The 72,089-nt window shown below is 45.9% G+C and overlaps 1 long non-coding RNA gene across 3 annotated transcripts; it reads right to left on the reverse strand.

The window, feature by feature from the left end:
- Nucleotides 1-11,543: 11,543 nt before the first annotated feature.
- On the reverse strand, nt 11,544-34,021 carry LOC109701228 (uncharacterized). 3 transcript variants are annotated; one of them, XR_012443278.1, is made up of 5 exons: nt 33,931-34,021; nt 32,149-32,357; nt 16,805-16,892; nt 14,369-14,715; nt 11,544-12,896 (listed from the first exon to the last, which is right to left on the reverse strand). It is a non-coding gene; the product is annotated as an uncharacterized lncRNA (long non-coding RNA). The 3 variants fall into 3 exon arrangements; XR_002213802.2 differs by having other exon boundaries at nt 11,547-12,896; nt 14,499-14,715; XR_012443279.1 differs by having other exon boundaries at nt 11,547-12,896; nt 14,499-14,715; nt 32,149-32,353; nt 33,931-33,998.
- Between the last annotated feature and the right edge of the window lie 38,068 nt (nt 34,022-72,089).

Below are 72,089 nucleotides of genomic sequence, written 5' to 3' on the forward strand. Positions count from 1 at the left end.
GTGGGTGAGTGGGTGAATATTGGATGGATGGATCTGAAGATAGGTTGGATGGATGGATATTAAGACAGGTAGATGTATGGATAGATGGATGGATGGATGGATGGATGGATGGATGGATAGATATGAAGATAGGTGGATGGACAGATGTATAGATATTATGATAGGTAAATGTATGGATGGATGAACAGAACAGCCAGAAAGATAGAAATGACAGTTGAGAGTTTTTCTTCACACTTGCATGATCACTCTCCCCTTAGTTAGTGATCCTCGGTCTCTGTCCACATCTTTTATTTGAATCTGGCTCCTTCCCTGACCGGCAGGCTCATCCTGGCTAAAAACACCATTGAAACTGATTCAAGGTTTGGCAGAGACCATCATCTTCAATTTTAAAACTGGAGCAGACATGATCTAGAGAGAAGCAATGCTTTCCCACTTGATTTTAACTTGAGCCTCGCTCTGATGAGTGGGTGGTAGGCACACAGACAGAGCCTGCCAAGAAGCAAAGCCACCAAAGAGGAAAACAGATAAGGGCAAGGAAAGGTGGGATGGAATGGTTTAAATATCTGAATTCTGCCATACCTGATATAATACCTCAGCTTTGAATTCATGTGAGATTTTATTTTATTTGGTCTCTTACAACCAAATAAAATAGATACTTAAACTGAAGGACAGTTATTGTACAATATGCCATGGAGGATCCAAAAGGAAATAAAAACCAGGTTCCTGCTCCCCACCCTTTCCCCATAGTAACCCACACCCTGTGTGACACCTGTGACCTGCCTAAACGTTGGGATACAGTCCACAAATGAATGTTAGAGTGAACAATTTAAAAACTAACCAGATGGGCTGCTTCCCAACTCTACTCAAATATTTGCATTTCAGTGGCCAAAGAGCAATGCCAAGACTTTTGTCAATGGCCTTCTATTCAAGCAAGTAAATTCAGTTTTGAGAAAGTCCTCCCTCCACCAAGGAACTCAGTGAAATTATTTTCACTTTGAATGAACCAAAAGAACGTGATGGGTAGAAAAGGTTTGTTTCTCCAGAGCCAGTGTGTATGTATAAAAGATTGCCCAACATCGTTCTTGATAGGTGATATCCTTCAAGGGTCTTTCCAACTTTAAAACTCTGTCCTTCCATAAAGAGACCAGCAAAGAAACTTCTTTCTGGCATCCTCAGGTGACATCCCTGGAGCCCAGCACAGTGCCTTGCACAGAGGAGGTGTGTTGTAAGTATTTGGTGAATAATTAATGAATGAATTTTGGCGAGTCTATAATTCTCATCCCCACCTGGTCACTTAGGAAGACCCTGTAGAGAACAAGTAAGGCGCAATTATAGTCTAAAATTATCAAATAAAGGAGCCAAAATCCCCCCTTAGACATCGCCTTAAGTCTCCCATGCTGTGAAGGAGTGAATAATTTCTCATTTGGTACAACACAGTTCATTTTCTCTCCACCTTGGTTAGACCACTGTGTGTTGGGTTGAGCATCCGATGAAGAGTTTGACATGGTAGCTTAAGGGGTGATGGTGAGTAAAGACAGCACACATAGCCGAGGAGATGCTCCTAGCACAGGAGGGAAAAAGGCACAGCTACTTTCCAGGCTCTGATTGTGATAGCTGCTGAAATAATCTATGTGACTGAAAAGTTTTTCCTCCCCTTCCCTGCCTTCTTGTCCCCCACCTACTCTCTCTATCTCCATACCTCTCTCTCTCTTCTCTCTCCGTTTCTCCCTCTCTCCCTCTCCATCTCCTCTCTCACACATGTCCTTACTCATGTATTATAGATCACAAAAATGTGCTTCCAACACAGCTGCAATGTATTTCCAAACCTTCAGAGACCAGTGAATATCCCCAATAAAAGGCACAAAAATAGGGATTTTCCTCTGTGCCCCAATTCATTCCCAGTGCAGATTGTTCCATGGCAGACAGAAAGAACCCCTAGCATCTTCCTTCACTCCATATTCTGATGATCTTAAAGAAGCAGAAAGATGAGAAGGAAACGCTTCCAGCGAGCTTCACGTTAGATTCTAAAACCACAATGAGTCATTCTTTTTCCATTCAAATAAAATCCCCGTCTTTCCAGTCAATGTGATGAGTGGAGCTGCACCCTTGGAGATTTACACACACCTCGGAGCTTCCTGCGCCCTTTCTCTCTCCTCTTCCCCCATCTTCTTTTCATTTTGCAGTGAGACAAAGTTTCACGAGGAAGTATTTTATAGAAAATCCATGTCTGGGGATTTATTCAGCCCTTTGTCATAAATTATGGCAACAGAGAACCAGTTTCTTGCTGTACAATTCCAAATATTTCAACAAGGTGATTATAATAGTCTCAAACTGTCTTCAGCCAGAGTAGGATTTGCAAACCTGCACGTGTTGTCTAGATATGAGTGAGACAAACGTGGAGACAAAGGCTGCTCTTGATGAAAAGGTAAAGCTGGGCTTTGGAAGGGAAGGCAGGCTTCTTTTTTTCCCCCAAAGAATATATGCCCAAATCAGCATCTCTGGGACATAGAGATGACAGTCTACCAGACTAAAGTTTCCCAGATGAAAAATGACCTCAGCCCTTGATTCATTTTTGCAGTTTGTATATAATGACCTTTAAGACTGAGTTGCTGAGAATTGGATAATGTTAAAAAAAATCAAACAAGAAAACCCCAGAAAGGATAAGGGATTGTTTAAATGCCTGCTAATTGTGTGCTCTGCTACCTCTGACCTACAACATAAACTGAGGGAACAGATGAGGTGCCGGGCTCCTCATTTCTGGATAAAAATCTAATACAAAAATAAAGAATAAACTTTGATGATCAGTTTCTGTCCTGGACCAAATCTCTCTGGCCTACCTAACCTGATATTTGGGAGGTGACCAGGGAGGCGCAAGAGTTCAGTTGAGTGTCTCAGCGAGGCCAAGTCAGCAAATGCTTCTCACTCATCCTCTAACCATCCCTGAGCCGAGGCCCTGCCTCTGGCAGTGGAATTTAAGGCACCTCTTCTTTCAGTACCAAAGTGCAGTTCTTCTAGAAGAGCCTGTCTTTATTGCCCCTGACATTGGGATTATTGGTCAAGACTTTCTGCTTTCCCTTAGTCTGGGGATAGTAAATGGTTCCAACTGAGCCAATCGGAAGCCCTGAATGGAATGATACCAGGGCAGCAGGTGCTGGGAGCCGAGTTCTCCTGGCCATGGGTCTCCTGCCCGCTGTTATGTCCAAAGCACCTTAGTCTCCCTCCTTGCTGGACCTGGGTTCTGTGTTTTTTCCTTGGATTCTGGAATTCCTTTCATGCACATCTTAGGAAGTCCATTTTTACTTAAGTAAGCTGAGTTGGCTTGTATTGTTTATAGGAATGGAGCCAATCGACATAAGTAACCCCATGCCTCGCTACTCCAAGTGTGACCCTGGGTTGGTGGATCACATGGGACATGCTACAGTTTAGATTGGGGGTGTCCTCTAAAGGTCCATGTGTTCAAGTCTTGATCCCCAAGGTGGCCATGTTGGGAGGTATGGTGAGACTTTGGGAGTGGAGCCTAAATACAAGACCTTTAGGTCACTGGAAATAAGCTGTCAAAGGGGACTGGGGGATCACAGTGTTGTCTTCTTCCTCTCTCTGCTTCTTGTTTTATGATGTATTTTGCTCTGCCATATGCTTCTGCCATGATGTGACACCCTTACCAGAGGCCTAAAATGATGGGACAACTTTTAATCTTGGACTGGAACTTACAAAACTTTTCTCTTCTTAGGTTGACCGTCTCAGGTATTTCATTATAATAACATGAAAATGACTAAAATAGGACATTACTTAAAATGCACGGTCATGGCTAAACTTAGATCCACTGACTCAGAATACATATCTAACAGGGTTTTCTAGGATTTGATCCTGAATTTTTGGGGCACTGTGCTAGGGTTTGAACTAAGGGTCTTGCACTTGTTAGGCAACCACTCATTCTACCACTTGAGACATGTCCCCCAGCCCTTTTCCTGCTTCAGTTATTTTTTAGATAGGGTTTCACACTTTTTTCCCCAAGGCCAGCCTCACACTGTAATCCTCCCGCCTATATCTCCCACATAGCTGAGATTACAGATGTGTACCTTCACACTCAGCTTGTTGGTTGAGATAAGATCTTGCCAACTTTTTGCTTGAGTTGACCTTGAACTTTGGTCTTCCCAATGTCAGCCTTCTGTATAGCTGGGATTATAAGCAACCACTACCATTCCTGGCATTTGCACAAGGTTTACTGGATGGTTCATGTGCACATTCAAGAATGAGAAGCACTTGTTTAAGGGAGGACCATTTGGACTCTGGATTGGATAAAACTGTACCTTTGTTCTTGGGAAAGTCATGCCTCTTTTCTAGATCCTTGTTTCTCTACCTTCTAAACTAGGTATTTTCTGCTTTATTGATTTATTTATTTCTTCACTCATCAGGCACTTACTGACCCAATGATATGCAAATGACTGGAGATACATGAAGAACTTGTAGGTGCTTCCCTCAAGAAAGTCACATCCTGGTGGAAGAGAAAAAGATGGAAACAAACCTTGTAACCTGTGTCCTCTGATTTCCTCACTTATAAGATTGGAATTGAAACAGGGCTACACAACTGAGGACAATAGGAAAAGGGGAACAAGTACTAGAGAAAAGGTTAGATAAAAAAGAATTAACCTAGAAGGTAACACACACGCACAGGAAATCAATGTGAGTCAATGCCCTGTATAGCTATCCTTATCTCAACCAGCAAAACCCCTTGTTCCTTCCTATTATTGCTTATACTCTCTCTACAACAAAATTAGAAATAAGGGCAAAATAGTTTCTGCTGGGTATTGGGGGGGGAGAGGGAGGGGGCGGAGTGGGTGGTAAGGGAGGGGGTGGGGGCAGGGGGGAGAAATGACCCAAGCCTTGTATGCACATATGAATAATAAAAGAAAAATGGAAAAAAAAAAAAGAAACAGGGCTACATCATTAGGTTTTTATAAGCATTGCCTTTGCAAATCCAGCTTAAAATAAAGCACAGTGCTTGCACATAATAAGTAATCAATGAGCATTAGATGTTATTAATAATTATTTCAGACACCATGATTGAAGTGTGTAATTCTATTGGTTTATGTTTCCTAAATGTTTACAATTGACCGTGCTGTCACTGCCCACATCTGACAGATGGAGAACAGAAGGCACATAGATGTACCAGCTATGGTACAGGCATTAGCTGGGGTTGGGGGGTGGCTCAGTGGCAGAGCACTCACCTGGCATGCCCAAGGCTCTGAGTTTGATCCCCAGCACTGAAAAAAAAGAGGTGAGAGTGGAGAGTGATCAGGTCTCTTGGTTTGTGTGTTTAAGGAGAGGAGAAACACAGAAAAAGGAAAGCATGACCCAGAAATATGAACCATGAAGGGCCCATCAGACAAACAGAGGCTATGGGGACAGAAGGGCACCACAGAGAAGGAGTAGCAAATACAGGTATGGAGGCAGATGCGGAGCAAGGTGGGAGATGGGGATGGATAAGGAACACCAAACTACCCTAAAGTACTTCATCTTGACCCTGAGGTACCAGCTCTCTGGACCTGCTGAGCACCCCTTGCACAAACAATGAGACTCAAAATTTATCACTTAACTAAGCTAAATTAATGAAAAATCTGATATTATGTTCTTAAATGATTCAGAAGATGCTACCACAAAAGATCTTATAGCTGGCTTTGCAAAGATGTGTGCTTTACCTTCTCTTTCAAGGTTACAAAGGGACTTGGAAGCTGTTGAGGTGCCTGTCTCAGGTTGAGTCTCTGGGATTGGAACCACAGGTTCCAGGTGTTTATTAGGATTTAACACCTCTAGGAGGAAGTGAGAGACACAGGTTAGGACTAGGAAGAAGAAGGCTTTATAAAACTTTTGTAGACCCAGAACTGAGTAAGTTCTGAGTCACACCAATGTGACCCAAGTAGAACCCAAAATGCTCAGGCCTTAGATGATGGCCCTGGGTCACTGAGCAAGGGCTGAAGCTGTCCCAGGAAGGATGTGACCTGGGGCCAAGAATCTCTGCAGCTGAGTCCACCTCTGAGGATGCTGATGGACAGTGGCCATCTGAAAACCATACTCTCAGGACTGGGTGACAAGGCCTTCCTTGGAGGGACACCTGGCAGGGCATGTCCTGGGCTGTTAGGGTCTCAGAAGTCTGACTACAGTGTGTCCACTAGGTCCCTCCTTTCTGTCTTCTAAGAGGAGCCACAAATAGTCCCACCCCTAAATTAGAAGTCACATCCTGTAAGTGCTTGCTGACTTGGCAGGAGCAACACTGACATAATTTCACAAATAATGATGTTATCCAAGGCAAAAGTTGCATTAGATCAATTACCACTCTATTTCAGTGCCTTCTGAGTAGCTCTCAGTGTTTATTTCAGATCACCTATTTTTAAACCAAAGCTCTGAGGTTTCTGAACCACAACCATGAATTTACCTTCTTTTTTCCAGTGCTTGATGGCATCTGACTTACATTTTCAACTAAACAGAATGATTTGAACAAAGAGAAGAATTTGAATACTGCCCTCCCCCCCAGTCTCAGTTCTCTTATTTTGGGTCATTTCATTGGGGAGAGAAACAGTTGTATTTAGCTACACAGTGAGTTAAAAACTTGAGGCTCAAGAAAGAAAGGGGGAGAATATGGCTATTTTAGGAGAATGAAAGATGAACAGTGGCAGGAGGCTTCTTCCTATTGCAGAAGGATGTTGGATATGGGTAGAGCCAGAGCGTCAGGAGAAACCATCAAACCTTAGATGCACACCCATGTGGCTGGCATTAGGAACTGAACTGTGTCACACCACAAATTCATATATTGATGATCTATACCCTGCTTGTCAGAATGTGACCTTATTTGGAGACAGGATCCTTACAGAGATAAGCAAATTAAAATGTGGTCATTAGAGTGGGTCCTTATCCAATATGAGAGGGGTCCTTATGAAAATTTGGACACAGACGACATGTGCAGAAGGAAAACAACATGAAAACACAGGGAAAGCATGGCCATTGTCATGGGCTGGATGTTTGTGTCAACAATTTATGTGTTGAACTCCTAGCCTTCTGTGTGGTGGTATAGGGGAAGGTTTGGATAGCATCATCAGGGCAAGATCCCATGATGGGTTAAACGCTAGTGCTGTTCGAAACAAAGATCTCTCTCTCTCTTCTCTCCCTCCCTCCGTTTCTCTCTCCCTCCCTCCCTCCCTTCTTCTCTCCCTTCTTCCCTCCCTCTCCTCTCCTCCTCTCCCTCTCTCCCTCTCTCTCTGTCTCTCTCTGTCTGTCTTTCTCACTTTGAGCCCCTACCAAGGAAACACCAGGTAGGCTGTCTTTAAGCCAGACAGTGAGTCCTTACCAGACACCTTGATCTTAAGACTTCCTGTCCTTTACATCTGTGATAGGTTATTACAACAGCCCAAAGACCAAGACAGTCCTTGGTGTGTCCAGAAGAAAGGCCAGGAGTAGGTCCCTCCCTCCTATCCCTCAGGAGGGACCAACCTTACCAACTCCTCCAGTTTAGACTTTCAGCTTTCACAACTGTGAAACAGTGAATTCTTGAGGAAGCCTCTCTGTTGGTGGCAACTCATTCCAGAAGTCCCAGCCAGTTAGCCCAACTGGTTAGAAGAATGAACTTGTGGAAAATGAATTTACTCTCAGAACTTAGAGATGTGGAAGCTGCAGCCACACTGTAGTGCAGGGGATCCATGAAGAATAAAGTAGAGTGTCTTCCTGTCTCTTTTCCCTCCTCATTAACCCTACCTTCCTCTTCACCTCCCTACCCTCCTATCTCTTGCAGACTGGGGCTCCCTATGCTTCCAGTGCCCTGTGTTTAAGTGGTCATCGCAGAATCATCAGTGCAATGGTGAGAGGACCCCGTGGGGAGCTGCAGATTCCCAGCAGCCATGTGCTCAGTAGCAGAAGTCATAACTACCCTTGAGTTGCTGAGCAAGAATTCTATATTACGCCTCACCCTTATCATGTCTATAATTAATGACTGTAAATTATATTTAGTGGATGAGTGATTATTATTACTAGCAAAGGAAAGTTTTTTGTATTTCTGTCATTCGTGGAAAGGGTCATGCAACACACAAGATGGGATCTGCCATTTCCAAGTGGTGGGACCAGGGTAAGATGCTTACAGGATCTGTGGAGCTAGAGAACTAAGCGGGGGGAGGGTGGGCAGAAATTGCTGAAAGGTTGCCCTAGGGGAAAGTGGAACAGACCAGTCCCAAGAAGGGAGGAATTGAGTGGGGAAATAGGGAGGGGGACACAGTAAGTGGGTGGTTTAAAAATGTCTGGATGACTTTGAAGATGAGACAAGAGCAGTGACTTTTTCTCACGTTCTCCCCAGATGGTTGATACTGAAGTTAGAGGCTTCAGTTCCTAGCACTAAACTCTTCTCCTTTAGTGATTTTGTTGGAGATAAAAATAACAAAAAATCTGGGTGTGGTGGGGCGTTACACCTGTAATGCCAGCACTCAGGAGACTGAGGTAGACGATTGAAAGTTTGAGATCAGCCTGGTTAGCATAGGGAGACCTTGTCTCAAAAAGCCAAGAGCCAGGGATGTAGCTCATCGATAGAGTGCTTACCAAGCATACGCAAGCCATGGGCTTGATCTCTAGCATTGATAGATAAACAAATAATAGATAAATAAATAGCACTTTCTAATCCACTAGGGACTAAGAGGTTGGCCAACTGTTTGGTTTAGGTGCTTTGTCATTGTCACTGCTGCATTTGTTATTGCTATTGCTTTTTGAGTCCCACTCTGTGCCAGGCTGCCATAACAAGGTACCATCAACTGGGAGCTCTAAGCAAAGACATGTGTTTCTCATAGTTGTGGAGGTTAGAAGTCCAAGATCAAGGTGTGGGTAGGTCTGGTTTCTCCTGAGGCTATTTTCTTTGACTTGTAGGTTTTGTCTTGTCCCTGTGTCTCCACAAGGGAAGTGGGTTTTCCCTTACTGTGTATCTGTATACTGATTTACCCTTTGTATAAGGACACCAGTCACATCAGATAGAGCCTTCCTAAATGGCCTTACATTGTCAAAGCAAGGGGGTTTCCCAGACAACAGAGACTGAGTGATACCTGGAGCAAGTGATTCCCTTTTCAAATCTCTTCCTGTCCTCTGTGTGCAACAAAGAGGAAGTCTCAGTTAGGTGCAAATGAACCTTTGAAAAACAGACTGAGTCTATTAAAGAAACCAAAGGGGTGAGCAAATCAGAGAGACAAAGAGAATGGTTCTGGAGGTGACAATATGGGTAGGTAGCCTATGATGACTGAAGGTAGGGAGACACATGTCCAAACAGCTGTGACAGGGGTGGCCCAAAGAGCGGAAGAATCCATGATTGAAGGCTGAGGATAGAACCTTCCTGATGGATGTCCCTGCTGGTGATTGCAAGGGACATAGGAGGACCTCAGGCCAAGCCTTTAGAGTCTTATGTTGATGCCCCATCTGAAAGAATCAACATCAAGGGAGGAAAGGGTGGTTTGGGATTATGATCTCAGAGGTTTTGGACCATGTCACTTGGCCCTGTTGCTTTTGGACCTGTGATGAGGAAGAGCATCATGGTGGGAGTGGGAGCACATGCTTATTTCATGGCAGTCAGGAAGGTGGGGGTGGATGAGGTCGCAATATCTCCTTCAAGGGCATGCATACAATCACCTAACTTCCTCTTATGAGGTCCCACCTCCTAAAGGTTCATCACAAGCTGGTGACCAAGCCTTTCACAAGTGGCCTTTTAGGGGGCATTTCAAATCCTCAACCAGTAATGGCCACCAAGCTAGTTAGTTACTTCCCATTGAGGGGTGAACCCACCTTGGAAATCCTTTCCTCTCGGCACTCAGCTTCTGAATTCTGCCTTAGTCCTCCCTCTCCATGCAGGCAAGGCTAATGGTGTGCCATTTCCCACAGAACCTCTGTTTTCCACAAGCCATGCCTCCAGCCAGCACCAAGATGTCTTTGTGGTGCATACTACTCACCTTTCCATCAATTTTCCCAAAGAAAATGCATCACTGAGCAGCATATTCCAATGCCAGCTTCATCACCGAGTAACTATTGGTCCTTGAACAGGTTTCATGACCTCCCCAGCCTCAGTTTCCTTGTCTTCAAAATGGGACTAATAATAGACATGAAGTGAGGATCAAACTTCCTGGCCATGGCACACACTGAATAATTGGAAGCTATTATTAGCTTCCTCCAAGGCAGACAAATGTAAATGTATACCTGCCAAGGGTCTGGGAGTGCAGCCAAAATCAACCCATCTCAGACATGAAATTTCCTTCCAGCCTTAAATTTGGAATTCTACTCTGTAATATATCTACATTTGTTTTAATATAAAAATGATGCTTTAAATTACCATCAGGGACAATTAATGCTAGTGGAAAATGAGTTGTAAGTACTCTATGCCATAGGCCTTCGATCTCCTGGATATAGACAATTTGAGCTCAGAGAGGCATGGAAGGACTATGTTCCTTTATCTCAGTGATTCTCAACAGCGTGGTTTTGTCCACAGGGGACATTCAAAGTGTCTGGAGGGTTTGGGGCTGAAGTAACTGAAGGAGGCAGTCATATTGGTATCTAGTGGGTGGGGAGCAAGGGTCTTCTAACCTCCCAAGCAACCTATAGCACACAGGACACTCCCATGACAGAAAGGTATCAGCCCAAATGACAGTGTTCAAGTCAAGGAATCCTAGAAGAATCCAGAAGGCTCTGCTGTCAGAGCAAGAATGGATTTCCCATTCTCCCCTCAGTCCCTTTTCCTCTTCTGACCCTGTTTCTTGCCAAATTTCTGTTTCTCTCTCTCTCTCTCCTCTCTCTCTCTCTCTCTCTCTCTCTCTCTCTCTCTCCCTCCTTCACTCTCCCTACTTCCTTCCTTCCTTCTGTTCTCCCCTCCCTCTTTCCCTTCCTTCTCTCATTCCTTCCCTTTCTGTTTTTTTTCCCTGGGTCTTCCTAATACTCCCCTATTTCTTCCTCTGGATCCTTAAACTCTCTAGTTCCACCTACCTCCATTCTTTCCTCTTCCTCTTCCTCTTCCTCCTCCTCCTCCTCTTCCTCTTCTTCTTCTTCTCTCTTCATCTCCTTCTTCTTCTCCTTCTCCTCCTTTCTTCTCTTCTTCTCTCTCCCTCTTTCCCTCCTCTCTCCCTTTATCCTGTTCCTCTCCATCATTGAGTACTGTGACCCTAGTGTGATTAATAGAATTCTGCATACACTGGCGATATGTGTTGAGAAACCCTTTAAAATGGATGTGGGAGAGAGGCTATGGCAACATGAAGGCTTACACTACCCTGTCTTCTATGTCCCTGAAGACCAAACCAGCATCCCAGTGCCCACCAGGCCCCAAACACCATCCTAGGTCTGCATTTCCCCAAGAGTTGTGTGACAGACAACTGTGTTGGATGTGTGCCAGACTGCTCTGCTGAGAGATTTGGAGGAAGCTTTGACAGTCTTGGGAGACAATGATGGCCTCACCTTCATCACTCAAGAAAATCTCTGTAAAATCTCTCACCAGTTTTCTTGAGTGTTGGGTTGAGATGTAAGGAATGTGTGGACACACTGTGACTGTGTCCGAGGTGGGCACAGGATGACAGCAAGCATAGCCCCCAAAAGCTGGTTGCACAATTTTATGTGTGGAACACCTACCAGGGAGGTGCAGACTTCTGCAGACTTCTGGGTTCTCAGGACATTGATAATTCCTGAGGATCTAAAGATATGCATTTCTTATGGTGGATTTTGAGACATACTACAGGAAATAGGGATGAGTGTTGAGTGCTTTAATCCTAACCCATGCTCCGAAATGGAGCATCTACTTTTCTTTCTGTGGCTGACCCTGGAAGGAAAGAGCCACTACCCATGTGGCCACTCTGCACAAGAATCACTAGGCAGCTAACCATGGTTAAATGTGGTTAGCACCTGCATTTTATTTGGCACTCCTTTCATAATGCAAAGGAAAGAGTGGCCATTTCTAAGGGGTCCCATGAAGCACAGAAGTCAATCTTCCGCTCCATGGGTTGATTCAGAATCAAGGAGCCAGAGCAGCTTGAAGACATTGACCTCCAACGGCAAGATCAAAGTCTGCCCTGGGTGAGGAATCAACACCCTAACTCATTTTCATTGATCAGCAGTTTTCATTACAGTTAGTCACCAGTCAATTACATCTCTGTACATGGGGAATTTTAACCAGTTTGCACAACAGACATCCAACCTGCATGGCAGGAGTTGCCAGGTCCCAAGATGGCAATCAACTGATGGTTGACCAGTTGGCTGATTGCTCTGATCTTGTTTTCTATCATGTTCCCTTCCATTTTATTAGAAAGGAAACTATGAAGGGGTTGGAAAGTCAGATAAGAAACTAAGACACCCTGATCATCGGTCACTCCAAAGGCTGACCTCTTCAGCAGCCAAGACCTCCAGAAACTGTTGGAGCTGATTAAAAACACAGGGGCTCTTAAGCCAACCCCATTCACTCCAGCGCTGAGGATAATGGCAAATGGGCTTCAGTGCCTCTTAACCAACAGCTTACTGCTTGCCAGTCCCTTGTGTTGAAACGATACCTTTAAAACCCTTTGACTCCAAAGTGCAAAGGAGGCAATGCATCCTAGGGGAGAGGGACCTGCAGGCCAAGCCTGGGGCAGCTCTTAACTGCCAGTTATAATGCAGCCACCATTCCCTTCATCTAGAATATCTCTGCTTTCCACAAGGAAAAGTTATTCGTTAGGCAGTTGCCCATCTTGCTTTTATTTTGTTCCTGCAACCTGAGCTGTTTGCAAAGGGATTTTTTCTCATTTATGAAAAAGGCCACATTGCATATGATTCCATATATATAAAATGTCCAAAAAGGGTAAATCCATGGAAACAGAAAGTACAGTTGACCCTCTGTGTACTCAGGTTTCACATCTTCAGATTCAACCAACCTAGGATACAAAATATTTGAAAGTAAATAAATAAATGCAATACAAATTAACAATGACAGTATGACAACTATTTGCATAGCATTTACAGTGATAAGTCTAGAGATTATTTAAAGCATACAGGAGGATGTGTGTAGGTTATATGCAAATACTATGCCATTTTGTATAAGGGATTGAGCACCCTCGGATTTTAGTATCCAAGGGGTGCCTGGAATCAATCCTCCGAGGTTACTAGTAGATGACTGTAGATATGTGGTCACCTGGGACTGGGAGTAGAAATAGGAACTAACTGCAAATATGTGTGCTACTGGATGATGAAAATGTTATAATAATAATTTATGTTGGATGGACATAGTAAATTTGCTAAAACATGTTGCATTGTACACTTAAAATTGGTAAATGTTATGGTCTATGGTTTGTGCCTTGATAAAGTTGTTTGTTTAAAGAAGAAGCAAGTGGAGGTAGCCACTGGCAGTGTCGCCTTGCCCACACCCCTTAGGTTCTTGTGTTTTATACAGTCTCCTGGCTGCCACTGCCTAACCCAGAGCTCTTGGCCCAGGGGTTTCTTCTGACCACTAGAGTTCACTCTGTCCACTTGTATGGTAGATTTGAAGTAGAAGGGAATCCAGGTCCCTTGAGAGCTGTCAATGGCTTGCCAGGAATTGACGTATAAATATAGCAACTCCCTTGCCTTGGATGTGGCATTACCCAGAGCTCTCCAAGCAGTGCTGAAGTCCAGTTTCTACCTTACAGGATGAGATGAACTTCTTTCCTTCTCTGCCTCATTTTCCCACCTCCCTTCTGATATTTCCAGGCTTCTACCCTCAAATAATTCTCTTCCACTTGACCTTCTATCTCAGAGGCAGAACATACAGAAAATTGATAAGAACTGAAAGTTGATTCAACAGTTGAAATTGAGATTAAGCTGTAGACTTGAGGGTCGGACTGCCCCAGTTGGAGTATTAGCACTACCTTACTAGCTATGTGGCTTTGAATAAGTTACTCCATCCTGAAGTTTCATGTTTGTCACACGTGTGATCAGGATAATTGTGGTATGATCTGTTATAGGGATTGCAGGAGAATACAAGCCAACAGTGCAGCTGGAGTCCTTAGCAGAGGAACTGGCACACAGTAAATTTGTAATCATATGTAATTTTTCAAGATGATGGCTGGTCCACAGAAAAATCACAGACATTTGAACCAGACTGGAAAAAAAGGTCAGTTGGATTCGCTAAAGCTTATCCAGACAGTGCATATTTGTAGGTAGGACTGGAAAGCTCTGGTCTTGCTGCCTGGGTGACATGAGTCCTACCCTTGCCAAGTGACACCAGCCACTCTGTCTATATGAGATTGGGCAGAAAGTGGAATAGACTATACCTTATTTTGTCTTGATGAATAAACTGGATGAATTACTTCTCGAAAGGGACCCATTAACTAAAGTAATTATCAAAAATTGGTAGAATTAGTTTTTTGACCTTTTGAAAAGAAGGGGACTCTGTCTTTTCTCATTTGGGTCCATATGAAGCCTGTGTTGCTCGCTGGATGGAAGAGTAATTCTCCTGTGGTCAGTTATGGGACTTTGAAAAGTTATTTCACTTCTCTTACACTGGGTCCTGTCCTTCTTGTGTCCAAAGGAGACGAAAATGAATATCCTCAAGGGATAGGATATCCACAAAGGGACGTCCTAAACATGACATAACTCAATGTATGGAAAGAGAGCTGTGCAGAGTGAAGAAGGAAGCAGAGGTCCAACAAACATTTGCTTCTTTTCCCTCCTCCACTGCATCTCCCTAGTGATGGATAGGTATTTGGTTTCTTCATCCTGTAGGAAACAGAAGAGCATTTGTCAAAGCTCAAATGGCCATCATTAGCTTGGCACAAACAATCCAGTGGGCATGGTCTATATACCACATCCCCCCTTCAATAACAGCAGACATTACTAATTGATCACTGTTCTTTTCATCTGAGTTTGGATGCAGTCCTAGAATCATGTCTAGTGGAGCCCTCAAGGCATCGCTACCAACTGATCAAATTCAGCTTGCAGAATGAAAGTTATTTGCCATTTCCTGGTTTAAAAACAATGGGGATTGGCATAAGGTCTAGAACTCAATAAATAGTTAATAAATGGGTAGCCAAAGGAGAAATGCAATAAGGTTATTTAATGTTATCATCACCTGGGTCTTTAGTAGACGATATTGTTCAAGTCCAAATTCCTCCAAGTTTCCCCTCCCAAAATGTGAATCCTACTTTGGTAATGGACAGTGTTGAAGCCACTTGGGCTGCTCATAAATTCGCACCAAGTAGCCTCCTCTGCATCGTGCATATTGATATGATCACACCTTGGGAGCACTGTATATTGATACGATCACAGCTAGAGAGTTGCAGCATTTCTGTCTAGGGCTGGCTGCATGGAACTTCCTGGAAGTGGAAGCTACCTGCAGTTTATCCTCACAAGGAAGGAGAAATCCTTAATTGGAAGGGCATAACTGCCTATTTTCTGGCCAGGAGGCACATCTCAAAACTGTAAGTCAGAAATCTGCAACTGAGCTGTATTGCCAAGCCTGATGGTGATCTCCTTAGGAAATTGGCTTTAGCTCTAGGAATATCTGCCCTTTTAAAGCAAAAAGACCAGTGTCGGCCATCAAGTCTGCAATTGCAAACATCCCATGCTATTAATCACTGAAAGACTGATCCTGCTCCACTGCTTGCCATGTTCTATTGCAAATGTAGAAGTGTTAATACTGTTTATGCAATTATGAGAGCCACACACATTTCTTGTAAGTGCAGAACATCTGAAACAAGGAAACAAAATCATTCACAGATTCACCACCCAAAGATAGTCAGTATTAAAATCTTTGATAGTTCCCTCTTTTGTTTTTCTATGCATATTTTAGTATAATTATGTTTGTGTATTATGCTCAAACATTTTATCTCCTGAATTTTTTTCATTTCACTTTATGACATAGCATTTCTCCATATTTTTTCAAACTCTCCACATTTTAGTGGTTGCATAAATATTGCAATTAATGGGTATGCCATAATTTACTCAACTGTTGAAAGTTAGGTTCTTTCTGAATCTGAAAGATTCCTACATACAGAAAAAGGTCTATGCAAAGAGGCTATGGTGACTATCTTTGCATACTCTTTTTTCTACATATAGGAATGTTTCTTTCAAATACATAAAGTGAGTAAAGCCTACACTTCTTACACATAAATCTCTAGTAATTTGTGCACCTGTATTCCCAGATCAAGGCATGGGTCACTTCCAGCATTACCAAAAGTCCCTGCTATGACACAGTTTTTAAACAAACACTTTTCAGCCTACAGAGAAATACATTTCCTCTTTGTCCTACACAATGAGCAGTTTTGTTTCTGCCCCAGAACACCACGGTTGTGTTGGGTTATGGCAATCCTTCCTTACTAAAGGAAGGTCCCCAGCAAGGCCAGATTCCCCAGAGGTGTCTCCAGTGGGGTTGAAAGGAACTTGTGCCAGGGTGGAGGGAGCAGATGCTATTCCAGCTCCATAAATGGAATTTAGTCCTCTTCCATCTGACCTTGGCACACTGATGATAAAGTTTAAAAATAGTGTATATTTTCCTCTATTCAGTTCACAAATGAGTTTGGTAGCAATTTTCTCTCTTTTAAGCAATTACGGAACTTTACATAATTAACTAGCTGACAACTCACTAGGGATATTACAGTAGTGTGGATTTTAAAATAAAATATCCATCTATCTATCTATCTATATATATGCAAATATATACATATAATACAAATATACATGTGTAAATAACAAATGTAATAACTAAAAATAAATATATCTCGTAAGACTCTTCTGATCCTTCATCAGGGGATCGTAATCACCCCCCCGACCAGCATCATATTCACCGATGCCTTTATTGAGTACCTACCATGTGCCTGAAATATGTGGAGGCATTACTTCATCTCATTTTCACAATAGCTCTCTCCCTGTTTCACAGAAAAGGATGCTCGGGCCATCTACTTCACAGAGAGGAAATAAGAAGACTGTTAGGGGGTCATGGTACCCTAAAGTTTTAGGTGATGGCTAATTACTGGTCTCCTATTTTAGAGTTCTAAAAATTGGTCTACTTAGAACAATATGTGCTAATTCTAGAAAAATGAAATCTGCATTTTCATCCTTAATGAAGTAGGATACACTATATTTTGCATAGCTAAAAAACAAATATGGGTGTACTAGCATCCATACTTTCATAGCTTTATTGGGATATAATTTACATATAAAAATTCACCTGTTTTACTATATCTACAGAGTATGGCACCATCACTGCAATCTAATTGTAGAACATTTTTTACACCCCCCAAAACAATTTCATGCCCATTAGCAATCACTTCCCACATTGTCCTCTCTCCAGCCTCTGGTAACCACGAATCTACTTTCTGTCTCAGTACATTAGCCGTTCTGGACATTTCACATAATAAAGCCATACAACACATAGTCTTTTGTGACTTTCTTCTTCTTCCCTTAACCCAAAGATGTTTTGGGGGTTCACATACCTTGATGTGAATTGTGACTTCATTCCTTTATGTGACTGAGTTGTAGCTCAATGTGTCAATATTTTCATCATACCAGGCATCTTTTCATTCCTTCCCAGTTTAAAAGGCTTAGTTTGCTCAACTGTCTTCTTCTTTCTGATGCCTACTACCTCTGTGACAGTTACTTTTGCATTGCTGTGACCAAAATACTTGGAAGAACCACTTAAAAATGAACTATTTGTTTTTGCTCGTGGCTTCAGAGATTTCAGTCTATAGTCTTGGCAATTCTGATTCTGGCCCATGGTTGGGCACAGCATCATGACAGGGGAAGCAAGGGGAGGAGGTTGATTATCTCAATCAGGAAGCACAATAGAGCAGGAATAGGAAGGGGCTAGACCAAGATATAGCCCCCCAAGGACATGTTCCCCAGTGAGCTCCTTCCTCCAACCAGGCCGCACCTTTCACAGTTCATCACCTGCCAACAGTCTATTCAAATTTGGAATCCATAAATGGATTAAACTATTGATTAGGTCAGAGTACTCATGACCTCATCATCTCTGGAAGTGCACCCAAAGACATTCCCACAGGTGTGCTTTACTATCCCTTAGGCATCTCTCAATCCAATCAAGTTGGCAATTCAGAATAACCATCACAACTTCCACTTGTAGTATATTCCTAAAGAGCTGCTTTCTCTTTCTGTATGTCTCTTCTAAAATTTTCCTTGATTCAATTTGTCTCATTTTATTCACATTCAAGTCTTTCTGTGTACACCGTAAGACAGGAATCCAGTACTATTTTCTTCCAATGGGAAAATCAGTTGAGCTAGCAATGCACTTCAAATAAACCATATTTACCTACTGGATTCAAATATTATCTGGAGTTTTCTTACAGTGATATATTTTTTCCTATTCCTAAATCTGCAATACTATATTTGTTTATATTTGACCTTATAGAATATTCTGATGTACATTAAGTCAAGTATGTACACATGTATGCATGTACATATTTGTTAATTTGGGGTTGTTATGGGATATTTCTTCTTGCATTTGTTTAGTCCAATCTCCCACTTCCCATTCCCTTACCATTAAAAGTAAACAGTTGATATTTTAACTGATACTTAATTTCAAAGATTTTTGTGAGACTTTTATTTTATATCCATCTTTCCACTCAAGATCATAGTATTTATTTCCTTTCATTTGAATATTGTTTTATGAAATGCAAAGAGATTTTGCAGAATTATTTAAAAATATTCTTCCTCATATATCCCTGGGCCTTTCTTCTTCAGTGTGCTCCCAAGTCACTGTCTACTTGCATCTAGTGACATTGTGATTAGAACATTTTCACTCTATCCACTTCAAGGTCTTTACTGCGATACAGTGAAAGGGTATTAATAGCAGTATACTGCACTGGCTCCATTTGACTTACAAATGCTCCTATTGGTTCTAACAGGGTTATATTTATTAGCCTCCTTTATTACATATGAAGCCCATCAATAAAAAGAAATTCAGTTTTTCTCTTCCAATGCTTGCACTGATTAGATTTTAACATCCTTATAAGAACTTCTATAACTACAAATGTTTTAGTGTTGCCATTTTACAGACTTTTTGGTTTATATATAAGACTTTTCTTCTGCTAATTGTCCCTGTGGTATTCTATAAGGAATGACTACCAAATGCAACAGAGTGGCTTCTGAGCTTCATCTATAACACATTGATGTCATCAGTGGGTTATGCTGATACCTTGCCTGATTCAAACCAGCCTTGAATTCCACGGACACACTCTACCTGATCTTAATGTATTAGTCCTTTGATGCTAGCAGTTTAATCCGGTGATTTTCTCTCATTTCATAAGTAACACTTACTTAAGTTTTCTTTTCTGGTGCGATTTTTTTTTTATCAGCACTGGTTTTTAAAGAATTGAAAAACTCTAAAAGACTTTGTTAAAATATGAATCAAATTTTATAACTGTATAAATGCAATTATTTTGAATGTTACTTATTACTGAACTTTTATATAGCAAAAAAGAATTGAAAAGCTCTGTATTACTTCTAAGACAGAGGTTATCAGTCTTGGCTTGCACACAAGAGTTACCAGAGAGCTATTTTAAAATGATAGTGCTTGGCACACTCCAGACCAATTAAACATTAATTTCTGGAGATGGAGACTGGAGATCATCAGTTTTAAAAGCTCACCAGGTGATTCTGTCATGCCTGAGGACCACTGCATGTGATCTGGAATTATTTAAACAATCGTGGGGCAAACTTGTTTGCTTGAGGCACTATGCAACTCAGCTTTCAACCCCTCTCATGTGGGGTCTTTTCCAGTAGTGAGTCTTCCATTTAAAAAAAAAACTGGTTTCTTCAAGTTTTCTTTCTTGTCTTGGGCCATTTTTATACTGTTTCCAAGAAATTACTACTTAATCCAGGATATCAAATGCATTACCACAGTATTGCACATGATATTTTCACTTCCATTTTCCTTCTCTTCTGTAATTTTGGCCAGCTCTTCTTGTTTACATAGTCATATTTTATTATTCTCCAAAGGAGACTTGTGTGGGGTTTAATCTGGTATTTTTAAAATTAGCTTTTTTTCCCCCAGAAGACTGGAGCTCTCCCATAAATGCTGCTGAGCCACCAGATCTGCTCCCTCCACAAGAGTTGGGGTTACCTGAGTGGAATTGCCCTGCTCCCACGGAGCCACAGCTGCCCACCCACACACTGCCTCAAGTCTAGAGCCCAACCACTGTACCCAGGTTCACCTAGAGGGGAATCACAGGTTATCCTTTTCCCCGAGGGCACACCTTGGGAGAGACACAGACAGGCTCTGAGGGCCACAGACTGGAGGAAAACACCTGCTGCCCTGATAGGGTACAACTGCTAGCCCCCTCTTCCTCAGCAAGGATGAAGTACTGATTTCTTTTTCTGTTTTTTCCCTCTCCTTCCCTGACTATCTTTGTTCTCTGTAATAATTATGTGTGTTCCCACACACTGTTATTTCTTACATCTTCACCCCATATACTTCTCACTCCTTTCCCTATCTTTCTTCACTCTTCCTTTCCCACCCCCTTTTTACTATTTAATTTTTAATATCTAGCCTAATGAAAAAGGGGACCAGGAACTAGAGAAAAGGTGAGATCAAAAAGAATTAACCTAGAAGGTAACACACACGCACAGGAAATCAATGTGAGTCAATGCCCTGTATAGCTATCCTTATCTCAACCAGCAAAAACACTTGTTCCTTCCTATTATGGCTTATACTCTCTCTACAACAAAATTAGAAATAAGGGCAAAATAGTTTCTGCTGGGTATTGAGGAGGTGGGGGGAAGAGGGAGGGGGCAGAGTGGGTGGTAAGGGAGGGGGTGGGGGCAGGGGGGAGAAATGACCCAAGCCTTGTATGCGCATATGAATAATAAAAAAAAAATCTAGCCTATGAGCTATCCTATAAGAACCCTTGTTCCTTTCTTCTGTAACTATATTAGTGATGTAGTTGATAATTCCAATTGTTTTTAACTACATTTAAATAAAGGGTTTGGTTTTGAATTGGTGATTTCATATTGTATGCTTTCTCTCCTTGAGTGGTAGCGAGAGATATCCAACCTAACAGATGGGCAAATCACAATGTAGAAACATACATAATATGAAAAGACAGGTAATATGATTCCTTCAAAAGTTCATAACACCTCAACAAGAGAAGCTAAAGATACTGAAATGCCTGAGATACCAGACAAAGAATTCAAAGTTTACTTTTGAAAATGATCAATGACCTCAAAAAAGATTTCACCAAATAGATAAATGAACTGTGTAAATCAATCCAAGACCTGGGCAAGAAAGTCAGCAACATGGATGCGAAATTCAACAAGGAAACAGAGATTCTGAAAGCAAACAAACAAATAAAAAGCTCCCAGAAATGTTGGAAATGAATCCCAATAAATCAAGTAAAAAACATAATAGAGAGTCTCACCAGTATGCTAGAACAAGCAGAAGAAGGTATACAAGAAATTGAAAACAAGATTGAGAATATATTGCATTTCAACAGCAATAAAGAATTAACATAAAGAAACATGACTAAAACCTTCAAGAACTCTGGGAGAAGATCAAGAGAAAAACCTTTAAAAATCCATGGTGTAGGAAAAGTTGGTGAGATACAAACTAAAAGCACAGAAAACCCATTCAATGAGGTCATAGCAGAAAATTCCACAAAACTTTGGAAAGACACAGACACCCAAGTTTAGAAGGCATTTGGAATCCCAAGTAGACATGACCAGAAAATAGGCCATTTCCAATACATTATAATTAACTTGCCAAATCTGGAGTATTGAAATCTGCAAAAGAAAACCACTGACTTACAAACATAAACACATCAGAATTACCTCAGACCTCTCAGCAGAAATCCTAAAAGGCAGGAAAGCATGGAACAATAGGTTTCAAATGCTTAAAGAAAATTACTACCAACCAAGATTATTCAACAGACTCATCCTTCAAATTTGATGGTAAAACAAAAAACTTCTAAGATAAGCATAAGTTAAGTATTTGATGTCCACCCACCCTGCATTGTAGAAGACACTTAAAGGAGTATTTCATGAAGATGGGGAGGGAAGACTGTCATAAACAATGCTCAAACACACATGGAAAAAAAGCCCAACAGAATCACAGAAAACAATAAATAGCTGTAACTATTTATAAATATAAATAATGCCCTTAACTCTCTAATCAAAAGACATAGACTGGCTAATTGGATTGAAAAACAAGGTCCAACTATTCATTGTCTGTAAGAAACATACCGCATGGGCAAAGACATACAAAGACTGAAAGTAAAAGGATGGAAGATTGTGTACAAGTAAGCGGAAACTGAAAGGAAGCATGAGTAATTATGCTCTTATCTGACAAAATAGACCTCTAGCCAAAATTAGTCAAAAGAGAGAAAAGATGGCACTTTCTGTGAATAAAGGGGACAATTTATCATGAATATATAATGATTTTAAATTTATATTTGATATACCCAATTTCATAAAACAAGCACTATTGGACATAAGATCAAGATACCATAATGGTGGATGACTTTAATTCCCCTATGCTCATCAATAGATAGATCATTCAAGCAGAAAGTTCAACAAAGAAACTTGAGAGTTAAATTGCACCATATATCAAATGGACTTAACAGACATCTACAGAGTAGTCCATCCAACAGCTGTGGAATACACATTCGTCTCAGCAGCCCAATGAGTTCTCTCTAAAATAGATCACATTTTAGGCCACAAAGCAAGTTTTAACAAATACAAGAAAAGTATAATCATTTCTTGTATCTTACCAGATAATAATGGAATAAAATTTAACACCAACAGCAAGATAACCATTAGAAACAACACAAACACACAGAGATTAAACAACATACTTTTGAATGATCAGTGGGTCACTGAAGAAATCAGGGAGGAAATTAAGAAAATTCCTAGAATCAAATGAAAATGGCAGTACAACTTACCAGAACCTGTGGGATTCATCAAAGACAGTGCTAAGAGGGAAGTGTCTAGCCATGAGTGCCTACAGTAAAACAATCAGAGAGATCTCAAATAAATTACCTAATGATGCACCTCAAACTCTTACAAAATAAGAACAAGCCAAACTCATAATTAGTAGGCGGAAAGAAATGATAAAGAGCAAGGTGGAAATTAATGAAGTGGAGACTAAAAGGATAATACAAATAATCAGTAAAACAAAGAGTTGGTTCTTTGAGAAGATAAACAAGACTCATAAATCCCTAGCCAAATTAATCAAAAGAGAGAGGACATCCAAATTAGTAAAATTAGAGATGAAAAGGGAGATATGACAGATACCAATGAAATTCAGAGGCTCTTCATGGAATATTTTGTAAGCCTACATTTAATAAATCTGGAAGAAATGGATAAATTTCTAGACACATTTGACTTGCCAAAATTGAACCAAGAGGACGTAAGCAACTTAACAGATCTATGATGAGTAATTAATTCAAAGCAGTAATAGAGTCTCCCAACAAATAAAGACCAGAACAAGAGGAATTCATTGCTGAATTCTACCAGATTTTTATGTAAGAACCACATCAATGTTCCTCAAACTATTTCATAAAATAGAAAAGGAAGGAACAATGCATACTTGTTCTATGAAGCCAGTATTACCCTGTTACCAAAACTGGAAAAGGACACAACATAAAAGAAAACTATAGACCAATTCCCTTGATGAACATAGATATAAAAATTCTCAATAAATACTAGCAAACTGAATTTAACAAACAATAAGAAGATTAGCAGGGCATCAGTGGCTCACACCTGCAATCCTAGCTGCTGAGAAGGCAGAGATCAGGAGGATCACAGTTTGAAGCCAGACAAATAGTTCAAGAGACCCTATCTTGAAAAACCCTATCACAAAAAATTGGGCTGGTGGAGTGGCTCAAGTTTAAGGTCCTGAGTTCAAGCCCCAGTACCACACACACACAAAAGATCAGATACCATGATCAAGCTGGTTTTGCTCTAGGGATGCAATGATGGTTCAACACAAATCAATAATCATAACACAGTACAGAAACAGAATAAGGACAAAACTCACGTGGTCATCCCCACAGATGCAGAAAAGCCTTTGACAAAATTCATCACCCTTACATGATAAAAGCTCTGATGAAACTAGGAGCAGAAGGATCATGACTCAATATAATGAATACTATATATGATAAATCAATAGCTGACATCATACTAAATGGGGAAAAAATGGAAGCATATTCTCTAAAGTCAGGAAGAAGACAGAGATGTCCACTATCACCACTCTTATTAAATATAGTGCTGGAATTCTGAATTCTTAGCCAGAGCAATAAGGCAAGAGAAAAGTATACTAATAGGAAAGGAAGAAACCCAATTATCCCTATTTGCACATGATATGACCCTATTCTTAAGGATCCTAAAGACTCCACCAGGATACTCATATCTGATGAACACTTTCAGCAAAGTAGCAATATACAAAATCAATATACAAAAATCAATACTTTTCTATATACCAATAATGGACCTGCTGAGAAAGAAATCAGGAAAATAATTCCCTTTACAGTAGTCTCAAAAATAAATAAAATGCTTAGGTATAAACCTAACTAAGTAGATGAAAGACTTCTATGATGAAATCTATAAAACACTGGAGAAGGCATCAGAAGATGGATAAACCTCCTATGTTCATGGATTGGTAGAACTAATATTGTGAAAATGGTTATATTACTGAAAATGATTTACAGATTCAATGCAATCCCATCAAAATCCAATGACATTCTTCAGAGAAATAGAAAAAGCACTCCTAAAATTCATATGGAGACACAAAAGACCCTGAATAGCCAATGCAATGCTGAGCAAAAAGAGCAACACTGGAGGTATCACAATACCTGACTTCAAACCACACTACAGGGTCATGGACTCAAAACCAGCATGGTGCTGACACGAAAACAAACGTATAGACCAGTGGAATGAAGTAGAGGACCCAGACATAAACCCATGCAGCTACAGCCATCAGATATTGACATCAAAAGCATACCTTAAAGAGAGCCTCTTCAACAAATGGTTCTGGGAAAACTGGGTGCCCACAAACAGAAGACTGAAGTAGATCCCAGTCTCTCACCCTGTACGAAGATCAATTCCCAATGGATCAAAGACCTCAATGTAAGACTTGAAATTGAACTGTTAGGGGAAAACACTTTAAAGATCTAAACAGGAGTCTAATGGCTCAGAAAATAAGAGTAGTAATTGACAAATGGGATTACAGCAAATGTCAGAGGAAATAAATATCAGAGTAAAGAGACAATCCACATAATAGGAGAAAATCTTTGCCAGCCATTCACCCGATAAGGGATTAATATCCAGAATATATAAAGAGCTCAAAAACTTAACGCACCAAAAGAACAAATAATCCAATTAATAGATGGGAAAATTTATTGAACAGATAGTTCTCAAAAGAAGAAGTACAAATGGCTAATAAACACATAAAGAAATGTTCAACATCCTTAGTCATCAAGGAAACGCCAACCAACATGACACTGAGATTCCACCTCACCCCACTCAGAATGGCCATCATCAAGAGAACAAACACCAAATGCTGGTGAGGATGCAGATGGGATGGGGTTGCAGGGAAGGAACCTTACACACTTTTGTTAGGAAAGTAAATGAGTGCAGATTCTATGGAAACTAATACGGAGCTTCGTCAAAAAAACAACAAAAAAACCAAACCAATTAAGCAAAGAACTACCATAGGTCCCTGCTATACCCTGGCTTATGTCCAAATGAATGCAAGCCAGCGTGCGTACGACAGAGATTCTGTTCACACTTCATACCACCACTATTCTCATAGCCACGCTATGAAACCAGCCCAATTACCCAACAACCGACGGTGAGATAAAGAAAATGTGGTGGAGTATTAGTCAGCCATAAAGACAAAAGGAAATCACGCCATTTGCAGGAAAAGGATGGAACTGGCAGTCATCGCGTTAAGTGAAATAAGCCAGACTCAGAAAGACAGATGACATGTTTCCTCTCATATGCAGAATCTAGATCTAAAAGAATAAAAAAAAGAGAGACAAGAAGATAAATGGAGGATTATGTGTGGGAAAACCATGAATAGGACATTATATGAAAAGGTCATAATGAAGCCCATATAAAAGTGTCTAAGAATAAAAAAATGTGTGGGGTGGTGGATAAGAAAGTAACATAGAGGTGAAGATGATCAAAGAACAGTGCATGTGTCATGAAATATCACGATGCAACCCCTAGGTTTGTATCTTTAATAGTCACCAATAAAAATAAATGAATAAAACTGAGGTTTGGGGAGGTGCTGGGGAAGTGAATCAGTGGACGAGCACTTGCCTAACACATGCAAGCCCTGGGTTCCCTTCCCAGAACAGAAAGAGAGAGAGAGAGAAGCGACTTTTCCTCCACTCAATTCAGCTTCTATCCTTATTAATTTCTGTCTAGAATTCCTCTTAATTTACTTTGTTCTTATTTTAACCTCCTGGGTTCAGAGTAAGTTCCCTTGTTGTTTGGTGAGTAATTCTTTACAATGAACTCAGAGCACTTTATTAGTTTTCTTCTGACTATGGCTTTTATTGTATTTTGTAGATTTGCTATAAAATATTCTCTTATTTGTTGGTTTGAAAGGATTGAATTTTATTGCCTAGGATTGTGTTTCTCCATTTTTATGTTATCAAAAATAAATAAAATAATAAAGCATTTCTAATATTATTGAATTACCGTCAGAGAGAGTTTGACTTAAGAAAATCTCTTTTTATTTTATTTGCTGAGTTTTTTCTTTGTGTCCAGGTATATAATAGATTTCATGATTGTAAGAAAATAATATTTATTTTCTTGAAGGTAAGTGTGTTTCTCTAGAATCTATTAAACTGAGTCTGTAGGTTGCACGATGCAATTTCTCCATGTCCTTCCTCATTTTTGGTTCTATTTATATGGCTGCTATGAAAAAGAAGCATTGATTTCTTCAATGTATTTATTTTATCAAATGCTCATTGGTTTTTCTAATCGCTTTTGGGTTTTGGGCTGTGTGCTTGGTGCTGCTTCGAGGGCTTTTCTGATATTAATTCATTTATTTAAATCCCATGATAATCCTAGGAGGGGTCAGTGTGCTCCCAGCTTTTCGGAGGAAGAAAAACACCACCATGGAGCAATTGTCCAAGGTGGTTTGGATCCGGTATCTCTCTCACTTGTCAACCTGCGTCAGACATTTGCGGCTTGCTTGGCTGGAGCCCTTTGTTCCTTGGTCCTCTGTCTTCTCATCTTCTCATGCAATCTCCTTGCTTTCCTTTTCTTTTTTGGGGGGGAGGGTACTGGGGTTTGAACTCAGGGCCTCACCTGTGTTAGGCTCTGCCATTTGAGCCACCCCCTCCAAGCCCATGTTGCTTTAGCTAATTTGGGGAGAGGGTCTCACATTTATGCCTGGGTTGACCTGGACTGCCATCCTGCAATTTTCCAACATAGCAGAGATGACAGACACCCACCACCACACTCAGATTGTGGGTTGAAGTGAGGTCTCCCAAACTTTTTGCCCTGACTGGCCTCAAATAGGGATCATCCCAACCTCTGCTTCCTGAGTAGCTATAATCCCAGCCTTGATTACAGACAGGAGCCACTATGCCCAACACTCATGTGACCCATCGCTTGTGAACTGTAGCCAGTGGCCCAGCATGAGTAAGGCCTTAAGTTAGGACCATCACCATACTTTGCTGAGCTGTCTTCGGACTGTGACAGTGGATGGGATCCACTGGCTGATTCAACAATAATTAACAGAATACCCACAATGTGTCAGCTGCAGAGCAGTGCACCATGCAGAGGAAACACTGCCCTCATGGCCATTGTAATCTAGTGGGGTGAGAAAGATGGAAAACAATAAACAGAATAAGTGACCTGGCTGGGATTACAGATGGGAGCTACTACACCCAGCTGGAATCGTTTGCTTTTCATTTTAGTCCTTGTACGCGTTGCTCTCTGACTTTGCATGTTAATATATTATTTACTTGTCTTGGTCTATAATGAAGCTGCATGGTGTGGGAGGATCTCCCTGTCTTATTCATTCATGGTTAAATTCTCACAAGTCCCCAACATGAACCCCGTCCTGGGTTTTAATCAGGTTACCAAGAAATATTTGGTGCATGTCGTTTGTTAAGGTCCTCAATATGGGTGGGTAGCAAGTACTCAAAAACTATCACCTCTCCTCACCATCATTACCATGGCTACCACCACTCTCCTTGTCATGACGGTCAGAAGCCTGGAGCTCTAGGACCCAGATAAAGCAACACTACACACACCATAAACATTTATTTTAAAGGAAATGTCCATCAATCTACTCTGAGACGTGGACCTGGAGTGTCCCCTTTCCCCAGCTCAGAGCACTGCAGGGGTCACTTAAAGGCTGAGACTTCAGAGGGCTAGGTAATCCTCCCGGCAGTTTGGTGGGGTCTGATTTTCTCCATCCCCTTCTGCCCTCCAACCCCCCAGCAACTACCTGGTACTATGAATTGGTGAAGTTTGCTTTGGTGCAGGATGGGTGAGCGCCCCCACCTCCACTTAGGAACCTCACTTTTCCTGGCTGTGTCCAGATCTTTTCTACTGGAAACTGTGGGCAGAGCTATGTTATCTTTTTGCTACCTCGAGCTCCCTCTACTGATAGAAGACTTGCCTGGAAACCAGTGGCTTTCAGAAACACAGCTGGGTGTCTGGCAGGGTCTGTCTGAACCTGTGGTCTGGTCAGAGGCCACTTTTGTCTCTTGGATGGGGTGGGGGCAGGAAAAGGTGATGTCTGTCCACAGGGACATGCAGTGGAGGGACAGGAGGGACCTTTGGCATCCTGGCTCCCTGACCATGGTGTGCGCAGGGATCTGGGGCTTGCAAGCACTTGCTGGAGACAGCTGGGATTCCTGGGGGCAGAGGCTGGCTGTGCACAAACCTCACACTGAGGCTGAGAAACAGGTAAGCCACCTGCTCTGACTTCTGTCTTTATGCAGAAGTGAAACTTCCAAGTTTTAAAAAAATCTTTTAAGAGGAGAGCCAGGTCAATGGGTAAAAACAGACTCTAAAAACAAAAAAGAAACAGCACACGATTGAGATTTAAAAAGAAAGCATAGCTTTCACTGAATTTGACTCTTAGTCTGAAGTGCGTTTCAGTGCAGGGGAGCAGGTGAAGCGTCACTTCTTGGCACCCCATGGCGGGAGCACTGTGGGGAAAGGAAAGAGGAGGTTTCTTTACAGATCCATCTGTGACCAGACTGTGACCAGGCTGACAGTCCTTCCAGACTGCCACCGTCCTGTGCTGCCACTTCATATAAAACCAATGACACGCTCTTACATACAACACCTGACCCTTAAGGCATGGGTCTGTCTTCCCTTCACTCTTTCCAGTCGAGAATATTGAGATCTGGTGACATTTAAAAGACTGTTTGCAAATCACCCAACTAAGATGTTGCATATTTGGTGTTTAACCTGGGTTTACACCTGGCTCTAAACCACCAGCTCTCTCACTGCCCAGAAACGCCCCAGGCTGATTCCACCTGCCCCCTGCCCTATAATTGCTGCTCACTTCACAGCCAAAAGTTTGTTCAGTGCCTGAACCAGACAACGTGCCAGTGAGAGTAGAGATGAATAAGACAAGGTCCTGGCTTTGGGGATATCTGCTGTCTTCTCTTATAGTCTAGGACTGACTTAGTACTACCTCTCCAGGCAGACTTCCCTGGCTACTTCTTTTCTCCTCTGATGCTTTTGGACCCTCGTCATTGAGAGTGCTGTACTATATTAATAAAGTGAATAATACCTAACATTTACTGAGCACTGACTATGTGCCAGTCTCAATGGAAAAATATTTATAGAGCTATCTCACTTAATCCTTATTTTAAAAATAAAAGGAAGACCCTATTGTTAACTCCTTTTTATAGATGATGAATCTGAGGTACATTTTCAATGGATGCTAAAAGCCTGGGCAATCTCGCTCTTACCCACCCTCCACCCAGCTCTGATGCTGCTGGTCATGTCTTCGTGTTGTCCCCCTGCCCTGTTGGGAAGTTCCTTGCTGGTGAAGACCCCTCTTCTTATCTCCCCTGTGCGCCCTAGCTCAGAGCTCGGCACATACACAGACTGAAAACGACTTGGTTACCAGATGTGGGGTTTGCAGGGTGGGGAGAAAACCCCACAAACGAGTTGGAGCTCTGTCTCTCAGCCAAGTGAGGGCAGGAACCATTTAACAAGAAATATCCCTAGGTAATCTTCATCCCTGAATTTCACTCGCTCAAAATGTTGCCTGATACATACTGGGGACTCATATATGTTTGTTGAGTAACTAAATGAGCTTTAAAAAGTCTGAGGATCGGGCTACTGTGGACTTTGTGCTCTGGGGGATCCATCATGCTTTGCCTATCTCAGTTTGAGCCCTGCAAAAGCTAAAGGCAGGTCCTCCAAACACAAAGTGGCTGCTGCTGCCTCTCTGGCTTAGCAAATTTAGAACACCTACTTGCTATTCCCAGGGGTCTGGACTCCCCAAACTAGTACTAGTTCTAAGTGTTACTTAGGATACCCTTGTACTAAGACAGCAAGCATTCTAGACCCAATTTGCCCCCTTTCCCTCCCTGTGTCATCTTTGCTGGGTACCATTTCTGCTCCCCTGCCCCTCCTCACTCAAAGATGTCTGAAGTGCTTTTGTTTGGGCCAGAAAGATGGTTCTAATGACCCTAGGAACTTGCCTCCCTGCTCTTCTATCTTGGGTGATTTTTCATCTGAAAAACATCACATAAGCTGTTTATGGAATCCATAACCTGCCTGAAGCTTCTAAAACCTCTTTCTTGCGTGGCTTTTTATGAGTGAAGATAAACAAACAGCTCTTTCTCCAGGGACCTGGGGCCCTAGATCTTTAACCTCAGTGCTGAACCCCAGGGGACCCATGAGAGCTGAATCAGAGCCTGGCCCCAAAGGACTGTGGCTAAATATGTCACGTGGAGGAAGTGCAGGTAACAGAGCTGCTGCCTAAGGAGACATCACAGCAGAGACCTCTGAGGACAGGAAGCTGGGCAGGTACGAGCAGTGCTCAGAACCCTGAACGCTGGGCTCAGGAGAGGCTGTTAACAGGGCAACTCTGAGGGAGGGCGTCCTCCAGCCCCCATCTGGCACTAAAGGAACTGAGGTCCTGGGAGGGGAGGGCACCTGGCCAACGTTGAGAAGCCTGAGGGAAGTTATGTGTGAAAGACTGAAGTCCTACCACCCTGAGTGCATTTGCCCTACCCACAGACCCCCAGGGAGCATCCAAGTGTTTGTAGGGACACTGGATTGGCCCTGACGCCAGAGGGGAAGCATGGGACCTTGGCCACACTGACCAGCACCACCTCTGTCTTCCTGGCCGCAGCAACTGGTGGTTCAGATCTAAAGATGGCTCAATCAGAGAGCATCTTGGTATCCGGGTTTTTTTTTTTTTTTCTTTTGCACTGATGTTAGTAGGGTTTGAACTCAGGACCTCGGGCCTCATGCTTTCTAGACAGGCCTCTACTACTGGAGCCATGCCCCCAGCCCTCCTCTTTTATTTTTAGTTATTTTTCAGATAGGTCTTTCATTTTTGTCTGGGCTGGCCTGGACCAAGGTCCTCCTATTTAGGCCTTGTTGTACTGTGATGACAGGGGCGCACCTCCCAAGTAGCTGGGATTACAGGAATGAACTGCTGTGTCTGGCTTACCTCTGTATCTTTGAGAAAAATTCTGGGAAATATTGGTGCTCTCTGCCCTGGGCTAGAAATGAACAAAGGAAGCAAGTAGGTTCAGCAAAGCATCTTGTGATGAAATAGACCCTGGGGAAAGCAGAGAGGAGAGATGGAAAGAAGAGGGCTCCTAGGTGACAGTTCTGAGTTGCTGGGTCAAGCCTCACCTGAAGTGTTTATTCTCAGTGTTCAGTTATATGATCCAGTAAAGTTTGTTTTTAAGACAGTTATAGGTGTTTTATTATGTCAAACAGGAGACCTGTACCCCTGCCTCTGTCTTTCTCCCTAATTCACAGTTAGGAGTGCTGAGCCCAAGGGGAGGCCTCTATGTCTAAGTTGTAAATGCTCTTGAGGTGGACTCTGAAGTTTCACTGACAGTTTTCTTCAGAGCAGTGGGCTGACAAATTACATGGGTCCAAAAAAGATGTTCTCTTTACTCTGGCCCCACTCTCTTGAACACTTAGCACTGTGCACGCATCCCTGGAGGGGACAGTGACCACACTCACCTTTGACTGAAGCATATCTGCCTCTGGCTCTTCTGCACCTGGAACTGGCTGAGGTGAGATTCAGGTGTAGTGAGCTTTGGATCTCTGTACCTGGCCTAGCATTTGTCAGCAGGTCAGTAGTCACAGATGCTAGCAGAGTGGATGGATGGTCCGTCTCTTCCTACCACTGGCCTCACTCTGATAGATTCTCTTTATGCCCAACTTTCTTCCTTTAAAAAATCAGAGTGAAGTTAAAAATGTACAGCAGACAAGACCCAAAGCATCTGCCTCACAGTCTCATCTCAGACTGGGGATCTGATCTGCTGGTGGATTCCCACAGGGCCAGTGGGTAGGAGACACAAACCCCTTCCCATGTGTTCACCAGTCAGGGCGGCTGCGTGTGAAACTCTGGGCAAGAGGACAAGGGAGGGAAAGATGGGAAGGACTGAGTCACACAGGGCTGGGAATAAAAGGAGTCCATCGGGATCATTCCATCTAAACCCTCATCCAGAAGGAGGAGGCTCACGCTGTGGAGGCTCAAGGTCACCCCAACAGAGCAGGCAGGGGAGAGACCTCCTCTTTACAAAGCCAGGCCTGCTTTCCCCAGGACATAGGAGCCCTGGGCAGCCAGCTAGGCAGGCTGGCGAGACAGAAGGGTGTGGTGGGAGGCTCTGGGGCTCCCATGCCCTGAAGATCGACCAAGTCCGTTTGCCACTAACATACTCATTTGCCAACTGGATTTGGAGTCTCTTGGTGTGTGAGTCCTTGGGGACCAGAGAAGTGACTCAGTGCACACTTAGTATGGGGGGGGGGCGTGTGACTCAGGAGTCACTCACAGCGCTGTGCCCATTAACCTCGGAGGAGGAGGACTCATTCAAAACCTCCTCTACGCTGGGAGGGACGGGGTGTGGGGGATCCCAGGGATGGGGTTGCCCAAGCTGGAACCCTTCCGTGGCTCTGCCAGTTCGGAAATGTCCCTCCTATCTCCACCTGCCAATGGTCTCTGTGCCAACAGCAGAGCCCAGGACCAGAAACTCTCGGCCAGGTCCCTCTCCTGTGCTGATCAGCCTCCTGCTCGCTCCCACTTGGAACAAGGTCTCCGGACCCCTGTCTTTTCCTGACCTCCCTTTGAATCTGAGCGGGCCCACCTCCCACAAGTCCCCCTTAAACCCCTACCTCCAAGTTTTCCTGCCCCGCCTCCCTCTTTTTGCCCCATCCCGGCACCCACTCCCGTCCAGGGGGTGCCTGTCTGCTCCGATCGCCCCCCTCCAGTTCCCTCCGCCTCTCCACTCCCTCGGCTCCGCCCCCAGGCCCCGCCCTCCCCGCCGGCCCGCGTCCCCCCCCGCCCCTTCCCCATCGCCAGCCCCCGGCCAGGGGCAGTGGGGAGGGGAGCGCGCGCCCCCCCCTCCCCGCGCCGTCCCCGCGCGCGCGCCGCGCCCCTCCGCGGCCTCCCCGCGCCCGCCTCCCGCCTTCCCCTCCTCCTGGTGACGTCCGGGTCCCTGCCCGTCTGAAAACTCCGCGCCGCGGCGGTGGAGGCGGCGGCGGCGGCGTTGGAGGAGGAGGAGGAGGAGGTGGAGGAGGAGCAGCGCGAGCCGAGGCGGCGGCGGGGCCCGAGCCGGAGCCCGCCCGAGCGGCAGCCGCGGCCGCGGGAGGCGCGGGGAGCGCGGGGGCGGCCCGGAGCGCGCCGGGGTCCCCGCGCCCCGCTCGCGCGGCGGCGGCGGCGGCGGCTCGGAAGATGGTGGCGGCGCCGTGCGCCCGGAGGCTGGCGCGGCGCTCGCACTCGGCGCTGCTCGCGGCGCTCACCGTGCTGCTGCTGCAGACGCTGGTCGTGTGGAATTTCAGCAGCCTGGACTCCGGGGCCGGGGAGCGCCGCGGGGGCGCAGCGGCCGGCGCCGCCGAGCAGCCACCCCCGGCCCCGGCCCCGCGCCGGGAGCGCCGGGACCTGCCCGCCGAGCCCGCTGCAGCCCGCGGGGCCGGCGGCGGCCGAGGAGGAGGCGGCGGAGGACGGGGGCCCCCGGCGCGGGCGCGGGGAGGCCGCCCCGGAGAAGCCCGCGCGCAGCAGCCGGCCAGCCGCGGGGCACTGCCCGCCCGGGCGCTGGTAAGATGCCCTTTGCGGCGCGCAGCCCCTCCGCTGGGACCGAGGCCGGTGGCCCGACTCACGCCCCCTGGCCCCGGGAAGTCCTGGCCGCCACGCTGCGCCCCTGTCCCCCACTCCCTGTCCCCGGCTAGGCGCCCAGGTCGTGCGCTGCCCCGCTCAAGAGTCTGAGCGCTGCCCTCCTGGGGTTGGGGAAGTTGTCCCCAGCGGAGGCGCTGGGTGGTGGTGGTGGTGGCTGTGGGGGGGGGGGAGGTTACTCCTGCCTGGCCAGGTTCCTGTTCCCTGTCACTCTCGCTACGCGCTCGAGTTGCTGTCTGCGTGTGGTGTGGCTATGGGTGCCTCGCTCCGTGCCCAATCGTGCCCGGATCCTTGGCCGCCGCTGCCGCTCCTGGGTGGTTCTCCAAACAGCCTCTCTTTGGTTGGTCTTTTTTGCCGAGTTGGCTGCAGACAGCTGAGCCCTCTCTGTTTGCCCTGGCCTGGAAAGGGGTCTGGGTTGGATGTCTCAAGTCCCAGACGAGGTCCCAGAGTCAAGACTTAGTCGTGGCCACCTGGTCTGACTTTGGGTCCCTTTTCCCCTTCTGGTTGTTGTTGATTCTCACGTCTGTCCCCATCTTCTTGTTTCTAACCTTGCCACATCAGTGCCCTCCCCATATCGCCTCCTGCCACCTCCAGTATTAGAGCGTGGTCCTTGTCTTAGCCGATTGTCTGTGTCTCTGGCCCGATTGCATCATCAACTACTTGTCCAGCCACACTTTCACAACACCTTCTGTGGGGTCTCTTTGCTCTCGTTAGCTGTGAACAGTCAGGGCTGAGACTGTCTTCCCAGACTAACTGGCTGACTGGGTGGGGAAGTGACTTGTCTTCCTACATATCCCCAACTTCTCCAGCGATGGCTTTCCTCCCTTACTCTGTAGACTGCATTGCTAAGTCCTCTGAGCTAGAGGCAGGGGGTCAGAGACCCCATCTCTGGAGCAAGGTGCCAGCTCTGCATGGGTACACCCATGTGTTGTTGTCTGTCTTCATCACAGCCACTTGCCTGCAGGGATTCGGCTAGCCACAGAAGGATATGACACCAGGAGAGTGTTTTTAGGAGCCCCAGGCACTGAATGCTTGTGTCTTTTGTCAGTTTGGGTGCCCTCGCTGAAGACTGCCTGTATACGCATCGTGGGGTGTGCTTTCTGATCTGCTAAAGTTCTTTTGGAGTTGACTCGACCCTCTTTGCTGAAGTGTGGCTCTTTGTGCCTGTGGGCTGAGCCAGCCCCAAGACGTGACAGCATTTCACATTGCTGTGTGGATAGCAGGGAGAGAGTGGAGTGAGATTGCTGATGGAGAACGGGGCATTCCCATTTCTCCCAGCTGCTTGTTTATAGAGAAGAGGACTTAAGGGCAGTGCCTTTGAACTCCTGGAGTTGACAGTGATGAGTTCAGGCAGATACGCAATTAGAAGTTCTTTTGGGATTCAGAGCCTTTTGGGAGGTGGCAGGAGGGTTCTGGGGGATGTGCTTTTGGTCCAGGGTGGGCCTGGGGAGTTAACCTGGGGCTGACTGTACCTTTGCATCTGGGGCTAGACCTTTGGGGTGCAAATACCACCTGTTGAGACAAGAGAAAAGAAGGAGGGAGGCTTGCTGGCTGGTCTCTTCCTAGGTCCCTGATGTTCCAAGCATCTGTCCTTACAAGCCTTGTGTTTAGTTCAGTGTCTCCTTCTCTTATATCCCAGCCCAGACACAGACGATGTGCAGTTGGGAAGGTGGGTGGGAGCATGTCCTCTTCTTTAGAAAGAAAAATTCCTTTTGGAATTCCATTTCTACCAGTGAGGTTGATTTGCTTTTCTGAAACTCTGTTGTTATCTCTAAGTTCCTCTGCTGTCCCCCAACCTGCATCTCCCAGTATTTCATTTTCTGTATTTTCTGAAATAAAAGTATTTTATCGTCCTTTTTGCACTGTCTCTTTCCGGTAGTTCTCTCCCATCCTGTGCACTGTTTTGCTCCTGAACTTGATTTTTATTTGATTTGATCATAACTGTCCTCTCTTTCCTCTCCCCCACATCCACCCCCGCCCCCATGGATTGCTCCATCCCAAAATTGTAGTGGACACCTACTGGCTTGAGCTTGGGGTGTATCTTTCTCTAGCTGTGCCCACCCAGCCCCTGCCCTTCCCCAGGGCTCAAGGAGACCAGAAGGGGGCAGGCTGTTCCCAAAGTCCTGCATAGCTGGAGCTAGGGATGCTGACAAGAATAGATAGCACCAGAAGAGCCCTTGCAATATGTGGTTCCTTTCTAGACCCTGCTAGGGGCTGTGTACATGATGCTTTGGAGAGACATTTGGGAGTAGAGTGGGACATTAAAAAAAATCCCTGTCATTTTCAGTAGCTCTTACAAAGAACTGTGGAGGCATGTGTTTGTTTGCACAATGATGCTTCATTTCTGTGCTCTGTGGTGGGTGGAAGGTAGGGTGGAGGGATGGACAACTGTGGATCTTACATGCAAAGGGAATCCATGTCTGGAATGGGTGTATCACAGAGTGTCAGGCAGGCATTGTGTATACTGCATTTTCCAAACCAGACCTCGCTGCTTGCTTCCTTTTTCCTGCTCTCCAAAGCTTTTGCATTTGTGTGTGCGCATCTTTTATGTTTGGGGAGCTGCACCTTGCTGGAAAGCCCTGATTATATTTTTGGTGCATTTAAGAAGCCAGGAAGGAAACTCCAGGTTTGCAAGCAGGCAGAGTCAGAGGATGTGAGGACAATGAGATAGGCACGTCCATCCAAGCTTTGTAAGCATCCCCTTTTCCACTCAGCCTCCCTCCAAGTTCCTATCTAACAATCCTGCAGATTGCAGCCGAATTTGGTGGTGAGGTGAGTTTCCTGGAAGCACTGTGAACTTCTCTAGCATCTCAGAATTTAGAAGCAGAATTTAGGCTCATTACAGAGGAAGGGAAAGTACCGGGATGGAGGCACTGTCAGAGATCAGCCTGCAGATGCTGAATGGGTGGGGAGAACATGAAAGAGAGCTGTGTGTTAATGTAACAGTGTTTATTTTCTCTCCCTTTGCTGAGTCTTTGCATTTATTGCTTGTGTCCAGAAACAAACTGTTACTTAGTAAGTTTCATTTAAGAAATCTAATGTTTTATGGCTCTTCTCTCCTCCACACAAGCACTTAAAGTAGAATAGGGTTTTTATATGTTCTGACCCCTTTAAAATGTTGATTTTTCAGAAGAAATTCCTCATACTTCACATTACTCAGATAACTCAAGATTCTTTCAGACATTTGCAGTGACTTTGAAAACTGTTCCCTGGCTCCAGACTGCCTCTCGTTCTAACAGCCTTGGGGGCGTAGCTTTTTTTTCTATCTAAATGTTTTGAGATGGGAGAGAACACAGGGTATTTTATTGATGGTTCCTTTTTTTTTTTTCTTTCACACTCTCAACGGAGTTTTATTTTGTTTGAGCAACACATTACACTTTGTATACAGAAATATACGCCATTGAACAACATTTATCTTACTGTAAGTGTTGCCATCTGCTTAATCATGTTTTAAAAATTGTTAAAAACATAAATAAAACTCAGAATTGTACATATATACATATGTATAATATAATATAATCTAGTATAATATTATAGTATCTATTACAGGTTGAGTATCCCCTGTCTGAAATGTATAAGGCCAGAAGTGTTTCATTTTTTTTTTTTTTTTTTGGTGGCACTGAGGTTTGAACCCTTTGCACTTGCTAGGCAGGGGTTTACCACTTGAGCCACACCTCCAGCCCTTTTTGACCTGCTTATTTTTGAGATAAGGTCTTGCTTTTTGCCTGGGCCCTGGGCTGTATCCTCCTATTTCACACTTCCTGCTGGAGCTGGGATGACAGGTGAGTGCTACAATTCCTAGCCATTGGTTGAGATGAGTCTTGCTGACCTCAAACTGTGATCGTTCTGATCTCCAGCTCTTGAATAGCTAGAACAAGTTTTGCATTTTTTAAATATTTTGAAATATTAGCATATACATAATGAAATGTCTTGGGGATGGGACCCAAGACTAAACACAAAACTCATTTATGTGTCATATACACCTTATACACGGAGCTTGAAGGTTATTTCATATACACTGTATATAAAATACAGTACTACTGTATTTTAATTGTGTCCCTCACATTAGGGCAGGTGTGGAACTTTCCACTTGGGGTGTTGTGTTGATACAAAGAGAGTTTTGGAGTTTAGAGCATTTAAGATTTTGGATTTGTGGATTAGGGAGATATATGTACATATGTGTGTGTGTGTGCATATGTACATATACATAGATATAGTCATAGACAGTTATTGTCTTCCATCCTTCTCACACTTTAGACGCCCTGTCTGATTTGTGATCCAGCAGGTTGGGTAGTAAAATGCTTGCTGGTTTTCAGATAGGAAGCTGACTGACACATCATTTCTTACATCCTAAGCAGGTCCACCTTCCATGCATGGTCGCCACAGGAATGAGCTGGCATAGAGTGCTGACATCATTTTGTAATCTTGTGTTTGTGTGTGTGTCCAGAAAACAAACATATCCTTCAGGCTATCTCTGTAGTAAGAATCTACCTTCCCATCCAGAACTAGTCATGATGAGTGGGGCCATAAATCTATGTGCAAGAAACCAAGTATGTGCCCTCTGCAGGCCACAGCACAAGGCGAAGTTTGACCTTGACCCTGGCTTTGGGTCAGTGCTGCTCTCAGGGTTGTCACACATGAGTTTTCTCTTCTTGTGAGTCTCCCCATCTCTAACGGCCCACACCATACTCTCACCTCCCAGAAACAAAGAGAAAGTACTTTGCTTATAAAAGGACTTTTATAAATAAAATAAATAATTCTCAAAGCCTACCCCAACAAAACCCAGATTTAAAAAGAGGGGTGTGGGAACAGAAGAAAAAGTCACAGGGATTGTGTGTCAGGTCCAGCACAATCGAAGAGGCCTCTGTGTGACAGCCTCTGTTATACCTGGGTGCCAGCTTTGTGCCCTCTCACCTCTGCTTTGCTTATCTTGGGCAAGTCCCTCTCTCTTTGCTCCTCCTTAAGTCGGGGCCATCTTGGTCTGTTGCATGAGGATGAAATGTAATAATGCATGTGAACTGATTTGGGCCTGGTACACACTAAGTGCTCTACTATGAGCTGTTGTTCTTAAAAGGATATTAATGGTGCATTTGGGAAGAGGCAATTTTTGGAGGGTTACTCATTTTCCCACACAAAATAGGGTCTGAGTGAAACCCACAGCAGTAAAATGCATCTATTTCCTCCTGTGTCCTCCTTCTGTCTTGCCAGCCTTGGAGCAGGACAGAATGTCATAGAGGGAAGAGTACCAACATTGATTGAGCACTGACTGTATGCCAGGCATCATTTTGGTGTTTTACAAGCAGTGTGTTATTAAATTCTCACCCCCCAGTCAATCAGTCTATCTATCCATCTGTCTGTCTAGCTATATATCTATCTCTTTCTCTCCCTATTCCTCTATCTCCCTATCCCTCTGTCTGTCTGTCTCTGAAGGAAGAGGCTGTTGCCCAGCTCATGCAGAGTTGCCTGGCTAGATGTCACTGACCTTATGATTGCTGGTCATGTCGCAGGAACAGAGGACTTCTTAAATATTACTTCACTGTCCCATTCATTGAATCCTCCCAATTCCGTGGTTTGGACTGCTGCAGTCCCCATTTCATAAACGAAGAAACTGAGCTCAGAGAGGCAAGCTCCTTGTTAAATAAAGTAACAAAGTTGGAAGATCACAGAATTGGAACCAAAGCCCAGGCCTGCCTCTTGCCATCCACACCTCTGAGCTCCTTGGAGTGCTTTGAAAACCCTCAGTGCAGGTGTATCAGTCCTGAGAATCATGATACCACTCTAGTGGATTCCTGAAGCTGTGTGGACTGGAAGCCGGGCATGCTGGGGGTCACCTGCCAGTCCAGCGCTGAAAGGCCATGGCAGGAGAACTTTGAGTTACAGGCCAGCATGGGCTACACAGGAGACCCTGTCTCAGAAAAAGTAAACACTCAAATGAGACTAAACAAAAGTGTGCCGACTGTAGAAGAGGAGAAAACGGACAGTTTCCCTTAAATCAAACCAAATCGTGGAGATGGAAGGGTAACGATAAGAATAGGGGTGCTCACATTGCAGTTGGGATGTGCCAGGCACGGCTTCCAACCCTTTACATGTATAGCTTCCTATAATCCTTCAAGTCAGTATGATTTTATTTTCAACAGTCGGCAGTCACGGTGCTTAATATAACCAGGCCCCATTCTAGGTGTTTTGCAGATGTTAACTCATTGAAACCTCATGCAGTGGAGGGTAAACTGAAGCACAGGGCACTTTAGCAACATTAACAAAGTACACACTTTAAGTGGCAGAGTGGGGATTTGAACCCAGGCAGTTTGCCCTGTGAACTGCCCTGCTTCAAATCCATCCTCCCAAAGTCCTTCTGACTGACCTTGGGACCATAAACCTCCTATAAGCAGATACTCAGTCATTGCTCAAAATCCAGTCCCAAGTACAGGATCTTATTTTATTTTTTTAAATTTTATGATATATATTTGAAGTATAAAACATGTTTTAATTTATATACAGATAATGAAAAGGTTACTAAAGACCAGAAAATTAGCCTATCACTCATCTCATATGGTTAGTTACCCATTCCTTTTCTGAGGGGAGCAAAAGTACTTACAACTACTCTTAGCAAAAGCCCTGAGTTTGATAAAATAATAAGCTCAGTCCTCACGTTGTACATAAAATCTCTAAACATGTTCATCCTTCAGATCTGTTGTTTTGTATCCTTTGGTCTACCCTCTCATTCCCAAACAGGATTTTATAGGAAGTATCACCCTGCAAGAACTATCTGCAAACATGGAGTCCAGCTCACCCTGCAGGGCACTTCCTTCCTCCTGTAACAGAAGGCACCCGTTTGCCCACAGATAGTCATCAGGTTGTGCCCTAGGATCCCCCATGGTTAGCTGCCCCCCTCCCCCTCCGGAAGCCAGAGTGGCTACAGAGGAGGTGTGGGGGGATGTTGGTGTGGCTGTCATCTCAGCAGAGAGACTGACATTATATATTTATCGGTGTGGGTGTCATCTCAGCAGAGAGACTGACATTGGTATCAGAGACCAGGAGCCCAGACAGCTGGCCAAATGGAGAAGAAATGGGGCCCACTAACAATCTTATTTTGAGGAGTTCTCAGGATCCTACAGGCAGAGAAATGGATTTGTTCCATCTGAGACCTGGTTTGTTCCAGCCAGGTGACACTGGCTTATCTGAGCTTCTAATCCAGGCTCACTCACGTGTCAGGGGATGCTAATGAGGCCATGTGTTAAGGAACACCTGTTCTCCCAGGGAATCCTTTGCTGCAGTCCTTGGCTGAGAGGCAGAGGTGCCTTGCTTTTGTTTAAACCCAGAGGAGCAGAATGTGTGGGACAGAGAGGTTGATGGCAAGGTCTCCTCCACAAGGTGTGTGGACAGGGTGATTGTGGTGAGGATGAGGAGGGGAAGGGCAAAGGGCAATGTCTCTTATTGGAGGTTTACTTTGCTCCAGACACTGTGGAAGTACTAGAAAGACATGCTCCTTACTGGAGTCCTTTACAAGAGTCTGCAAGTGAAAGGGTGTTGTCCTCAGCTCTGTTTTACTGATTTAAAATAAGAAAAGCTAAGGAAATAAATCAGATGAAAGTTCAGCAGCTGAGAAGTGGCCAATCTAGGAGTTGGATGGTGACTCCAAAGGCTGTGTTCTTAGTCTTCACCCAGTTCGTGGCCAGTAAATGTCTTGCCTCTAGTCCCGCCTTCCCTCCATCTGTTTATTCATGCATGAGTGCATGCATCTGTCTGTCAGTCCGTCTGTCCATCCATCCATATCATCCTTATGTCTACCTGTCTGTCCATCCAACCCATTCAGCCATCTACCCATCCACTCATTCTCCACTCCAACAGACTGTGACAGGCCCTGTATGAAACATTGTTACCACTTTTGTAGACAGGACAGATGTGTTTCTGGCCCTCTTGGAGGACCAGTCTAGCAGGCATGGGTGAGGCCATGCTGATCAGTGGCTTATCAATCGAGAGACTCCTCTCATATCCTAACTGCTGATCCCCTTTTCCCATGGTGGCCTCTTGGACCCTAGAGAAGGGCGTCCTCTGTAAAGGTGGGGGTGAGAAATAGAAGCCCTCAGGTGTTCTGCCATCCCAGAACTGCCAGGTATGAGGCCTTGACCCCTGTACTCATGGGATCAAAGCGCTTCATCAGTAGTTCAAGGCTGAGCCTAGATGGGCATGGGAATATGCAGCCAGCTAGACACAGGCTTGAGAGGCGGATCCTGTGATGCTTAGGATGGGGACAGGGTTCTGACATCATCTCTGTTTGACTTTAGCTTGTGGGACTCAGTTTCCTCATCTGAAACTTGGTCCATGAAGGCACCAACCTCACAGGGCTTGGTGATGGGGTGCAGCTCCAGTTATTACTTTGCTCTGCTCTTTTCTTTCCTTTTTCTTCTTCCCTTCCTCCCTCCCTCCGTTCCTTCCTTCTTCTCTCTGTTTCTTCCTTTTCTTTCTTTGGTGACACTGTGTTTTGAACTCAGGGCCTTGCAGTTACTAGGCAAGTGTTCTACCATTTGAGCCACACACCAATCCTTTTGTTTTTGGTTTGTTTTTCAGATAGGTCCTTGTACCTTTACCTGAGCCAGGCTACGACATGCTTCTCCTATCTCTGCCTCCTGAGTACCTGGGATTATAGGCATGAATCGCCATACCCAGCTTCTGCTCTGCCTCTTGACTCACCCACACCTTGGAATTCAGGCTTATTCAGTATGTCATAATAAATGAGCACGGAAATTTAAATTAGGTGTGCCTTGCAACTGTGGATTCTTGGAGTTCTTTTACCTTTTAAAAGTCACAAGATCCAAGAGTCCTGGGCCATGTTGTTTCTGGATGGTTATTGGCCAAGATGGCAATGGTTATCCCTACTCCCTCCAGATCCTAGGAGCCATGATCTTTTCTTTGATCTGGCTTTTCTTTTCTTTGGCTCCTCTAGGCTGTTGGGTTTTCAGCCTGTTTGGAAGGCCAAGGTGACTGCTGTGAAGAGCTAAGAATAACTCCCTGTGGTCACCTTTCTGTTATCCCCACATGGCTTATTTACATAAACGGCGATGACCCTTCCCCGGGCATGATAGGGGATTCCTCCCCTCCCTCGCCATTGGTGGATCCCCAGAATGTGCAAATTCTTTTAGGCATCACACTTCCTAAAATAGACCTCTTGGGCAAAAGTAGAATTGTGTATTCTGCAGTTTGGTGATGCAGTTTCCCCTTTGTGGAGAATGTGGGTAGCTTCCTGTGGTGCTGCTCCCCATAAGCTTGCACCCCAGAAGTTGGGAGTTGCCAGACATAAGGGGAAGGTGAACCTGTAGAACATTCTGGAGCCCCTTGGCGTGGGCCCTTTGTCAAAAGTCATGTTTCACCTCTTTGTGTCTTTTTTGTGCTTTGTCAGGGGAGGCTTGTAAGCCCACCTTCTCTGGGTTGTGAGGATTAAATTTGATAAACAGATGAGGAAGTGCGCTGAAGCTCAGAAACTCATAGGAAGGAGTGCAAGATGGGCAGAGGAGTGTGCAGCATTCAGACCATTATTGTCCCCAAGTTGTCTTGTAACCTTGGGGTCAAGGAGTGAACGAGCGAATTAAATCCACTTAAGGACTCCACCCTCTTGTCCATCTGCCCATTCATTCACGAAGTGGCTTGAAGGCCTGCTGTGTGCTGTGCACTGTACAGGATGGGAGAACACACAGGTGTGTCCCTGCTCTTCTGGAAGTTATGGTTTGGAGACAGGACACCCCATACCAAAAAATAAAATAAAATGAGATTTAAAATATCAAATTGTGATAAGCACAGTGAAAGAAATAACTGAAGTATTGAGGAAAAAACAAGTGGCTGAGAGCAGGTGTGGATTTTGGATGGGCTGGATCTCTTTTACTTTCACAACTCATTTTGGACTTGTTTGACTTACTTATTTGGGGGTGAGGATTTATTTTGGATGGATGCTTTTTTTGTCAAGAGTAGTTCCATACTGGCTCTAGGAATCCCAAATAGGGTATAGACTTCAATCTAAATGCACCAATGATTGCAGGTGTGATGGGGGCAAAGAATCTTTAATATAACAGCTTTTTGTAGAGAACTGCCAAGCATAGCTGTACAAAAGCTCTTCTTAAGTGTTGTGTATGTTCTCTTAACTGCTTTTTTTGGACTAAATATACTACATATATGCATACATATATATGTTATTTTAAATGTATAGCTTGATAAATTCTCATAAACTGAACACATCCAGGGGAGCCTATGCCATAACCAAGAAACACCATCCCCAGGGTATCTGTCTCCTGCTTTTACATGGATATCTTAAAATATTGGTAATAGCTGTGTATATCTTCCGATGCATGTTAGGGAAAATATGCAAATGTAACCAGTCCACTCCATCAAAATGACATCTTCAAGGCTGTTATTGCATTTCAGTTAAAAAGATGTTCATTTGTTAATCAAATGAAAACACCTGAGTCATAGTGTCACCTTAACCCTAACCCTAGTCCTGGTCCCAGCTTGGTTTGGTAAGGGATTGCTGAGTATGTGTAGTGTGGCCAAGATTTGGTGAAGGTCAGTTAACCTGTTTGAAGATCTTTTGCTCCTCTTTTAACCAGCTCTGCTGTTTTGTTCTGAAATTCAAGGGGAAAGGATGGAAGGGAGACATTAGGAAGAACTGTGGTTTGAATGGAAGTTCCCGTTCTAGGCCATCTGTGAGGGTCTCGGGTGGCTCCTACAGATACGGAAGCTGATCGTCCCAGAGGGGGTGACCCCCACCCCACCCCTCCAGCAGGTCCTCTGTGATTTAGGTCTGGGCACTTCATGTGCACTGTTTGTTCCCGTTGAAGATGTATACACTAGTCCCCTACGGGTCTGCCATGAAATTAGCTGTGGTGAGTGATTCTCTAAGGGGCTGTAATGACTGCACTCGCTTAGCCCTGAACCGAGACTCCGCCATTCAGAGACAGTTACAGAACCACAGTCCGACATCAGCAGCAATCCGAAAGGGGGCCGAGGATAGCAGGATCGTCCCAGAAGTTTATGGGCTCGTGTCCATAAAGTAAGCAAGTGTTTTTGGTAATGGAGAACTAATGCGTACATGATCCAAGGATGGTATAAAGCCAGATGAGATAGATCACGTAATATGGTGGCTACTCCATTACGCAGCCTTTCTTTGGGGATGTGGCAAAGTTACTCTCTTTTTCTTTCTCATCTCCTTTCTTTGTGCAATGGAGCTTTATTAATTAGAGATGTAATGAGAAGGCTTTTCCTTTTTTTTTTTTTCCAGACCAGTGGCTGTTTTCTGTTTATTTTTTAATAGCGGACCGTGCTCTGCAGATGTTCTCTTTGAAATAAAAGCCTATTCATTGCCGCTCATTCTCTTTCTCTCTCTCTCTCTCTCTCTCTCTCGTCCCCAGCTCAAAAGGAGTGGCTGTTATGAAAGACATAGAATCCCATGAGCTTGGCATGAATGTACAGATGACTGGTGTGACGTGAGGTGCCCGGCTCCTGGTTCTTTTCGTTGCCCTCTTGAGGAGGGTTTTGAACCGTCACATCTCACTTCTTCTTGTGTAGAAAGTGAGGTGAGGGCAGAGCAAGCAGGGGGAGGATGGCCCAAGGGAGGGCCATCCACTGTGTGGATGGAACCAGTGAGACCCAGCACCCAAGATCCAGAGGGATTTGGAAACACAGAACATGACTTAGTGTCTCTAAAGGGAGGCCTTGGACACACACTTGTGAAGCCAGCTGTGGTGTAGCTCCTGCTCTACGGTGTCCAACACGGTGTACACCAAGTGCCACAGGGGTGGTGGCAGCCACCCTCCATCACAGTCATGCAGTAGAGAGGCAGCTTTGAGAGTGTAATATTTTGATAAGTTGCTGATTTGTATTAAAATAATAATTACAGCAATAATTGCAAGCACGGATTTCAGTGAGACTCAGCTGCTGATGGAGAGAGAAATAAGGACAGGCTGCAAATTCACTGGAAGCCTACGGAGACTGGGCCTGACCTCTTCCTTGGGGAGGGTCTGGTGCCGGGTTGGAAGCCACACGCTTTGGCAGCTGCTGTTTGGGTACAGTGTCCATGGCACGTGTTCACAGGAAGAGTGAGCAGTGTCTTTTCCTACAGACACTGCAGGAAATAACCTGGCCTGATTCAAATGGTGGCTCTCTTGTTTGGTCCATGAAATATGCCTCCCTAGAAGCAAACTCTGTAATAGCTAGAGGGAAACAAAGCTGCCTTTTAATTAATTATTTTGGCAGTACTGGGGTTTGAACTCACTTGCTAGGCAGGTGCTCTACCACTGAGCCACCACCTTAGTCCTTTTTGGCTTTAGTTATTTTTCAGGGAGGGTCTTGCAATTTTCTCCTTGGCTGACCTGGATCTCAATCCTACCTATGGCCTTCTCCATAGCTAGGGTTACAGGCATACACTGCCACACCTGGCTTACTGATTAAGATGGGGGTCTCAATAACTTTCTGCTTGGGCTGCTCTCAGACCATGATCCTTCTGATCTCTGTTTCCTGAGCAGCTGGGATTATAAATCTGCCTTTAAAAAAATTATTAAATAGCCCTAAATACTCTAACATCAGCTAATACCTGGCCATGGTGAGTGATTTGTAGCTGATTTAATTTGATCACTGAGGTTCTTTATATGCTTCTCTTTTTGAATCTGATTGACTCATAAGCTGTCTTGATTGTAAAAACTTGCCACACTTCTTCTTTTTACTTAACTTATTTTTGCAGTGGGTGCTGGAAATGGAACCCAGGGACTGACGCATACTAAGAAATAGCTCTATCACTGAGCCACACCCTGGCCCTTTGACAATTCTTTGGAAGTCAAACATACATTCGAAAAAATGCACATCCTAAATGCACAAAAGGGGCCAAGCATGGCTAACCAGGATCCAAACACAGAGCATCGACAGCCCCTGATGTTCCGTCCCAGTGCCTATAAGGGGGACCTGTCCCTATGGTTACTTTCGCTTCCTCTTAGCAATGGATCCATGGGGCCTTAGCTCAACTTCTCTTAACATTGTATCTGGGAAAATTGTCTGTGTCAGTGGTCAGCAAACCACTCCCTGAGGACCAAGTTCAGCCTACTGCTGTTTCCATCTGACCTGTGAGCTGAGAGTGGGTTTTCTGTCTTCACATGGTTGAGTAGTTATCTATCTATCTATCTATCTATAAAAGAAGAAGACTATTTCATGATGTGAAAATTATATGAAACTCAAATAGATAAAGCTTTATTATCTCCATGCATTATGAATACCTGGCTGTGACGTCTTTGGTGTGAGCTGAGCAGTGAGACAGTGTTAAGCTATTTACTCTCTCATTGCTTCCAGGAAAGCTTGCTGTCCTTGAATCTACAGTGTCTCATAGAATTGGGAAGCTGTTCATTTGAGTCGCTGTGTATTTCTTTGTGAAATGCAGCACAATTTGTATTTCTGTTCTGTGTTGGGGCATTTGGGAGGCCCCCAGTTTTGTGCCAGTATTGTTAATGGTGGTGCTGTAAGCACTGGGTGGCTTTTGGTGCATGTATGCACACATTTCGGTCTGGAGCAGAATTGACTTCACCAGTGGCTTTGGTTTTGTTCTCTAAATGGATGGTTTGACAATTCCACTTTAACGTGGAAGCCTGACTTTTCATACTAGGGAACAAAGTTTGGCGACACTTTCACACGTTCAGACTCTCTGATGGGGTTTTCTTTCAAAATTAGTCTTGCAAAATGGAACATCCATACAGGGAGATGGATTCTGGGATGTGGGGAGCATGCCTGGTGTGCACTGCCTTAGTAGCTTTTGGGAATGAGGCCATATTTCCCGAAGAACTCTTATCTTTACCCAGCAAAACAGGTCTGGCAGAATTGGGCTTTTTTTTTTTCCTTTTTTGTCCATGCTGCTTTCTGCTTTGATTGACTTCTGTTTGTCTCAAGCTATTCTGTTTTTCTTGCTGGGAAGCAGATGGATACAGCCCTGTGCCCCCAATAAGATCCGTAGCCCGCAGTGGCATGTGTCATTTTACATTGAAACAGCATGCTGGCGCATCCCTCCGGGGACCACACACATTGTGCATGGCCACAGCATCAGAGCACCGGGCCTTCCCCTGGGGACCTGCCTTCCTGTGCGTTGTCAGCGCTGGTTAGCTGCACTGGTTCTGCGTGGTTTTTGAACACTGGTCATTTTCCATTTGCTGGCTGACTTTAGCGGGCACAGTCACTGACAGGTTGCGAGAAGGACATCAGGATTCCCTGGGATCTGCTCATCTTTCAGGTTTGCTTGGCACTGGCTGAAAAAATGACTTAATGTTCTTTCTGGGGCTTGTCAAAGAGTCATGTCAGCTCTGTCTTCCTGCCAGCCCGCATCTCCAGGGGTAAAGGCCTGGCTGTTTTAGGACCATGTCCTCTGGTCCTGCCTTGTGCAATGAATAGACTTCAGGAATGTCACATGAAGAGACTGTTCACTGCTGTCTTCGTTTTTCTTTTAGATGAAATGTGGATTTCATGCTGGAAGGCTTAGTGGACTTGAAACCCAGGCTCAGTCAAAGTCTGTTTTGTTTGACTACGTCTCTGGCTGTGTCAGTTTTAGTTTTTAAAATAGGGCTGGAGAGCTGCAGTGCGTGTGGAGGTGATGCCAGGATGTGACATCCCCAGATATGAGAAATGTAACCGTTAAACTCTGCTGGCATGGCTGCCTTTCTCGGCTTAATGGCTTGTTTGCTGATCTTTATAATTATAAGGATTCGTGAGTGTGTGTGTGTGTTCAGGGGATTAATGTTTCCTTATTAACACTACTGTCTAGATGTTCTCAGATGCCCTCATTACCAATGGTTAACTTAGTCTCAAAAGCAAATGGATAGGTTTCAGAAGTTGGTATCTTCCAGGCCCGATTCATAAAACAGTAAGATATTAAAAATTCCTCTCTAAATGGCAATCACATAGAAGTGTAAGCAAGTGAAATGCTTCTAAATAACACATCAAACTTGGTGTGTCAGCTTATACAGTGAGTAATAAAAGTGAGAATACTTCATAGCAAAACCTGAGAGGCAAGGCTAACACTGTGCCCAAAGGCAAATTAATAGCTTATTTTAAAAGCACACTTGCCTTTGACATTAAACATGAAAGATGAAGGTGATTAAGATAGGAGGCCAATCTTAATTTCTTTATTTCTAAAAAATAAAGGTCATTGAGCTGAGTGCAGGTGACTCATCCCTGTAATCCTAGCTACTCAGGAGGCAGAGATCAGGTCAGTCTGGGAAAATAGTTCACGAGACCCTATCTCAAAAACACCCAATAAATTAAAGGGCTGGCAGAGTAACTCAAGTGGTAGAGTGCCTGTCTAGCAAGTGTGAGGCCCTGAGTTCAAACCCCAGTTCTGCCCCCACCCCCCAAAAAAGGTGGTTGAGAATAAGATAAAAGACAGTAGGAAAGGGGCAGTAAAAAAGTAAAGAACACATGAAACAGGACACAGTTGGGTAGCATTGGTCCATGAAATTCCCTGATGGCCAAACAGTGCTGATGTTAACTTAGCTCCTCTTTGAATAAGAATCTGGAAATAGACCAAAAGGTCCCCAACTCCATGTTTGCCCACTGCTTCTGTGATGGTGGCTGAGTGAGGGAACCTGATCCTAGCAGGAGGGTCACCAGTTTAAAGAAATAGGGGAAGTGGTCACTCACCTGTGCACGTCACAGCGAGGCAAGGCTCACACTAAGCCTCTGTCTCTACTGCTCCCTCTTCCTGCCATTAAGAGCAGGGTGGTTCCTTGTAAAGACAGGTTGTCCATGTCATTGTGTGGCTGTGGGGGTGCACTGGGTGCTGGAGGGGGGTCCCTTGGGGGGCAGGCCAGAGGCCTTTCTCTCATTAAGCATGGAGCTACTCCCCTCCCCAGCAGAATCGGGGAGCTGCCCTTGTTGGTTTGGGATTTACTTAGAGTTATAACAACACCCTTTTTATTTGCTCTTTTTTTTTTTGTGGTACTGGGGCTTGAACTCAGGGCCTACACTTGGAGCCACTCCACCAGCCCTATTTTTGTTTTTGTGAGATAGGGTCTTGCAAACTATTTTTCCAGGCTGGCTTCAAACCACGATCCTCCTGATCTCTGACTCCTGAGTAGCTAGGATTACAGGCGTGAGCCACTATTCACTATTTACTGAATTTTTTTATGGGACTGGTATTTGAACTCAGGGCTTCTAGAAGCAGTGCCCTACTCAAGCCACAGCCCTGTTCCCTTTTGCTTTACTTTGTTTTTCAGATAGGGCTTCCACCCGAGGCCAGCCTCAGACCACAGTCCTCCTACCTCACCTGACCTACCACACCTGGCGTATTGATTGAGATGGGGGGGTCTTACTATCTTTTTGCTCTGCCTGGCCTCAAACCACCATCTTCCCCATTTCCACCTCGAGGGTAGCTGGGATTACAAGAGTGAACCTATAATTAGTGGTGCCTGGCTGCTCCCCACTTTCAAAATGACATTTTAGGGTTTGATGGCCATGGAGACTCTAGAACCTGGGGTCGAATCTTGTTGGCTGCTGTCCGGTCAGCTCCTCAGCCTCACTGGTTGAACCTACTTTGTGCTCTCAGTAGCTGGTGCAGGGGCTGTCCACCATGCTGTTGTTGATAATAAGCAGAATAATAGCAGCTGCCATGTTTAGGCACTGACTGTGGTCAAGCATTTTATACCTAATGCTGCCGAACCCCTGCGTGAGCACGGTGGTCAGATGTTTTGGGGATAGAGGAAGTGAAGCACAGAGAGGGGAAGTAATTCTACCAAGGTTGCACAGCTGGAAAGGGGCAGATCTGCCTTCTCACTCAGCCTGGCACTGGGCCCACTCTCCTCACCACCACATCACTCACTACTGAGTCCTTGAAGGGGGATTCAGGACTGGCTGGACCTAGGCGAGTGAGGGGAGGTACATTGTGCGTGTCCCCTCTGGAGTGAGAGGAAGGCATCCTTGACTGCAGGCCAGGCAGATATCCAGCCTGCCCCGCCCTCTGCACACTTCCTGCTCTCTGTGCCCTGGAGTGATGGTCTCTGAGCTCCTGTGGACAGGGCGAGGGAGAAGCTGCTGCTGTGGTCAGGGTCTCATCCTAGAGGGGCTGCCGTCTTGGGCCCGTGCTGAGTAGGCTCTGCTGGGCCAGGAGAGAGTGGCGGAGAGACACCAGTGCTTCATGTGAGCAGGACAGGTCCTGCTCTGGGCCCAGAGGAACTTGCCCAGGTGTGTGGGAAAGGGCACATGCAGACATTGTATGCCACCTCCCTCCCAAATGGCCCCATTCATCTCTGTTGGCGGAACACAGCGTGATGTAATAGCTACGCCTGTGGACTCTGGTGCTGGGCTGCTTGAGTTTAATTCCTGGCCCTGCCTCTCACCAGCTGCGTGACATTGGGCAAGTGAGCCACAGTGCTGTGCTCAGCTTCTTCATTCGTGAAGTGGAGGATCGTGGCACCTGTTCCACGGGTGGTGGGAGAAATCAGTGAGTTGGTGTATGTAGGGTGTTCAGCAGTGCTCGGGCACACGCCCAGTACCACAGCGTGCTGGCTATTGTGGATGGAGTTGGTCCTTGGAGGAGGAGGAGGAGGAGGAGGAGGAGGAAGAGGAAAGAAGGGGGAAGAAGGAGGGGAGGACGGGAAGAGGGGGGAGGAAGGGAGGAAGAAGGGGAGGAGGAGCAGGGAGAGGAGGAGGAGGAGGAAAAGAGGAGGGGTGAGGAAGGGAAGGAGGAGGAGGAAAGGAAGGCAGAGAGGAAGGGAAGGAGGGAGAGGATGGGAAGGAAGAGGAAGAAAAGAGGACACGGGGGAGGAAGGGAAGAGGAGGAAGGGAAGGGAAGGAGGAGAAGGAGAAGGAGAAGGGAAGGAGGAGAAGGAACTAGGTGAGGGAGGTGTTGCCTGGCTGACTGCCTCTCCTTCTTCTACCTGCCCCCGGAGCCCTGTGGGGCTGGATCCAGTTTTCAGCTCAGCCATGGACCGCCTGTGTGCCCTTGAGTCAGACACATTCCTCTGTAGCCACCTACAGTTAACAGATGCGCTGCTCTTAGATGTAGTAATTGGGATGAATTTTACAAGTGACCAGTATGACTCCTTAATGTTTGGGAACACACCCTCCTACTCCAGATCTGCTCTTAAACCAATAATGGGTCTCACAAGAGACAGGGTCTAAGAATTAGGGACACAGGCCCCAATGTCTGTGCTGAGCTATGCAGAATGCTGAGTATTTGAAAATGTGGCATTTTAATGAGTCCTTATCCCAGTCCTGGGGGTGATTACTGACACCCCCATTTTACAGGCGCAGACTCTGAGCTGAGAGTGTGGAAAGTGATTCACAAGGAGGGAGGAGGGTCAAACCTAATACTCAGCCCCTCATTGGGCCCCAGGCCAGAGCCTGGGAGTCTTTTCCCAAGGGTGTCCATCAACATCTCTGTCTCTCTCCCTAGGCTGTGGGAATGTGCTCCTGAAGATAGCCTTGTTGGGTTTTTCCAAGGAAAGTGCTCACATTGGTCTTAAACTCTTAGCCTCTGCCAAGTTCCTAACGTCTTTGACCATGAGCTGGGCAGAGTGACAGCATGTCTGGAGGACCCTCCCAAGTCGTGCGTTGTGCAGAACACAGTGTTTTCACAGCATGCAGCATTTTGTAAAATAACATGGGATCCATCCTGAGCCTGGCAGAGGGCTGGAACGTTGAGCCCTGTTTTCCAGTTGGATTTGTACTGAGGTCAGTTGCTCCACCCCAGAACCCCAGTGAGTCACGGGAAGCAGCCCTGGCCCCAGGCCCCTGCCCAGCTGCCACACCCAGGGACTCTCCTGGGCGGTGGTTGATTGGTCTGTTTGGTGGGCTTCAGGACTTTTTGGAGAGGGAGGAAATAAACTGTGGGATGCCTGGCAGCTTCGGGCAAGGCTGTTGGGCAGCATCCAGAAATTACCTTACTAACAGTGACAGTGTGTGAGTTTGCAGGGAAGTGAGGTCGTGAGTAATTGACTACCACTAACTGAGCTGTAAAAAGCATTTTCAGAACCCAATGCAGGCTCTCCAGGGGAGGATGGAGTAGATAGGGACCAGGGTTCCCTCCTCCCTGGAGCCCAGGGGACACTCTGGACCCTCTGGTCTGGGCCAGATGTCCCAGCTCTGAGCAGGGGGTGGCTTGGCTCTGGCTTGGGCTGGTCTGAGGTCTTCCCTGAGAAGGGCTGGTGAGGCTTCAGGCAGTTCTGAGCGATGCTCTGAGTCTTTAGATGCAGAGGATGGGGTCTTCTACTTACTTCCTGCCTGAGCAGTCACAGAATGAGGGGAGGCAGGGGGATTTCTGGAAGCAGATGTGACCCTACAGATTGGGAAGAGCACTGTGATTTCTGACTATGATGTATTAGGGCTTTCTGAACCCACTGTGGCTTTTGAACAGCAGCCTTGCCAGGTCATAGAAACCAAGGGCTGGGGTTTGAATCCGAGACTCACCCCTGACTCCCCATCTCACACTGGCTCAGTCACCTTGCCTCTCTCTGGCTCAGTATTCAAACTATGAAATGAGTCCCTACTGTGCAAAATATGTGGAGACTAAGTTAGTATTTGAACACATTCTACATAGATACGTCCATATGTGAAATAACTCTGCAGCCGGGCTCATACCGTGTTCTTAATAGCCCATGGGTAAGGCAGGGTGAAGTGGGGTCAGCAGAGGAGGGATAGAGGCAGAAAACATTTGTTGATGTTTTGAAGCCTGTGGCTGGTTTGCCCAAGGCCCACTCTCCCTAATGGAAAGACATGGGTTTGAATCCTAGGGCCCCTGCAGACCAGCTATGAAACTCTTTGGGGATTTGTGACAGTCATTCCATCTTCTTCCACTCAGGGAATAACTACCGAGTGCCTCGTACCTGCTGAGCATTGCCTTGTGAGTGTGAAATGTGTTCATGAACAAATAGACATCCCTGCCTTGTGTAGCTAACATTTTAGAAGGGGAAGGGGTGGGGCAAGGCATAAATAAGAAATTATTCAGTGGCTCCCTAAACAAATACTCTAGAGTGGTGGTAGCAGACGTTTTCTGTGAAGGACAGAGAGCTGACATTTTCAGCTTCCTGGACCACAAGGTCTCTGGTGTAAGCTACTTAGCTACATCCTTAACGTGGGGAAATGCCACAGAGTATGGACGAACCAATGCATGTGGTTGTGTTCCAATAAAACTTTATTGACAGACAGAGACAGCAGTCCATATGTAACCTGATCTAGACAAGAAGGTCTGCCTGAGGACAATGCCCAGGGGATCAGTGTATGGGGATGTACAGATATGCTGGAGCAACCTGTGGTTGGAAGGGGATTGGAGCCGGAGCAGGCACTGCCCCCAGCCCAGATGCACAACACCTATCTGTGCAGGGACAGGGTGATGGAGCCTCGAAGGCGTCCTGTCTCAGGCTCATCATGTCCCTTAGCTGGGGCATTGCCAAATCAAGGTACTTTGGGACTGCCCCCTGCCACTGTCCAGGTTGCCATCCTGTGTTCTCAACAGGGTCCCCATAAGGCACCACAGCTCCTGTCTTGACATGTTTTCTTTTGGTGTTTAGGGACAAGAGGTGAAGGTTACTTTCTGGAGTGTGCTTGGACTTGAGGGCTCAGTGCTGACCTTGGGTCAGAACATTTTTCCTCCTGCATCACTGTATCTCCTTAAACCCTTTTCTCTTTCTCCCTTCCTCTTGACCCAGCCTGCCCATGGCCCTTGGTGTCCTTGACACATGACTTTTAACAGAATGTAAGCTTCTTCCCCATGTCCCTTTGCTGAGGGAACCAGGGATGCAGAGCCCACGGCCAGGTGTGCAGAGACCCAGATGACGTTTTCTGGCCTCTTCTTGGCCATGTGGGAGGACTTTGCTTCGTTCTACCATGTAGCACAACCTGGTGGTGACACGTGGCACATGGAGAAGCTATGCTGCCTGGCGTTCCTGTTGGAATGGCAATGGTGGATGACCCTGAGCGAGGAAGGAGAAAAGAAGATGGGAGAACCAGGGGAAGTCATGGGTCTGGGAGGAAGAAGGGTCTCTGTTGCTCTTGTAAGTGTTCAACCTGAGCTGCTGGACACTGTTAACTTATCAGCTGCTCCAGGGTGCCTTCGTGGGAATTAGAGGGAAGTGTCCAGCGCAGGGAAGCCTGGTCTGGCCAGCAAAGAATGTTTGAGCAGAGAAAAGGTCAACCTTCCTTTAACAACACAGTCCTAACAATGGAGAATTGCTTGACAAGTGAATCACTGGCTGGATTAGGCCGTTGGTGGCCTTGTGCACTGAACAGCAGGTGGTCTCTTTCCTGGGTACCTTGCTTTCTTACTTCCAAGCCTGCTGTCCCAGCTCTCATATCAATGGATGCCCCCCGAGTACGCCATTTGGCCGGCCCCCGCGGCCCCAGCCTGAATTTCCAGCTGGGTGTTGGAATAGACTCTGGGATGTCCTTTGAGAGGCTGACTTTGAGCAAGACATGGTCAAGCAGCCCAGCGCCTCCCAGAGAGCTGTCTTCCAGCTAGAATCCAAACTTCATCAGAGTCCCCCCTTCTTTATCCTGTTAAAAATAAACACCATTTTCTTCACTCCCTTCAGCTGTGGAATTGTGCCCCGGAGAACAAGCATTTGTGTTCCCTCCAAAGGGAGAGGGGTAAACAAACTGTAAACAGCTATTCTCTGCAGTGACAGGGTGCAGACAATAAACCCTGCCAGGACATTAATCAGCTGCCTCTTCCCCGGCCACCTTGCCTCTCTGGCCGTGGAGGGGCCTGCACGCTGGGCAGCAGTGGCTGGAGCTTCCTGAGCAGCAGTGCAAGGCAGAGTCCAGTGGCAGGCCAGGCAGCCACCACCTCCACACAGCCCCATGGGCCCCAGGTCCTCTGTAGACAGTGGTGTGGGCAGCTCTGGGGAAGGGCTCTTGGTATCCTTGCTCAGAACCCCTTGGCAGTGATCTCTGAGTACTCACACTTTCTTTGACAGTGGTGGCAGTCAGTGAAATGCTACCTATTGGACCAGTGTTTGCTAAGCACCCACGGTGTGCCAGACACCATGGTTGTTCCTAGCAAGAAGCAGTGAAGGTGTAAGCATTGTGCTATCTCTTAACTTACTCTTCCAACTCATTTTTACTTTGACAAATACTTATGGACACCTACTGTGTGCCAGGCATTGCACAGTTGACAGCCTACTGTGTGCCAGGCTCTGCACTGGGTTGTAGGGGTGCATCAGTGAGCATTTAAAAATGAATGCCACCCTCCCTCCATTCATTCCTTCAGCTAGTGTTTATTTCGACAAATATTTTTTGAACACTTACTAAAAGGAAGTGTTAAAAGGAAACAGTGAGCAGAATAGACAAGACATTCTAATGTCAATGTAGAAATAGGGTCAGTCTGGGTGGCACTCAGTGTGCTTAGGATAGCGAAGGTGGGGGGAAAAGAGATGAGGTGTGGTGAGGTGATTAGGAAGGCTGGTTTGGGGAGGGGGTGCTCAACCTCACACCTGAACCCGATGAGGGACCCTCTGGGGGATGTCTGAGGCAGTTGGTCTCCTGGTAAAAGACATAAAGCAGGGGAGATGGAGGAAACTCAAGGTACCAGGAGTGCCAGAAAGGCTGAGTTCCCATGGCACATGGAGGGAGGGGTGTGGAGGAAGACGAGGGCTCAGCAGGCTGGAGTGGGTGCAGCTTTGAGATTGAGGCTTGGTCAGGGAGTTGGGGTTTTATGTGAAGTGCCATGAGGAATTATGGGGTGCTTAACACAGGGAGCTGATCAGCTTTGGCTCTTTAAAACTCCATCTGGTCTAGACATGAGCCACAATGCAGCGTGGCCTATCTGGATTGGATCCTGGAACAGAAAGAAGCTGGAAGCTGGTGACCTCTAGGCCAGGTCTGCATGTTTCTTGTTTCAGTGCACAGTATCTCATCGGTATTTATCTGTTCCTTTTAACAAATGGACCAGGGCTACGTGAAGTGTGGAGATGAGTGATTAGGCACCTAGCAACTCTCAGACTCTTTATTTTGCAGCTGAAGTCTAAAATGATTTTTAAATAAAAAGTACTAGCTGAGCCAGGCATGGTGATGCACACCTGTAATCCCAGCACTAGGAAGGTTGAGGCAGAAAGATCTTGAGTACAAAGTCTTGGGCTACATAACAAGACCGTCAAAAATATGATTATTTGAAAGATGTCTCTGGCTGATGGACATTTGGGGAATATGGAATAAAGGTCAAAGTGGAGGGAGGGACATTAGCTCAGGAACTTTTGAGGCCGACCAGATTGAGGACGATGGCAGCTTCCATACTGGTGACCCGAGCTTAGCAGAGGCTGAGTGATGACTTGGCAAGCCTTTGAAGATGTTTGTGTCACTGATTTAATTTGGGTCCCAATCAGACCCAGTTTGGTTGGGTGAGTGGTCACTGCTTCCCGCTGGTAAATTGGAGCAGAGAAGAACAGTCACTACAGGCTAGAAAGGGGGGAGCAGAAGTCACAAAGTATAGTTACACAGGAGGAATGGGTTCTGGAGTTCTACAGCCCAACGGGATGACCACGGTACACATCTGTTTGTCATCAATTCTGTAAAGAACTAGAAGGGAGGGGCCCAAAGTTTCCCACAAGAATGGTAAAAGGCCAAAGCGAGGGAAATGCTAATTGCCTTGATGTGATTGTGACATGCCATGTGCATGTACTGAACTGTCAGCCTGTACCCCATAAAAATGTGCAGTTATTATATATCAATAGAAATGTCGGTGACACCCGGCAGGGAGTGCTAGGCGAAGTCAGGACAGCCTGGTTGTCCTCCCAGCTCTCCTGGCCTCTCGGACCCAGGCCTCATCCTCTTCTCTGTTGAGGGCTGCACTGCTCCCCGCCTCCCTTTGCTCTCTGCGTTTCCTCGGCCCAGCTTTGCTTCCCAGCTGGGCTGCGGATCCCAGTGCCTGCTTCAACGCCAGGGTCTGTGACCTTGGTCAAGTGCCTTGAGCCTGGGAGCCAAAAAGCTCTTCTCTGTGGAAAATCTAAGTGGCCTCTAGACATGGCTTCCCCAGAGGAGGGCTTTGAACCCCCAGTGCTGCTGTGTTGGGTCCTCCCGAGGAGCTGTTTGAAACATGGGTTCCGGGGTCCCCCTGGATTCACTGAGTGAAACACCTCTTGTATGACCGATGCTTATACACACTAATACTTGAGAGCCACGATGTAGGGAACGCGTTTGGATCCGGTGGGCATGAGCTTGGAGGTGTCACTGTTTCAGTGCAAGAGCCTGTGGTCTTTCATTTGCAAGGGATGGAGCACAACAGTAGGGTAGCCTCCAGAAAGAGGAAGAAAAGCCGTTGCTCACTGGAGGTGATGGTTGGTAGAGCATCTGGATCGCACAGAGGGTCCTGGCTGCTGAGGGGACTGGACCCCCAGGATGTGTGTGTGTGCAAGCAGGTCCTCCCCCAGAGCAAACGTTTATTAAACCCTAACTGAGTGCCAGGCATCGCCCTTAGCTAGTATAATCATCCTAGCCATCCTACCCAAGAAGTACCGTTGCTACATCTTCTTTACTTAGGGGAAACCAAGGCACAGAGAGGCTCAGAAACTTTCTCAAGGTCACCCAGCTAGGGTGCAGCAGAGCTGGGATTCACACAGGCAGCCTGGCTCAGCACTGGTTCTCTCCATAATGACTCACCTGACATGCAGCCTGCCCTCCTGGTTCCTTCTAGACTGTATGTGGTCCAGAGACCCTTTGTCATGTGTCAGTTGATAAGGTGACCCGACTGCATGAGTTAGAAAATGCTTAAATGACAGGATGGATGAGTTCTCTGAGTTCATTATTGGGACAAAAAAAATGGAGGGAAAACTGAGGAACTATATGGAGAAACTTCTTTCCTTCCCTTTTCTCCCTTCCTCTCTCCTTCCCTCCCAAGGGTTCTTCCTTCCCAAGGGTTCTTGCCCAAGGTCACCAGCAGGCTGCTCCAAGGCTCCCCGTCTTGGAACATGGAGCTGCACCCCCTTCAAGAGAATGAAGGCAGAGTGCATCGAACCCTTTTATCATCTGTGCTGATTAAAGTTACACAGGTCCACTGAGAAGCATCCACAGGGAGAGCATATGAGGAAGAAAGTACAAGTTTTCCAAAGTGCAGACCTCGCAGCAGCTTTGGAAGAGGTGAAGTTGTGAAGTCACTGATTCTAATGGGATCAGGTGGTCCTGGTGTTTCCTTCTGTCCTTAGACAGACTGAAGACAGAGAGAAAGCTGGGCCTTGGAGGAGACGGGGAGTCAGGAAGAGAGCTGCAAAGGCTTATGGGAGGTTCCCAGCATTCCCTGGGGGGGTGTCCCTGCCTCCCCTGAAGGCAGAAGAATCTTCAGGCTTCCTGAGAAGCCAGAGCAGGGACCTGCAGGACATAAAGGGGACACTCCAGTCAACCCACGGTAAGCAATGGGTGACGTGGTCCTTTGATTCTCATCTGCCATCAGTTGTCAGCTCTGCGTCACCAATTTCTTAACAATGTAGTTAGTGAGGATTCTGAGAGGAAACAACCAGCAGAGGTGTGTGTGTGTGTGTGTGTGTGTGTGTGTGTGTGTGTGTGTGTGTGTGTATGTATTCATTAGCTGTAAGGAATTATCTAATGGGATTATGGAAACTGAAATGTCCCTAGATCTGCAGTCAGACCCAGGAGAGTGGCTGTGTAGTTCCAGTCTGACAACAGCCTCTAGCCCCAGGGAGAGCCAGTGTGTCAGTCTCCACCGAAAGCAAGAAAGAATGACTCAAGTACCCCAGCTCAAGCAGCCCTTATAGGAGGGAGAAGGACGGCCTTTTGCTCTAGACACCACCCACTGATTGGAAGAAGCCCACCCATATCAGGGAGGGCAACTGCTTCACGTAGATAAGCAAACAGTTGATAGCATTCAGGTATTAAACTTGGAGAGACACACCCTTGTAGATACACCCAGACCATGTTTGACCAAACATCTGAGCCCCTGTGGCCCAGTCAGCACCCAGAATTTACCAGGGCAGGGTGGGGGAGGGCAAAGCTAACATTAAACCTTTGACATGCTCAGCCGCTCAGTTTTGGATCATGTGTGGAGGGTAATGCTGAAATCTGGTCTTTATCTTTCTTTTTCATGTGATCCTATCTTCATCCCAGCCATTATCTGGCACTTATGGTAGCTGAGAATTTCCTGAGGGAAGGCTTAATCATTTTCATTATCTAGTTCTGCCATTGCTACTTAGTGCACTTGAAATTCAAAAAAAAAAAAAGAGAAGTCCAAGAAAAAAGATTCAAGAATTTTGAATGAAGGCAGGACTTTAAGGAATTGAAGCAAGGGTCAAAAACACAAAGGGCCTGAGGCCAGGGTAGGAAACTTTGAATGAGTGCAGGGCAATAGGGCATGGTGAGGACTGGGGTAACAGAAGACAAATCCTGCCTGGAGTGGATGGTGGCTCTTTGGCTCCACCACTTGGTGCCGTGAGATCATCAGGCCCAGCATTGTCTGTTCTTTTGGGTTTAAAAGAAACAGAAATTTGGATTTTTTAGTATAATCCCTGATATGTTGGCACCTAATTCACGTTGCTTTGGCTTCCCAGGGGCTGAGGAGCTGAGGGCTCAGTGCCCTGCTGGTGGTTGGCTGGAGGTTTCTGTGTTCCTTATCAGAGGGCAGCTTTCAGCATGGCAGCTGGCTTCCCCAGGGCCAGGGATCCAAGAAAGAACATGCAGGAAAGCCGCTAAGATGCAAGATGCAGTCTCTTTATGATCTGTCCTCCAAAGTGGAATACCGACACTTCTGCCATATTCTGTTCTCTAGGAAGGAGTCCCTAAGTCCAGTGCACACTTGAAGGAAGGATTGGACAAGAGGGTGTGCAAGGGGTGGGGATCGCTGGAGAGCAGCCTAGTTGCTGTAGGAGGGCCCCAGGCATTTGGCACACACAAAATTACATCGAGCCTCATAGGGGTGAGTGGGTCAAAGAGAAAGGCTCCATGCTGTAATGTGTCCTTGTCACCTTGCTAATACTGGTCCATTTCCTTTGTTGACTAAGAGAAGTGGACTCACACTCAGAGCCTTGAGCTGCAATCTTTTCTAGCCAGATCACGGGAGTGCTTTCCTCCCTCTGTCCCTTCCTCCCTTCCTCCCTCCCTCCCTTCCTTCCTTCCCTCCTTCTCTTTCATTCCCTCCTTCCCTCCTTCCTTCCTTTGCTCCCTCTCTTTATGGCGCGTACTAACTCACTTTCATTTAGGATGAGTATAAGTTTCTCTCTTAAATAAGCTATTTGAATAAACATTTCATAACCAACAGCATAAGATATACAACGGTGGCAAAAACTAGGAAGCTGTTTGGAAGGCTGGCTCATTTAGGAACTACTCTTCTCAGCCGTCAACCGAGGGGCTAATAGCTCTCCAGGAGCAGCTGGTTTCTGTGGTTTCTGATGAGGTTCTAGGAGGTGGCAGTTTTGTTTTTTTCACCCATCTGCCGACTCTGATTAATTGGGAACGTTTGGAACTCTGTTGGGATTCTGAGGCTGCCTGTGGGTTTGAAGAAAGTTCTGGGATCAGCTCTCCATGTCTGCAGTAGAGGTGGGAGGAAGATGGTGGCACATGTACCTTGGATTTTCTGTATCTGATCTCAGTCTTTCTTCACTCACCTCTCACCCTCATGATGATGAGCACGAGTGATCACCCGTCATATTTACCGAGCTCAGTAAGTACTAAATGAGGTACATGACACATCTTGTTTTATGCTTATGACAATTTTTTGAGTTAGGGTCAATAGAACCTCCATTTTATAGATTAAAAAAAAAGATATGTAGATGTTGAGTGACTAACACAAGACCTCCCAGTTAGGTGGGCTGCTGAACTTGGCTATGACCCCAGTGATCAGGCTTCAAGAACCCACCCTGCCAGCGTCTATGTTCCCTGTAGTCCTACAAACGAGGCTCACCCTTCTATGGTCTCCATCTTGTGGTCATTGTGGCCACAGTAACAGTGAGGACATTGGTGTCCCACACAGGGATGCCTGGCGAAGTGCAGGAGTACTGACCATGCTCTCTCCTTGTGATGACTGTATTGGGTGAAAAATAGACAAGGAAATGCTTTTGGATCAGCAAACCATAGTCAGAGGCAAATGCTGTGCACGTTATCTTCAGCCACTGTCCCTCTGTAACTAGGCGCCTGTCACAGCTGCCCTGTCTCCTTCCTGGGGAATTTCTAGAAGAACAGAGCTCTTAGACATTCCAGCTCCTGGACCGTTGGCATCCCCACTGGTTTTGGAAGCCTGTGTGCTTTGCATTTGTTTCCTCCTTTGTTCAGGAAGTTTCTCTGGGTGCTTGGTGTGAGGGTTTGCTTCCCCTGAAAGTTTAGGACTCCAGTTGTTCCGTGCACCACAAGAATTCTGGTGTTACGTGTGGACGGTTCCACTGGGGACAGATGGATGGAAGCTTCGCATTAACACCAAGTACCAAGCACCTTTTTTGCAAATATTGTGAAGCCTGGTTTGGCCCTGAGAACATGATGCTAGAACCCAGGAGAGTGAATTTTTCTCTGTTTTAGAAACTTGCCTGGTTTCTGTTTCTGCACACTTCGGAAAGGTTCTCCTGCCCTCCAAGAACAGTTTTCTACAAATGGTGGTGCACAGAGAAGGGACTTGAAAGAGTGATGGGTTCCTCTTCATCTCCCCTCTCTACTTCCACGACAAGTTAGGCGGGCAGTCTGGTAGGGCCTGGTGACATTTGTCCAGGGAAGTGCCCCAAGAGGAACACCGTTCTGCATGTTGCAGTGTGGATACAAGTGTGTGCCAGCAGATGTGGGTGACATCGTGCACATTGGCTTGATATGGGACCGCGTCCTGGAGCGGCTCCAGTGAACATTTGGTACCGATAAAGATTGCTTGTCCCCAGATGCCTTTTGGGTTTGTGTGGAGCCAGCTGTGATTAGAGGCAGAGGATGCTGGGTTTGGAAAGCAGGTTTCTGTGGCCACATGTAGGAGTTCCCCAGGGGAGTGCTATTCAAGTGGGAAGGGGACAGCTCGTGCCCCACACAGGCCCAGATGGCTCCGGAGCTCATCTTTAGTCAAAGATGTTACAATCTTGGCAAGTATTTCTTTTTCCTTTGGCACCATCTTTGGTGTTCTTTATGCGAAATGTTCCACATGTAATCTAAGGATTGAGAACCCACGGATAGATGGTAGATGGCCTGAGTTCAGAGCATGGCTGCACTCAGTTTTCCTGTCTGTAAAAGGAGACCCATATTGTTTGCCCACACCAAAGGATCCTGCAAGGATCCCATGAGTGTCTGCATGGTTCTGGCCACCAGAAGCACACCGGAGGGTCAGCTGCTCCTGGGGTATTATCGGCCCCTTTGCACGCATGGCTTCCTGGACCGTTCTTTCTGGCAAGTATGTGTGTAACAAAGTGAAGGGAGAAGGAAGGCTTTGTTTCTCTCTCACTGTGCGACCCATGCAGGGTTCTTGCTCTTTTATATTGTGAGCTTAAGAGAAATGCGACTTTTCTAAAAAGTGCAGCGAGGACCAGAGGAGATTTAAATTGTATTTCTCAACGGCTTCCGTGTTCACCACTGCATCTCATTTAGTCACAATGTATTGAGGCCATGTCGCAGCTTTCTGGTCATTTGAAGTGCATTCTGGGCTCCTGTCCCTAACTCCAGGAAATCCCCCAGGGTAAATTTCTGCTTTCCATTTTTATAGAACGACCTCATTCCTAAGCCACAGCTTAAAAGCCAAATATGATTGCAGTAGCTTTAAATAAAATGATCAAATTCTATTTAGCAGACAGCATTGCGGTCCTACTGTGTGCTGGGCTTGGAGGCTAGGAGGACAAGGTCAGAGCCACCAAAAAAACCTAAAGGTCAAGCCGGGTGCCAGTGGTTCACACCTGTAATCCCAGCTACTTGGGGGACAGAGATCAGGAGGTTCCAAGCCAGCCCTGGGTAAATATTAAAAATTGATGGAGTGGCTCAAGGCGTAGGCCCTGAGTTCAAACCCAAGTACTGCAAAAACAAAACAAAAACCCCCTGAAGGTTAAGGTAGCATAGTGGTTGTAAGACTCTGCAGCCAAACAACCTTGTTCAAGTCCGTTCACCTCTTCTTGTCTGTGTGACCTCAGGAAAGTTGCTTTACCTCTCTGAACTCCCATTTCTTCACGCCTTAGGTGGGGATATTAATGCACCCTGCTTGCTGACAGTCAGAAGTAAACGAAGTCATGCACGTCTCACATGTCCTGTTAGATTCAAAATCATTCATTAACTTCATGTCTGTCCCAGCTGCTCACAGGCAAGGGACCAGGGAAAAAATAGTGAAGATTAAAAGCCTGCAGGGAGGTCACTGGAATCTTACTACCCTGTGATCCGTCCACCCTCCACTGGACACCCACAGACATTAGTTGAATGAATCAGTGAACACTCCTGAGATTTTTTTTTTTTCCTCTTTTAGAAGGATTTATATCCTCAAGCTCTGAGGCCAAACTTAGATGTAACCAAAGCCACAGCCGCCTTCAGACAGGGACAGAGCCCGAAATAGCCCAGAGGGTCCTCGTCATGCACACTTCTTGGTTTACAGCAGCTGCTGTTGCTGTTTTTAAAAACTTGCTTGTGTAGTAGAAGAAAGTGACTAGGCACTGAAGTGCTGGGTTGGGGGTAGAGGGACTGGGCCTTGGAAAAAGAAGATTCTAGAAGGTGAGGTGCCACCCCTTTAGTAGTACCTGGTGGTCAGAGCTTACCTATTCACAGCCACATTCCTTGCATTTCTGCTCTCAGTCTATTTTTGTGAGCAGTCAGTGACTGGAGAGGTTTGTGGGTGTCTGCAGGACAGATCCCAGGAAGTTGGAAAGTGCCCTGAGCCAGCTGATGCTTCTGCATGATGCAGCCCCTGCCCTGTGTGCATAGTGTGTGCAGGGCTGGATTCCTGGGCTGCTCTAAGGCAAATGGCTTGTCCAGCCCTGCCGAGAGACAGTGACCAGGAAGGACAGAGATGTGCGCTATGAAGGATGGTCATGCGGCATTGAGCCTCTCCTGTGTGCTGGCAAGGTCTCTGCACCCCTTGCTTTCACTGCACAAATAACCACGTGTATACACTTGCAGTTGCCAATTCTGTTTTTTTAAAAACATGTTGATCCCAAGGTTTAAAAAGAGCTGGCTTACTCACAGGGGGTCTCCAACCCAGATCATCTTTGTTTCTCAGTTTCTTCCTGTGACCCACTCTCCTGTATAATTTCTGTGTTTTCAGAAATTACAAGGGAACACACCCTCCTTGCTGGGGGATACAGAAAAGCATTGTATCGTGGACGAATCTTCTCAGTTGCCAGGAAGAAGGGGGGATGTGAGGTGAGGTGGTTCCTGGAAGGAAACCCCTTCACGTATGTGTAGGTGGTGACAAGCTGTCATGTCTCCTTGGAGGCTGGGACAAGCCTCTCTCTGGGATGCGCCCAGAATAACATTTCTTAAGATAGCCTTGACATTGATGGTGATAGAGTCGATCTGCAGAGTCGGAGCTGGGAGGAGGAGAAAGTTTCTGAGTCGGAGTGGGTCATTCTGGGGCTGTCCACTTAGATAAAGCCCTGGCTTAGCAAAGCACAAACACACTAAAGTGGATACTGTAATGGGATTTATGCAATGCTCTGTTAAGGGCAAAGCCAGCCCCATAAATACATGTCCAAAATTCAATCGGCCAAATGAAACGTTAAAGGCACCAAGTAGATTTCTTGAAGGGATCAGAGCTAAGATTGATAAGCTTATCCAGCCTCGCCCTGGGAAAGAAAAAAAAGGAAAAGGGATGGAGTTAAGGGTTGAATTGTATGTAGTCTGCAGTATCTTAGATATTGTCCTTTTCAGTGAAAAGAGAGAGATTATGAGGGCTCAGGATGGGATGCTGGTGTGGCTCGTAAACACATTGGGGCCACAAAACACCTGCTATCAGACCGCTAACTGGAGCTCAGTCCCATTGTCCAGGCCTTGAAGTCGTCTAAGCAGGAGTCCTGCTGGACCTGTGGCTTGGGTCCTGACTCAGCAAGCACTCAGATGGCCTGAGTCATTGCTGGTGTCCTCTACAGGCTCATCCCAGCCGCATGCTCTGCCTTTGACCCCAAGTCAGTGCTGCCTTCAAGTTCATACTTGGGTACCCACACTGCGGGTAGTGAAGTGGGTAGCAGAAGTTCCACAGTGGAGCGTGGGCCTCTCTAGCCCACCCTCCTTGGCTTTTGATGACTTTTCTGACAATTAGGAATGTTGCTTTTCCAAAGGACAGGATGCCATAAGAGGTCAGAATTTCTTGAAATGTCCTCGTCTCCTTGGAGGCGAGCTAGAACTGTATTTTGTTAGGATGCTCCTTTTCTTCTAAGCACATAGCAGTTGCTTCTGATATCAGAGTGTGACCTCAAAAAGTCACTTTTCAGGGTGACAGCAGGCTTCGTGAAACATGGTGGGTGGGTGAGGTTGTAGGGGAGTCTGTAGGGGGTTGTGGTGAACTTGGCCCTCAGTTTAGTAAGTTTTCCTTGTTTCTTCCCAGTGCAGCCAGTGGATCAGGCCTCTGTATTTATAATGCTCACCCCTGGTTCCCTTGGGGGCCAGGCCTTTGCAAGCTTGTGGGCTGGGGTTGGGTTGGATCTGGATGTGGTAGTCTTGCCGGATCTCCTAGGGCATTGCCCTGCCTTGAGTGCTGGACAGTTGGCCTGCTCGCAGATGGATATAGTATTCACTGTAGAAGTCAAGGCTGGGCCCATGTGTTTATTGTTCTCCTTAGATGAGACCGTCACTTGCCAAGGTATTTGGGCAGCTTTCCTTCAGTCTTACTCGGAATAAGCAACATGTCTTTAGGCCTCTCTCTCTCTCTCTCTCTCTCTCTCTCTCGGAACTGGGATTTGAACTCAAGGCTTCACACTTGCAAAGCAGGAGCTCTACCATTTGAGCCACACCTCAAGTCCATTTTGGATCTCTTATTTACCTGGGCTGGCCTTGAACTGTGATCCTCCCAGTCTCAGCCTCCCAAGGAGCTAGGATTGCAGGTGTGAGACACAGTGCCCAGCGTCTTTGGGTTTCTTGCACATTATGGGATTTCTAAGTTATTTAAGAAACGGTGAGATGGGGCCGGTGGAGTGGCTCAAGCAGTAAGATTGCCTGCCTGGCAAGCATGAGACCCTGAGTTCAAACCCTAGTCCTAGAGACAGAGAAGAAATAGGGAGATGAAACATGAAAAAGGAAAAGACAGGGGACCCTTTCGCATAAAAAAATCACTTTATTGAGGTCTGATTTACATGTTGTGAAGCGTTTTACAGTATTCTAAAGGTTTCATCCAGTGAGCGTTAGTACACTTACTGAGCTGTGCACCCATCACTGTAATCCCCTTGTAGGATGTTTTCATCACTCCCATGAGTCTTTGTGGTCTTCTGAATGAATGTCAGGCCATCTGTCCTTGCCACCCAGGTATGCAGGTCTGTTGTGAACACTTCACAGCGTGTGGCTTCTTTGGGTTAGCGTGATGCTCTCAAGGTCTGTATACGTTCCACTAGACATCTGGTGTGCCTTGGTAGACAGGTGGGGCGTCTCTACTTTTTGGCTTTTGTAAGTAGCACTGCTGTGACCATTGGCCCACACGACTCTGTGCACACAGGTTTTCATTCCTCCTTGGTAAATTCCTGGGACTGCAACTGCTAGGTCATGTGGTGGATTTTTATTGAACTTTTTTTCTGTTTTTGTGGCACTGGGGTTTGAACTCAGGGCCTACATCTTGAGTCACTCTACCAGCCCCTTTTTTGTTGATGATTTTTTTCATGAACTATTTGCCTGGAGCTGGCTTCAAACCAGGAGCCGCCTGATCTCTGCCTCCTGAGTAGTTAGGGTTACAGGAGTGAGTCACCTGCACAGCACCAGCGTCATTTAACTTTCTTTTTTTTTGATTGTCAAACACTCTAAACCTGAGGGTGAAGAGTTTGATTAGAGTCTGCAGCACGTGAAACCAAAAATCGGGCCCTGTCTGTGGTGAGGAGCAGGAAGATGCTCAGGGCTGGCCCCCAGCATGGGTCAGGGTTCCAGACCCCGGGGGCGTCCAGGGCCATTGCTGCTGGCCTTCTGGCCGAGCTCCCCTGCAGCACATCTCTTTCAGAGAGGACTTGCTTTTATAAAAAGGCTGCACATCACACCGTTGCAAGTCATCGGGGAATGTGATTTACCATCTGCCGCCTGCCCTCGATCGCATTCATTTACCTGCATTGATCGCTGTCTGTCGCTGCTAACTGCCGTCGAAAATGCACAGCAGAGCTTAAAAGCGGGGGAGTGTTTTGCTTTCTGATAATGATGGCTAACTGCCACCTCGATCACCAGTGACATGGTGTTCCCCCTTTGAAGATGGACTTCAATTGCATAGGTCTTTTCCTTGGTGATGAGAAAATAAATTACTTTTCCATGCTGGGTTCTACTAAGCACTTTTTAAATTTGTGATTTGGTAGGGTTTAGAAACATTAGCTTCTTCTTTTTCTCTTGCTCTCTCTCTCTCTCTCTCTCTCTCTCTCTCTCTCTGTCTCTCTGAGTTTGGATCTCAGGATCTCATCCTTGCTAGTGAGGGGCTCTACCACTTGACCCACGCCCCCAGCCCAGTTTGCTTTGATTGTTTTTCAGATACGGTCTCTTACTTTTGCCCAGGCTGGGCTTGGAACACAGTTCTCTTACCTACGACCTCCCACATGGCTGAGGCTATAGGTGTGTACCACTGCACCTGACTGGGTGTTCTCTTTTGCTATTCAAAGTGGGTCCTTTGACCTGTAGCACCTCTTTGGAGTTTACTAGCAGTGCACAGGCCCCGCCCCAGAACTGCCAAACCATACTCCACTTGCCCAAGATCCCTGGGTGTGTGTGCACATGTGGAAGTCTGACAAGCACTGCTTGCAACCAGGAGTCAGCAAATGACTACCTGAGGGCAAATCAAAACAGCTGCCTGTCTTATGAGTAAAGTTTTATTGGTATTCAGTAATGCCTAATCATTTATGTATTTTCTGTGGCCACCTGGCACTCTAACTATAGAATTGAGTAGCTGCCACCCAGACCTTATGGCCTGCAAAGACAAAAGTGACTCTTGTGGGATCTGTAAAGAAAAATCAGCCCTCTGCTACTCTGGAGGTGGTTTTATTTTGACTTACTTATACGTTTTTTAGTTTGTTAGCTTTTTCTTATATAACTTCTTCCATTTTGCATTTATTCTACACTTCAGGTCATTCCACTTTTTTTAATTGTCATTGTTCCCTAGGTAATACAGTATAGTGGCTATTTACACAGCAATGAAAGCCGCCTAGAGATGATTTAACGTACACAGGGGCTGTGTGCAGCTGGCGTGCAAACACTATGCCTTTTTATGTCAGGGACTTGACTATCCCTGGATTTTGGTATCCAAGTAGGGTCCTGGAACCAGTTTCCCAAGGAAACCAAGGGACAACTAAATGTGTGTATGTCTATAATACATAGATTTATTGTGGAAATTGACTCATACAATGATGGAGGCCAAGAAATCCCATCATCTAGCCAGGTCTGGTAGCGAATGCGCACAATATAGCTAGGCAGGATGATCGTGAGTTCCAGGCCAGCCTGGGCAAAGATAGCAAGACTTTATCTCAAAACAACATAAAAACCAAAAGCCTGAGGATGGGGGTCGGGGGGGTGGTGTGACTCAAGTGAGTGGCCTAGCATGTGTAGGACCTTGGGTTCAAGTTTTAATCCCCAGCACTGCCAAAAAAAGAAAAAGAAAAAGTCCCACTTTTTGCCATCAGCTATGGTGGCAAAATGGAGACCCAGGAAAGCTGGTCATGAAATTTAGTCCCAGGCCGAGGACCTGAGAGCCAGGGAAGCCACCCATGGCAATCTGAGCCCAAGGGCTGAAGCAGACGTGAAGGATGTCCCAGCTCAAGAGGCAAGGCAAGAAAGGGGCAAATTCCTCTGCTTTTGGCTCTGTTTTGGTGTCTCAGCATTGAATGGCAGCCCCCACCACATTGGGGGCTTAACTCAGTCCATTCCTTCAGTGCTAATCTCATCCAGAATCACCCTCGCAGGTGCACCCAGAAAGGATGTTTAAGGTCCAGGCCTGGTAGCACATTCTTGTAATTCCAGCTACTCAGGACGGAAGGCAGAAGGCAATGCCCTATCTGAAAGGTGCTGGAAATGTGGCTGAAGTGGTGGAGCCACCCATCTGGCACTTGAGGCCCTGAGTTCAATCTCCAGGACCACCAAAAAGGAAAAGAAAATGATGCTTAATCTGGGCATCCCATAGTCCAGTCCAGTAAACACATAAAATGTCTCATGGTCAAACCCGCTATTGTTTTGCAGTGTAATGTGGCCAGCCCTGGACAATGGTGATGAGGACACCAAGCATGGAGGCGAGAGTGATGATCTGTGTGCCACGGCTGAATTTCCCTGTGACAGTCATTTTGTTGCTTGCTGCTGCTGTCTTCAGCCCCAATGGCTTCTTGGCTGTCTCCCTCTCACCTGTCTTTGTTTGGACCCAGGGAAGAAAGACTTCTTTTCATGATTTCCTGGGCAAAATGGTGAGAGACTTAGCTGTTTGTGCAGGGAGTTTCAAAGCCAATTTCATATTCCCTCCAGTTAAGGATGACAGGTGTTTGAGTCTCGTGTCTTGAAGGTCATTACTTTCTGGGGCTGTGTGATGAATGCGTGTTTCTCCTGCAGCACGAGAGGAGGGACGCCACTTTTTAAGAGGGCTGCTCTGAAAAAAATTGGGCTCCTGTCTGGGTTCGGGTTTGAGGTCCCCGGGATTTCTGAGCCTTTGGGGTTTTTAGGTCACAGTGCACTCAGGGAAGCATTCCCCCCTGGTCCTCACGGGGAGGACCTTCAACCATTGTCCCTGCGGGTAGCTGATTGGGTTTGAAATGTCGCCTCCCTACCCAGCAGGGACCAGCGTAAGGAACATTGGCTGTAATTTCCTTCTTCCTTCCCTCTGGACGGCTGTTAATCAGGAGCCTTTTGGAAACAAAGGAAAGTAAGGAACAGGAGACCTAGTTTGGTGGAACCAGTGGAAAACTACCACCCTGCCAAGAGGTCCTGGAAGGCCCTGGGTAGCCGGGGACAGCAGCAAGCATTTGGGCCGGGGATGCAGAGAGCTGACCTCAGGCACTCCACAACAAGAGAGGCTTTTAGCACTTTCTGAGAGGTCAAAGGACATTTCATGTACCTAATTATGACTGTAAATAAGGATGCATTTGTGATCAGTGCTGTGGTCATTTACAGAGCATCTGTTAGGTGTTGGGCCTGGGACCCAGTCATCTCTTGAGTCTCAGACAGCCGACAGACTGGATTCATTTCCTTCTTGAGGAGTTTGAAGCTCTCAGGTTTGACTTGGCCACAAACACACGGCAGCTGAGCGACAGGGCCAGGTTTAGGCTCCGCCTGGCTCCGAAGCACAGGCTGTGCCTCCTACGTGGTCCTCACTGTCTCTTTTGGAAATGATTACAGGTCCTCCTAAAAGTACGATGCCAGGATTTGATGGTGGGTCAAAAGGCACAAGCTCCAGCACAATTGAAGTCTAAGTGACTGTTTTTCCAAGTGTAATGGAGATGAGTTTAGGTGAACTTTTTTAAAAAACAAATGTATTTATTGTAGTTAAAAAGGAAATATGTATAACTGGTATATTAAATGTGTGATTTTAAAGTGAACTCACAGTCCCTTTCCAAATGCAAATGTAAGAAAAGAAACAGTCTTTTTAAATAAAAATAATAGCATGGGTCAGACACTTGTGAATCTGCTGGTCAGCGATTCTAGAAGACTCTTGTCTCAGCAGTTGGGCCAGCCTGGAATGTAGTATTGGGGTGTGGAGGTAACACATGGGAAAAGCAGAATGAGGTACACTGACCAGAGGCTATTCTCTCAGTCATCTTGC

Source organism: Castor canadensis, chromosome 17 (assembly GCF_047511655.1).
Source record: "Castor canadensis chromosome 17, mCasCan1.hap1v2, whole genome shotgun sequence".
NCBI lineage: Eukaryota > Metazoa > Chordata > Mammalia > Rodentia > Castoridae > Castor > Castor canadensis.